Source organism: Manis pentadactyla, chromosome 16 (assembly GCF_030020395.1).
Source record: "Manis pentadactyla isolate mManPen7 chromosome 16, mManPen7.hap1, whole genome shotgun sequence".
Lineage (NCBI taxonomy): Eukaryota > Metazoa > Chordata > Mammalia > Pholidota > Manidae > Manis > Manis pentadactyla.
Genome location: NC_080034.1, coordinates 65,128,893 through 65,200,981, shown reverse-complemented (window position 1 = coordinate 65,200,981; position 72,089 = coordinate 65,128,893). Strand labels below are relative to the sequence as shown.

The 72,089-nt window shown below is 39.5% G+C and overlaps 1 protein-coding gene across 1 annotated transcript; it reads left to right on the top strand.

Annotated features, from left to right (window-relative positions):
* The first annotated feature begins 37,850 nt into the window (after positions 1–37,850).
* LOC130681263 (bromodomain adjacent to zinc finger domain protein 2B-like) lies at positions 37,851–57,864 on the top strand. Its single transcript, XM_057493899.1, has 4 exons — positions 37,851–37,966; positions 52,713–52,923; positions 57,565–57,657; positions 57,773–57,864. Exons 1-4 carry the CDS (start codon positions 37,910–37,912, stop codon positions 57,862–57,864), a joined length of 453 nt encoding a protein of 150 aa, XP_057349882.1. The 5' UTR covers positions 37,851–37,909.
* Positions 57,865–72,089: the final 14,225 nt, after the last annotated feature.

The window sequence follows — 72,089 nt, the reverse complement described above, 5'->3', positions numbered from 1 at the left end:
TGCACCACATGCCATTCCTCAGGTAAGTGCAGTAAAATATCCAGGGTTTGGGGGTTACCCCCACACTCATGTGGCAGCCTACAAGCATCTGACATATGGGCCACCTCACCCCATGTACAGGTCAATGGCCAGCTCAGGATTTCCCCAATGGATGCCTCTTTCCCAAGGTTCATTTCTTTGGTTTCCTGACTGTCTTGTCAATTGTTGGTTCACAACCTCCTTGAGAGCATCCTTGGTATAATCTGAAATCAGCCTCTGTGTGTGGAGGACAGAGAAAAAAACAAAGAAAGAAACAGAACTACTCCACATTGGTAGGTGGCAGGTTTAATAAGCAAAGGAACTTATTTATGAAGCTTGTTGTGGGCAGCACAAGATTAGTAGATTTCTGCACCCACCTGCCAAATCTTAAAGTTCATATAGAGATCTTAACTGGGTTCAGTTAATGTGCACCATCTAGAAGGTCTCAACACCACATCACTATCTCAAGGCTATGTCCTTGGGGGAGCTTCTGGGAGTGGTGAAGGCAAATGAAATGCACATTCCATGAACAAGCGAAGGGGTGAAGGGCCTCCAGCTGCCCAGGTCCAGCTCACAGGTCAACCTGCTGTCATGTCCTCTCAGTGTCCTATCCAAATAGTGCCCTTGCTTCTGCAGTGACAGCAGCTCCTGTTATACAGGATGAAAAATTATTCAGAAAAGGGCAGGATAATGCATACACATTTTACCTGCTTGCAATAGTTGGCAATTTATTTGTAGAATTTATTCTCTATACCAATTAATTTATAATTGATTCTACTTTCTCTTCCCTTATCTGCCAATCACTGCTGTTCCAGGGATAATTGCAGGGAATAGACTATGATTTTCAACCAAAGTGATTGTTACGGTTCTCTCTTGCTGTTGTGTGAAAATATGGATCCTCTCACCTCTCACCCGTCATCCCTTCCCCTTCTCTGTCCTTGTTCTGCTTCTTCTAAGTTCTTGAACATGTCAGTGAAGGAGCAGTTGAGTCATTTTTGGTGAAATGAATTTCCATTTATCAGTGTATGAAGAGTACAGGTTCATGGACTCCAAACAGAGGAATCTGATAAACTGTACAGTGTCTGAGAAAACCCAGCTATTACCTTAACAATTAAATGACAGGAGTCATGGAGTTTAGCCTTTCTTTGCCTTTCTCAGGTTGGCTTGCAGTCCCTGAGATTCAATCCTGCCTCTAGGAAGATGTGCACTAAGGTTGCTGTGTTCAGCTGAAGGACAGTCAGAATCGCGCTCCACAGAGAATAGATCACATATTTCCTTTGTCACTTCCCTGTCACCATAGATGGTCATGTTGAGAGACATGCCATCTCTCCACAAGAAGGAGTTGGTTAGCAAGCTCCCGCAAACATCTGGTTCCTTGTACTTCCTATGTAGCTCACAGGTGCAGATCTCCAGAAATTTGAACATTTAGGAAAAAAGCTTCCATTCTAAAAAATGTTTCCTTCAATTTTGTTAGTCTTTTTAGGTCAAAACAATGTTTCTATGTTGCTTGGCTACTCCATAGATACATAGCACATCAGTTCCTTTTGGGTTTCTCATCCCCTTGTAAGCTGGTAGCCCTGGCGGATCCTTTAAATGTTTTTCTTTTCCCCTCTGTAAAAAGAGGAAGGAATCGCTGGCATACTGCATTCCACAGAGCCTGAAGCCAGTCTACTTCCAGGCTGAATATCATAGCCAAGGAACCTGCCAGCATGATGCATTATTAGTTTTTGTTCCCCGATGCTAAGTGCACCTAATGGGCATGCTGAGGGCTGCCCCTCTGCAAGCCAGTGGCCAAATGATCCCATCTCAGGTGTCCTTCAGGGGTTGGTTAGATCCCAGTGCTTTGCCTGCTTCTCTGGGCACGGGGCCCCTTGCAGCTGTGTTCAGCCTCCTCCAGACTTCAGGAGCAGGACGGCTGCATCGCTGAGGAACAGGAACTCGGGGTTTTCAGAGGGGCTGTAATCTTCCTGCAGCTCAAGCAAGTATTTCTTAGAAAACAAGTATCAGGTAGAACTGTTTTTCATGCATTTTCAGTCTAGCCATGAAAAAAAAGTCCACATGTTCAAGAAGGTGCCATGGTTTATAATTTGTGATAAACTTTTAAATGATTTCTTAAGTATTAAGCACCATGGCAAGAATGAAAGACAAATGACCAAATATTCCTAATATGTGCTTACATACATGATGGACAAATTTGTAAGGAATCATCAGTATGCTAGGACTAAAATATTGCAAATAGGCAGTTTAAAAAAAGAAGTACAATCCTAATAAAATATGAAAATATTTAAAATGTTACTAATAATTAAAGAAATGAATATCAAAACACACACAGTTGAGCATCAGATTGGCAGAGATGAAAAGGCTCTGGGCTCAGTGGCAGGGAGGAACTGGCAGCGCGCCTTCTTACCAGCCGTGGGGGACACTCACCGGCAGGAGGTTTGGGTGCGGCTGTTTGCCAATACATTACGACAGTTCAGAAGATGCACACACATTGTTTGATGGTAGTTACTTTCATCCGGGATTCTTCGGTCTGGCGCTACTTACTTCACATGGTCACTGTGGAGCACTTACTCCGGCGGGTTTCTCTGGCGGGTAGCTCACTGAAAGAGGGTTTATGCTTAGCCCCAGGGCAGCTCCAGTTACAGTGCGGGTGACAGAAAGTACATTTAGACTGGACAGAACGATCGCAGATTCCGCAGCAGGGGCCCTCACATGCTGTCAGGAGCAACACTTTTCAAGTCCCTCAGTCAAATCATCAGCATCTGTGCAGGGCCATCGTGAGTGTGCAGGTGAGGCCTCGCCCACGTGATGCTGTCCTCCTGGCTCGGGTGGCCGCTTCGGGCCCCTTACCTGGGCAGCTCGGGTTGCTCCCACCCTGACTGGCACTAGCAGGGACTAAAGCCCTGAGTTCTGGGGACAGCAGCCTCGTCACCCCCACTCCCTTTAGAAGCCTGGGCCTGGGGCAGATGGACCACATGGAGACCCTGAGTGAGCCCCTCACGACAGTGTTTGCTCTGCAGCCGTCGGTGTGTCTCCAAGTGCAGGTGTCAGCAGATGCCCAGGGTAATGGGCGTGAGGAACACACAGCCGTGCTGTGGAGTGTTTCTTCCAAGAGGCAGCATTTGGAATTAGAGGCCTATATGCATATACACTTTGCATTAACTTACACATCAGACTCTGACAACTAACTCCAGATACTCTCTATGAATTCAGCTCTTCTGTGCCGCTAACCAGCGTTGCAGCCTGGTCTGGTGTTAAGGGCATTATGCACCTGAAATACTGAGAAGATGTGTAGAAAAGCATGATCATGAAAGCGGCGAATCAGTTCAGGCTGCTCCTTAGTTCTGTCCTGATGCTGGAGCGATGTCTGTCAGTCAACGCTGTCTAGGGAAATCGTGCCTTGCTAACAGCTGGCGTAACCCTCACCATCCTGGAAAAGAACAAGGAAGGAAAGGAAACATTTCCTCACTATCTTTCATTTCACTGATACTGCCAGTTACTTCACATGTTTTTTCTATAACTTAATGCAAAGCCTACATACCTGGGGAAGCTGAGTGATGAGAAGGTGCACCGGAAGTCAGGGTGTGGGCTGTGAGGTTTGCCCCTACCGTGTGCAGTGTGCGGGCTGCACCAGCGCAGCCGCAGCCCAGCTGACCTCTCCCTCCTTCCCTCCTTCCTTACCCTCTGTCCTGGGAGGGACTGCACCTCAACCTGCCTCCCCTGAGGATAGGAGGTTGGGAGGAGGGTGGGACGCTCAGCCTGCACTGCCCGGCCTGTTGCTGATTCCCATTCTGTGGGGTCCACTGGGCATCCACAGTCTCCTGGGCTTTCCTGAAACTACATTCCGACTCCTGCTTTGTTCAGCCGACTTCAGGAGCAGTTTGGGCATTTCTACCCCCATCAGAGATCAGGCAGTGGATGCGGGCGATCTGTTCTTAAAAGTGACAGAGTCTTTGAAATTCATGCTGCTCTTTGCAGCTCACCATTACTGAACTTAATAGATCTTGAAATAAGTAAATATACCCTTTTATTTTTGTTACTGTTAAATCAGACATCCATTTACACTGCATTCCAGGATAAGCCAGCATTAACAAGTGCCTATCTTCCCCTGAAATTGTAGGAGAATAAATGGGTAAGAGCCTACCTATTAGTTTTATTTTTAAGGATATCGAAAAATATTTAGCATTGACTCCTGTAGTCTCCCTCTTTCTAACCCGCCCCGATCCAGTGTAGGTATAATAATTGAAGAAGGTCATTCTAGGGAGCAATGCTGTGGTCTTGAAGAGTAGTACTGCGGCCCCATGGGTTCTGAGCATGAATGATATAAAGCAAACTTTTTTTTTTTTTAAGCATCAGGGGCCGTGACTCAGCCTCTTCTCTGGCAGCGTCATGTCACGAAAGATGAACACCTTGAGATTCAGGTGACCCAGGTTCTGGCTGTGCTCTCTTCCCAAGAGGACCCAGAGAGCAGTGGGCAATCTTTGCCTCAAGTTCCCAAGCTGATTCCTCTGACCCTTCATGTTTCCAAAATATACTAAGTCTATATCTTTTTATTACTGTTAATTTGTAGTTTTGAACCATAATAGATGGCCGTGTGTCTAAGGTGTCCTGAGGCCTTGTATTTCCTCCCTGTTGGCTTTGAAGATCCTGCGGACATTGAGTTAGGAATCCTTTTGTAGTAAGAGCAGCTTCTGACCCCTGCTCCTGGTGATCATCCTTCCCGCCACAGCCGCGGGGCCTGGAACTTTGTCTTGTGAACCTGAATGTCAACAAGAGGACAGTTTACTTACTGGGATGAGCCCAGTTTAAAGCTAACGAGCTCTCCTTCCCCTTTCAGTGCACTCCAGACATAACCTTATGAAACCTCACCAGCCAGTGTTCCTGTGCAGAGCAGCCAGGGCAAAACTCAGCCCCGATGACTTGACAGACCGAGTGCCCTCGCGGAGGAGGCAGAGGGAGGGAAAGTCTCTAGTGGCGCTATTGGGACTGCAAAGTCAGAACACGCCTTTCCAAAATGGTCCTGGTCTCTGCGGTGGGCAGGTGCTGGGCTACTAGAGTGCTGCATTTTAATGACACGGTGGCCTGACCTGCTATGTGGCCTTCTGTGGGCTGCCAGAGGCTGCTGAACAGGGTTTCTATAAGACATCTGTAGCTTCCACCCAACTCAGAAACAAGTCAATAGAAGGTAATTCATTTGTAATTTGGGGCAGACTGCTAGTGCTATATTTTAAAGTTACTATAGCATACTGATTTTTAAAATAAATCATGTGCCCTACCGTAATTCAGTTTCTCTCAACATTAAAGTTATGTTTTAAAATTATGAATGTTAGTGAAACCAGAATGAATTCACTAATGTCTCTAAGTTGAGTTTGCTTATTGCCCTGTCATGGTTGATGTGTTATTATGTTCTCTACTCTACTGTCCATGAAAAATCTCACTTTCCTCTTGTGATTTCCTTTCTTTGAATGTCTATGGGACCTCCTTGATTAGGTACTTCCTTCCTCCATTAAGTTTGCTTTTTAGTTTCATGTCTTGAAATACCTTTTAAGTCACATGAGGATGGGAGATGTATCTTATGCCACTTCATTGGCAGCCCCATTTAGCCTAATGTTATGTGTCCAGAAAAGAAGCAGTGTTTCTCAAGCTGGTTTACAGGTGATCTCATAAAGTAATAAAGGAGTCAGTTCTCCAAGAAGACACACAATCCCTAATGTATATACCCCTGACAACAAAGCATTAAAATATGTGATGCAAAAAATAGCAGAACTGCATGGAGAAACAGATGAATCCACTATTATATTTGGAATCCTTCTCAACAACCCTCTGTCAGTAATTGACAAATCCGGATGGACAAATATTAGTAAGGATGTAGTTGTACTGAACAGCATGAGTAATCAACTGGCTCTCACTGACATTATAAAATAATTCATCTAACAACAGCAGAGTATCCATTCTTCTTTAAAAAATTTTTAAATTTAAGTATCACTGATATACAATCTTAAGATGGTTTCATATAAACAACACTGTGGTTTGATCATTCACCCATATTTTCAAGTCCTCGCCCACTTAATTACAGTCACTGTCTATCAGCATAGTAAGATGCTATAGAGTCACTACTTGTCTTCTCTGTGCTGTGTGTGACCTGCCTTCCCTGTGACCTACCTATAAGGCGATTGTGAATTATAGTGCCTCTTAATCCCCTTCTCCCTCCTCACTCACTCTCCCCAACCTCTCCCCCCACTAGTCCCTTCTTGGAGTCTGTGAGTCTGCTGCTGTTTTGTTCCTTCAGCTTTGCTTTATTTTATACTCCACAAATGAGTGAAGCCATTTGGTATTTTTCTTTCTCTGCCTGGCTTATGTCACTGAGCATAATACCCTCTAGATCCATCCATGTTGCAAATGGTAAGGTTTCTTTTCCTTTTATAGCTGAATAATACTACACTGTGTATATGTACCACATCTTTTTTATCTATTCATCTATTGATGCACACTTAGGTTGCTTCCATACCTTTGCTATCATAAATAGTGCAGTGATAATCATAGGGGTGCATATGTCAGTTTGAATCAGTGACCTTGTTTTCTTTAGTACCTGTTCTACTTAAACTCACAAAAAGGATTAAAAAAGATATTCCACATCCTGGGCTATAAAACATATCTTAAGTTAAAATAATAGAAGTCATACAATTTATGCTTAGATCACAATGGAAGTATAGTAGAAAGAAAAAACAGAATGATTGCTGGAATATCTGAAAATATGGAGATTAAAATTCATACTTGAAAAATAACACATGGGTCAAAGAAAAGATGTAAGGCATAGTCAAAAATGTTGAACTAAATGGAGATGAAAATACAACAGCTTAAAATTTTTGGGATACTGTGAAAGCAGTGCTTGGAGGACAACTCATAGCACTTAATGAATATATTAGAAAAGTAAAAGACTCTAAAACCAATAATCTAAAATATACTGAAGGAAACTAGATAAAGAAAAAATTAAATCTAAGCTATACATACAAAAAATAAAAATTAGAGCATAAATCAATGAAATTGAAAATATAAAGGGCAATAGAGGAAATCAACCAAACCTGCTGCTTCTTTGAAAATGTCAGTGAAATTTATTAACCTCTAGCCAGGATAACTAAGAAAAAGAAGACACAAATACTAGTATCAGAAACAAAAGATGGGCCAATCATTACTGATCCCATGGACATGAAAAAGATAATAAAGCCAACACAACACTGAAGAAAGAAGAGAATAGGAGGACTGACAGTACCCAATCTCAAGACTTAATATAAAGCTACAGTAATCAAGACAGTGTGATAGTGAAAGAATATAGATATAGATCAATGGAACACAACAGAGAGCCCAAAGCGGGAGCTACATGAATATAGTCATGTGATCTTTCACAAGGAACAAAGGAAATATAATGAAGCAAAGACAGTCTTTTCAACAAATATTGCTTGTACAACTGAGCATACACATGCAAAGAAATGAATCTAGAAACTGACCTTATAACCCCTTCAACATTCAAAATTGATCATGCACATAAATAAACTGCAAAACGATACAACTCCTACAAGATAATATGGTATTATTCAATTAGATTACTTTGGGTATGGTGATGACTTTAGAAACAGCACCAAATGCATGATTCATGAAAAAAATAATTGAGACCCTGGATTTCATTAAAATAAAAAATTTCCATTCTGCAAAAGACAATGTCAAGGGAATAAGAAGACAAGTTACAGACTTGGAAAAGAAACTTGCAAACAACACATCTAAAAATGACTGTTCCCCAAAATATACAAAGAACTCTTAAACTTCAACAATATAAGAAAAACATCCCAGTTAAAAAATAGGCCAAAGATCTTGGCTGAATCCTCACCAATGAAATTTACAAATGACCAATAAGCACATGAAAAGATGGTTCAAGTTATATGGCATCAGAGAAGTGCAAATTAAAACAACAGAGAGATACCACTACATAGCTACTAGAATAGCCCAAATCCAAAACACTGACATCAAGTTCTGGTGAGATGTGGAGCAACAGAAACTCTTATTCATTGCTGTTGAGAATGTAAAATGGTATTGCCACTTTGGAAGACAGTTTGACATTTTCTAACAAAACTAAACATACTCTTACCATCTGATCCTGCAATGGTTTCCCAAAGGAGTTGAGAACTTATGTCCACACAGAAGCCTATGCATGAATGCTTAAAGCAGCTTTATTCTTAATTGACTAAACTTGGAACCAACAAAGATATCCTTCAGTAGGTGAATGGATAAATAAACTGATACATCCAGACAATGGAATATTGTTCAGTGCTTAAAATAAATGAAGTACCAAGCTTGAAAAGACATGGAAGAACTTTAAATATATATTAGTGAAAAGAGCTGATCTGAAAGGGCTGCATGCTAAGGGCTATGGCGCCAACTGCATGACATTCTCTAAAAAGAGAAACTATGGATACAATAAAAAGATCAGTGGGTGACAGGGGCGGGTGTAGGGAGAAAGATGAATAGGTGGTACATAGTGGATTTTTAGGGCAGTAAAAACACACCATATGATACAATAATGATGGGCACACATCATCATACCATTTGTCCAGATCTATAGAATATACAACACAGATGAATGCTATATAAACTAGGGACTTCGGTGATTATGATTTGTTAATGTAGGTTCATATATTGCAATAAATGTACTACTCTGGTGGAGGGATGTTGATAGTAGGGGAGGCTGTGAACCTAGAACTATGATTAAAAAAAAAGCCTTAATAAAAAATGATTAACAAAGGAACATTATGAGCAACTCTGTGCCCACACATTTGATAACCCAGATGAAATGGGCCAATTCGTTGAAAGACAAAATCTACCAAAATTATACAAGAGATAGATAATCTGTCCAGGCCAGTATTTATTAAAGATATTGAAACAGTAATCACTAACCTTCCAAATCAGAAAAGACCAGACTGAGATGGGTTTACAGTGAATTCTAACAAATACTTAAGGAAGAAATGATGCTGGTTCTCTGCAATCTCTTCTGGGAATTAGAAGCAGAATAAATACTTCCTAATTCATTCTGTGAGGCCAGGATGATACTAATATTTAAACCAAAGAAATAAATTACAAGAAAAGAAAACTACAGACCAGTATCTCTCATGAACATAGACGCAAGAGTCTTCCCCAAAATATTAGCAAATCAAATTCAAACATGTATCAAAGTTTGTGTGTGTAGCATCACAATCCAGTGGGAGTTATTCCAGACATACAAGTCTTATTCACCATTTGAAAATCAATTAACCTAATCAATCACCTCAACAAACTAAAGAATAAAAATCATATGCTATTAATAGATTCAGAAAAAGTATCCAGCACCCATTCCTGATAAAAACTCTCATCAGACTAGGAACAGAGGGGAACTTCCTAACTTTGAAAAAGTATATCTACAAAAACCCTGCCACTAATATCATATGTAATGGTGAGAAGCTGGAGTCTTCCCTACTAAGATCAGGAACAAGGCATGGGTATTCCCCTCGCACCATTTATATTCAACATTGTATTACAAATCCTAGCTAGTGAATAGTACAAGAAAAAGAAAAAGTGTATATAGATTGGGAAGGAAGAAAAGAAATTCACCTTGTTTTAAGATGACGTGACTGTGTACGCAGAAAATCCTAAAGGGTCAACAAAACTATTAGAATAAGCAATAATAGCAAAGCTGCATTATACAAGTTTATTATACAAAAGTCAATTGCTTTCCTATCAGTAATAAACAATTGGGATTTGAAAAAAACCTCTAGCCAGAATTATTAAGAGAAAAAGAGAATCTACACGCATAAACAGAATCAGAAATGAGAAAGGAAAAGTCACTACGGACACCACAGAAGTACAAAGAATTATTAGAGAATACTATGAAAATGTATGTGCTAGAAAACTGGATAGCCTAGAAGAAATGGAAAATTTTCTAGAAAAATACAACCTCCCAAGGCTGACCAAGCAATAAAAGGAAAATCTAAACAGATCAATTACCAGCAATGAAATTGAATCAGTAATCAAAAAACTACCCAAGAAGAAAACCGCTTGACTAGATGGATTCACTGCTGAGTTTTATCAGACATTTCGAGAAGACATAATACCGATTCTCCTAAAAGTTTTCCAAAAAATAGAAGAGGAGGGAATACTCCCAAACTCATTTTATGAAGTCAGCATCACCCTAATACCAAAACCAGGAAAAGACACCACCAAATAAGAAAATTACAGACCAATATCCCTGATGAACATAGATGCAAAAATACTCAAAAAATGTTAGCAAACCAAATTCAAAAACACATCAAGAGTTTTACCCATGATCAAGTGTGATTCATCTCAGGGATGCAAGGATGGTACATTTGAAAATCCATCAACATCATCCATGACATCAACAAAAGAAGGACAAAAATCAAATGATCATCTCCAAAGGTGCTGAAAAAGCTTTTGATAAAATTCAACATCCATTCATGATAAAAACTCTCAACAAAATGGGTATAGAGGGCAAGTGCCTCAACATAATAATGGCCATATATGACAAACCCACAGCCAACATTATACCTAACACAGAGAAGCTGAAAGCTTTTCCATTAAGATCGGGAGCAAGACAAGGATGAGCACTCTCCCCGCTTTTATTAAACATAGTACTAGAGGTCTTAGCCACTGCAATTGGACAACACAAAGAAATTAAAGGCATCAAGATGAGTAAGGAAGAAGTCAAACTGTCACTGTTTGCAGATGACATGATACTGTACATAACAAATCCTAAAGAATCCACTCCAAAACTACTAAAACAAATATCTGAATTCAGCAAAGTTGTGGGATACAAAATTAATACACAGAAATCTGTTGTATTCTTATACACTTTTGATGAACTAGCAGACAGAGAAATCAGGAAAACAATTCCATTCACAGCTGCATCAGAAAGAATAAAACACCTAGGAATAAACCTAACCAAGAAAGTGAAAGTCCTATACCCTGAAAACTACAAGACAGTCTGAAGAGAAATTAAAGAGGACACTAATAAATGGAAATATATCCCATACTCTTGGGTAGGAAGAATTAATATTGGCAAAATGGCCATCCTGTTTAAAACAATCTGTAGGTTCAATGCAATCCCTATCAAAATCCCAACAGCATTCTTCAATGAACTGGACCAAATAGTTCTAAAATTCATATGGAACCACAAAAAACCCTGAATAGCCAAAGCAATCCTGAGAAGGAAGAGTAAAGCAGGGGATATCTCGCTTCCCAACTTCAAGCTCTACTACAAAGCCACAGTAATCAAGACAGTTTGGTGCTGGCATAAGAACAGAGCCACAGACCAGTGGAACAGAATAGAGAGTCTAGACATTAACCCAAGCATATATGGTCAATTGATATATGATAAAGGAGCCATGGACATACAATGGGGAAATGACAGCCTCTTCAACAACTGGTGTTGGCAAAACTGGACAACAATATGTAAGAGAATGAAACCGGATTATTGTGTAACCCCATACACAAAAGTAAACTCAGAATGGATCAAAGATCTGAATGCAAGTCATAAAACCATAAAACTCTTAGAAGAAAACACAGGCAAAATTTTCTTGGACATAAACACGAGCAACTTCTTCATGAATGTATCTCCCAGGTCAAGGGAAACAAAAGCAAAAATGAACAAGTGGGACTGTATCAAACTAAAAAGCTCCTGTACAGCAAAGGACACCATCAGTAGAACAAAAAGGCATCCTACAGTATGGGAGAATATATTCATAAATGACAGATCCGATAAAGGGTTGACATCCAAAATACATAAAGAGCTCACGCACCTCAACAAACAAAAAGCAAATAATCCAATTAAAAAGTGGGCAGAGGATCTGAACAGACAGTTCTCCAAAGAAGAAATTCAGATGGCCAACAGGCACATGAAAAGATGCTCTACATTGCTAATCATCAGCGAAATGCAAATTAAAACCACAATGAGATATCACCTCACACCAGTTAGGATGGCCACCATCCAAAAGACAGACAACAACACATGTTGGTGAGGATGTGGAGAAAGGGGAACCCTCCTACACTGTTGGTGAGAATGTAAATTCAACTATTGTGGAAAGCAGTATGGAGGTTCCTCAAAAAACTCAAAATAGAAATACCATTTGACCCAGGAATTCCACTCCTGGTGATTTACCCTAAATTCAGGAGCCCAGTTAGAAAGAGACATATGCACCCCTATGTTTATCGCTGCACTATTTACAATAGCCAAGAAATGGAAGCAACATAAGTGTCCATCAGTAGGTGAATGGATAAAGAAGATGTGGTACCTATACACAATGGAAGAAAACAAATCCGACCATTTGCAACAACATGGATGGAGGTAGAGGATATTACGCTCAGTGAAATAAGACAGGCGGAGGAAGACAAGTATCAAATGATTTCACTCATCTGTGGAGTATAAGAACAAAGTAAAAACTGTCAGGCACAAAACAGTAGCAGACTCACAGAACCCAAGAAGGTAATAAAAGTTCCCAAAGGGAAAGAGACTGGGGAGGATGTGTGGGAAGGGAGGGATAAGGGGGGAAAAGGAGCATTATGATTAGCGCACATAATGTTGTGGGGGTGGGGCACGCGGAAGGCAATATAGCACAGAGAAGACAAGTAGTGATTCTATGGCATCTTACTGCGCTGATGGAGCGTGACTGTAATGGAGTATGTGGTGGGGACTTGAGAATAGGGGTAGTGTAGAAACCATAATGTTGCTCATGTAATTGTACATTAATAATACCAAAAAAAAAATGAGGCTATTCGGGTGGAGCTTTACTCCACTCCAAGAAATGTCCTTATGAGAAGTTGGGGCCTATGGAGAAACACCAGGTATGTGCATGGCAGACAGAAGGCCATGTGAAGGCGCAGCAAGGAGGCAGCCATCTGCAAGCCAAGGAGAGAGGCCTTGGGCCAGACCAACCCTGTCAGCCTGTGGATCTTGGTCCTTAAGCTCCAGAACTCCATGAAAATAAGTTTCTGTTGACTAAGCCACCCGGTCTGTGGACTCCTGTTACAGCAGGAGTGCCTTCTCCCTCCCGCCAGTCACCAAGTCCTACCCACCCTACTTCCTAAACATTTCTGCAGTCCCTGCAGCCTAAGCTCTGCATACCCATTCAACGGCCCTCGTCCAGCACCCCATCAAATCTTTTGTGGATGCCTGTAGCATCCTCTGAGTAGTCCTTCTGCTATCGCTTTGCCCCCACGAATCCAGTCTCCAAAGAGAGGCCAGAGTGCTCATTTAAAAATGGAATCCTTTCCCCTGATCTAAAACCCTTCATTCTCTCAAAGAATAAAATCAGAACTTAATTTGGCAGGCCGACCGAGCATGATCATGAGGGCCGTCAGTCGGGGACGGGCAGCCAATGGGCGCAGAAAGCGTAATCCGGGGGCGGAGTAGTCGCTGCAGGCACCGCCTCCGCCTTTATTCAACCGTCAGTAGCATCTTGAGCGCTGCAGGGACACCAGCGGCCGCAGCGCCGTCGGTCCCTCGAGCCGCCGTACCGTGTGCGCAGCAGGCCGACGGAGACCAGTGATGGGCCCGCGAAGTTCTGGGCCCGCTCTGTGCTTGGCTGCGCCTTCCTCCCGACCTCGGCCCCCAGCCTCGGATCGCCGCCTCGCACCCGCTGGGCTCCCGGCGCCGCACTCGCCCCTTCTTGGCTCGCCCGCTACGTGCGGAGGGCGGCGGTCGGCCCGGACTTGGAGCCGCTGGCCCGGCCGGACTTCAGAGACCTCGGCTGAGAAGCGGCTCCCGCTTTCGCGGATCTGCGGTGGAGGGTCCAGAACGGGCCCCGCTTCAGGGCTGAAGACGACAGCGACGGCTCTGCGGGCTAGAAGGTACGTGGCCGTGGGGCGCGGCGGGACCCCTGCCTCCGCCTGAGGGGGCGGCCGTGCGAGTTGCTCGGCGGGCCGCTCGTGGCCCGTGGGGCCGGGAAGCGGCCGACGCGGGTGGTTTGCTCGCGGGGCCCGGCCGGGGGCCTGGAGTCGGCGCGCTCCGCCGGAGGGGCCGCCCGGGAAGGGAGGGAGCGGAGCAGGTGCGCCCGGGCGGACGTCCGAGCGGCCGGCGAAGTTCGCCGGGGCAGCGGGGAGAGGGGCTCGCCGGAGCCTCTGCTCCGCGGTCCCGGCCCGTGTGGTGAGCGCGGCAGCTCTCCTCCCCGCGGCGCGCGTCCTCCCGGCCCAGGGCCGCGCCCCCGACCTGCCCCCGCCGCCCGGGACGGGGCCGCGCAGACGGGGTGGCCGGTGGGCGTTTTGTCGTGTTTGGATTTTCTCGGCGGGGACCTCGAGGGCGAGGGCCGGGCGGCTGAAGTTCAGGTGGGACGGGCGGCGGGGCGGCGGGGGAGAGGCCGCCCGGAGGCAGCACCTTTAAAATAAAACATGTTTTCATTAGGTACCTTCTCGTTTTTTTAATTGCGAATGAAGTTTCTTTACTTTGATCTGGGAACTGACAGGGAATTTTCTTGTATTTAGAAATTCACATTTTTCTGGCATTTCGGTTTGTAATCTGCAGCTGAGTAGTTTGTAACTCGCCACAGAGATTCTGAGACAGGGACCGTGGGTGTAGTCAGAGTAGCGTGAGGGCCTCTGGAAAAAGACGCCTACCAAAACTCCGTATTAAACAATTCAGCAAAGTCAGAGTCACATTAATTCTTTAAAGTAAAGTATCAAACTAGGACTATAAGCATTCTTAAGTGAAGATTAGTTAAAACTAAAAAGCCAGGAGTAACCCGGCCTGGAATGTTTGAACATCCCCCAGATAAGAAAGTAGCTCAGCATAGCCCATGTCTTCATTGTGTCAATTAAAAGAGGCTATTGTAAAATTTACTTCAGCCTGCCTAAAGGCCCAGTTTATCTTTAACTTTGCCCAGATGCCTCCTCCAGCCCCAAGTCAAGGACTATATAACCTGGGCAGCTAATGTGGCAATAAGCCCAGTCACAAACAACAAAGTAAAAGACAGGAAGCATCCGTCTTAAAGATAAGATTGCATTTGAATAGCCAGGAAGTTAACAAGTAAGATACTTTTCTTTTTTTACTAAGGTATTACTGATATACATTCCTCTGAAGGTTTCACATGAAAAAACAATGTGGTTGATACATTCACCCATATTATCTAGTCCAGGCCCCTCATACCCCATTGCAGTCACTGTCCATCAGTGTAGTAAGATGCCACAGATTCACTATTTGCCAAGAAGTAAGAATCTTTATTTTATTTTATTTTATTTATTTTGGTATCATTAATCTACAATTACATGAGGGACATTATGTTTACCAGATTACCCCCTTCACCAAGTCTGCCCCACATACCCATTAGTCACTGTCCGTCAGTGTAGTAAGATGCTTTAAAATCACTACTTGTCTTCTCTGTGTTGCACAGCCCTCCCTGTGCCCCCCCCCATTATACATGCTAATTGTAAGGCCCCTTTCTTCTCTGCCCCCCTTCTCCCTCCCTTCCCACCCATCCTCCCCAGTCCCTTTCCCTTTGGTAACTGTTAGTCCTTTCTTCGGTTGTGTGATTCTGCTGCTCTTTTGTTCCTTCAGTTTTTCCTTTGTTCTTATATTCCACATAGGAGTGAAATCATTTGGTAGTTGTCTTTCTCTGCCTGGTTTATTTCACTGAGCATAAAACCCTCTAGCTCCATCCATGTTGTTGCAAATGGTAGGATTTGTTTTCATTTATGGCTGAATAATATTACATTGTGTGTATGTACCACCTCTTCTTTATCCATTCATCTACTGATGGACACTTAGGTTGCTTCCATTTATTGGCTATTGTAAATAGTGCTGCGATAAACATAGGGGTGCATCTGTATTTTCAAATTGGGCTTCTGCATTCTTAGGGTAAATTCCTAGAAGTGGGATTCCTGGGTCAAATGGTATTTCTATTTTGTCCTTTTTGAGGAACCTCCACACTGCTTTCCACAATGGTTGAACTAATTTAAATTCCCACCAGCAGTGTAGGAGGGTTCCCCTTTCTCCACAACCTCGCCAACATTTGTCGTTTCTTGTCTTTTGGATGGTAGCGATCCTTACTGGTGTGAGGTTATATCTCATTGTGGTTTTAAATTGCATTCTCTGATGGCAGGCGATGTGGAGCATCTTTCATGTGCCTGTTGGCCATCTGAATTTCTTCTTTGGAGAAGTGTGTGTTCAGCTCCTCTGCCCATTTTTTAATTGGATTTTTCACTTTTTGTTTGTTGAGGTCCGTGAGCTCTTTATGTATTTTGGATGTCAACCCTTTATCAGATCTGTCATTTATGAATGTATTCTCCCATCCTGTAGGATGCCTTTTTGTTCTGTTGATGGTGTCCTTTGCCATACAGAAACTTTAGTTTGATGTAGTTCCATGAGTTAATTTTTACTTTTTTTCCCCTTGCTTGAGGAGATGTATTCAGAAAGAAGTTGCTCATGCTTATTTATATTATGTTGTCTTTTAAGAGTTTCATGGTTTTATGACTTACATTCAGGTCTTTGATCCATTTTGAGTTTACTTTTGTGTATGGTGTTAAACAATAATGTAGTTTCTTTCTCTTGCATGTAGCTGTCCAGTTTTGCCAACACCAGCTGTTGAAGAGGCTGTCATTTCCCCATTGTATGTCCATGGCTCTTTTATCTTATATTAATTGACCATATGTGGTTGGGTTTATATCAAGGCTCTCTTGTCTGTTCCATTGGTCTATGGGTCTGTTCTTGTGCCAGTACGAAATTGAGACACTAAGTTTCTTGTCAGTTTTCCAGACTATTTTGCAGAGTTAATATAGGAAATTTAATGCTTTGATTCTTTCCCAGAATAGTAGTTTCTTGGTTTGGCAACATATCAATCAAGGCTGCCTGCCCTGCTTTCAAGATGGGCTGAGTTATTGTCTGTTTGTTAAATAATAAGTTAAGAATCTTACTTCTTAACTTCTTGAGTGTTAAAATGCAATTTTATCTTTAAGGTGCAATCCTTCCTGCCCTTCACTATGTTTTTTACAGCAGGGCCTGCCTGCTGTATTAATTGCCCAGGTTATATATGACTTGATTAGGGGCTGGAGGAGGAACAGCAGCATCTGGACAAAGTTAAAGAAGATAAGCTGGGCCTTTTAGCAGCTAAAGTAAATTTTACAATAGCCTCATTTAATTGACATAATGAAGACATGGGCTATGCTGAGCTACTTTCTTATCTGGGGGATTTTCAAACATTCCAGGCCAGGTTACTCCTCGGTTTTTGGTTTTAACTAATCTTCACTGAAGAATGCTTATATTCCTAGTTTGATATTTTACTTTAGAGAATTAAAGTGACTCTGACGTTGCTGAGTTGTTGAATATGGAGTTTTGGTAGGGGTCTTTTTCCAGAGGCCCTCACCCTACTCTGACTATGCCCACGGTCCTTGTCTCATTATGACAGCTAATTATTTTTGCTACATTAAATGTTAATATAAATTGAGGTGCGAATGGGCATAACATCCTCATTTCCAAATTGTAGATTTTATCATGTGTATGAGAACCCTCCTGAAATGAAAAAGCATTATACTCAATGAGTATTTTTAACATTAAATGATTAGGTATTACAGGAAATAACTGATACTTTACTTCCTGGCTTAACCTCTCCAAGGGCCCAAGGGCCAAATTTAGAGTAGGCAGGTAGCCTAGCACAAGTAAATTTACGCACCCACCCCAAACCCATCCGAACTCTCTTTACACCAATTTACATTCTCAGAAGTAGCATACCCAGGTTTCTTTTCCACCACATCCTTGCCTAAACTTGTCTCTTGTTTTGTTTTGTTTTGTTTTGTTTTGTTGACACCTGCTATTCTGACTGGCGTGAGGTGATATCTCATTTGGTTTTGAGTTGTATTTCTATGATGACTAGTGATGTGAGAATCCTTTCATGTGGTTTTTGGCCATCTGTATGCCTCCTTTTGAAAAATGTTTGTTCAGGCCCTTTGCCCAACTTTTTATCACATTGTTTTCCATTTGCTTTTGGTGTTGAGTTGTATGAGTTCTTTATACATTTTTGGTATGAGCTCCTTATCAGATATGTCATTTGCAAACACATTCTCACATTCACTAGGTTGTCTTCTCACATTGTTGATGGCTTCCTTTGCTGTGAGGAAGTGTTTTAGTTTGGTGTAGTCTCACTGGTTTATTTTTGCTTTTTGTTTTCCTTGCTGGGGAGACATATCTAGAAAAAAACTGTAATGCCAGTGTTCAAGAGTTTACTGCCCATGCTTTCTTCTAGGAGTTTTATGGTTTCTGGTCTTACTTTAGGTCTTTAAACCAGTTTGAGTTTACTTGGTGTATGGTGTAAGACAGCAGTGCAGTTTCATTCCATTGTATAAGGCTGTCTTGTTCTCCCAGCACCATTTTTGGAGACTGTCTTTTCACCATTGCGTATACTTGCTTCCTTTGTCACGCATGAACTGACCGTATAAGTGTAAGTTTATTTCTGAGCAATCTATTCTATTCCATTGATGTGTGTCTATTTTTGTGCCAGTACCTACTCTTTGATTACTGTAGCTATACAACACAGTTTGAAGTCAGGAAGCATGGTCCTCTCTCTATCTTTCTTATTCTTTCTCAAGATTTCTTTGGCTATTTGGGGTCTTTTGTGGTTCTGTACACATTTTACATTTATTTCTCTAGTGTTGTCAAAAAATCCTATTGGTATTTGATAGGGATTGCATTGCACCTGTAGATTGCTTGGGGGTATTAAGGTCATGTTAACCATTTTGATTATTCCCGCCCATGAGCATGGAATAGCTTTTTTACGTACTTGTGTCATCTTCCGTTTCTTTCATCAGTGTCTCATAGTTTTCAGAATGCAATCTTTCTCCTACTTGGTTAGATTTATGTCTAAACACTCATTTTTATTATTTTTTATCTTTTTATTTTTATTCTGTTATCATTCATCTATAATTACATGAAGAACATTATGTTTACTAGGGTCCCCCTTCACCAAGTCCACCCCCACAAACCCCATTATAGTCACTGTCCATCAGCATAGTAAGCTGTTGTAGAATCACTGCTTGTCTTCTCTGTTGCACAGCCCTCCCTATGCCCCCCTCATATTATACATGCTAATCGTAATACCCCCTTTCTTTTTCCCCCACAATGATCCCTCTATTACCTCCTATTCTCCCCAGTCCCTTTCCCTTTGGTAACTGTTAGTCCATTCTTGGGTTCTGTGAGTCCGCTGCTGTTTCGTTCCTTCTGTTTTTGCTTTGTTCTTACACTCCACAGAGGAGTGAGATCATTTGCTACTTGTCTTTCTCCACCTGGCTTATTTTAGTGAGCATATCACCCTGTAGCTCCATCCATGTTGTTGCAAATGGTGGTAGGATTTGTTTTCTTACGGCTGAATGATATTCCATAGTGTATATGTACCACCTCTTCTTTATCCATTCATCTCCTGATGGACACTTAGGTTGCTTCCATTTCTTGGCTATTGTAAATAGTGCTGCGATCAACATAGGGGTGCATATGTCTCTTTCAAACTGGGCTCCTGCATTCTTAGGGTAAATTCCTAGGAGAGGAATTCCTGGGACAAATAGTATTTCTGTTTTTTGGGGAACCTCCATACTGCTTTCCACAATGGTTGAACTGACTGACATTCCCACCAGCAGTATAGGAGGGTTCCCTTTTCTCCACATCTTCACCAACATCTGTTGTTGTCTGTCTTTTGGATGGTGGCCATCCTAACTGGTGTGAGGTGATATCTCAGTGCGGTTTTAATGTGCAGTTCTCTGATGATTAGCAATGTGGAGCATCTTTTCTTGTGCCTGTCTGCCACCTAAAATTGCTTTTTTGAAGAAGTGTCTGTTCAGATCCTGTGCCCATTTTGTAGTTGGATTATTTGCTTTTTGTGTGTTGAGGTGCGTGAGCTCTTAATACATATTTTGGATGGCAACCCCTTATCGGATATGTTATCTATGAATATATTCTCCCATACTGTATGATGTCTTTTTGTTCTACTGATGGTGTTCAAACAGAATCTTATACCCCGTGCAATTTCATTCCAATTCTAATTTTTTTTTTTTCCAGAATACCAACTGACCGAGAAAAGTGTTATGAAGAGGAGAAGGTGTGATACAGGAACATCGAGCCTAAGCTGAGAAGTAAGATGGTGTGGAGACTGGTAGGTAGTATCTTTCCATGTGCTGCTTTCAAGGGTCATAGCGAAAAAAGGTTGCTTAGGAGATAACGCCCTGGGTGTTTACATCACCTGGTATCGGTGGAGCCACCTAGCCACTAGCCATTAATGGGAAGGCTAGCATGTGGCACTGTTATCTTTCCTGCGGAGTTAGACGTGTGGCATCCCCCGTTTGCAGTTCTGTCAGACCCTGTGTGGGACTGTCCTGGCACTGGTGGTGGTGGTCCTGAGAGCTCTGCCATTCCTGCTGGGCTGTTCCAGCATCCCTCTCAGAAGAAGTCCTCAGCAGTGCTCCTGGTAGAGAGAGAGCTAGAGAGAGAGAGAGAGAAAGAGAGAGAGAGAGAGAGAGAGAGAGAGAGAGAGAGAGAGAGAGAGAGAGAATTGCACTCAAGAGATTGGCAGTTTTTTTCTGTAGCTCTGTGAGTATGTTCCTGATGTTTATTTTGAGATCTGTTTCAGGAAGATTGATTTGAGTCCTGTTACCAGGTTCCTTTGACGGTTCATATTTGTAGGTGGCGTCCTCTAGCTCCCAGAAGATTTACTCTCTGGAGCTGCTCAGCCCTTTGGGGGGATGGCAGGGGTCACGGGAGCGGTGCTGGTGCCCTCCCCTGCTGGGAGGAAAGAGGTCTCTCCTGCTTCCCGGCCACAGTGCCTGTCTCCACTGCCAGGGCCAGTTTGCGGAGCACGCAGGGAGAAGCAGCCGTAGGTGGGGCCGTCCTCTCGCTGGCCTGGTCCGATGGTGGGGGCCGCCGGGTAGCAAGCCAGTGCCGGCGGGGAGGCAGGCCATGTATCAGTCACAGCACGGTAGGGGGCCTCGGATCTGCGAGGCCAGCCAGGGGGATGGAGCGACTGGAGCTCCTAAAGGTTCTCCCGCCTGCTGGGCAGAGTGCACCCGGGCAATTTGGCGCACCTGTCCTTTCTCCTTAGTGGCAAGCTCTGGAAGCCTTGTCCCTTTAGCAGCTGTCTCGCTGTTAGGAAGTCTCTCAGACTGCCCGCCTTTCTTTTGTCCCACAGCGGCCGGATGTGGATCCCTGTGTTGTCCCACAGTGGCTGGAATCTCAAGTCTCTGGAAGTATTCTGCCTGTCTTGGCTTTCCAACCCCACCGATCCTCCAGAGCGCACCATGTATGGTAGGTTTGTGCTCCCAGAGCACATCTCCAGGGCTGGGTGTTCAGCAGTCCTAGGCCTCCACCCCCCTCCCCGGTTCCGTTTCTCTTCCTCCCTCCTGTGAGCTCAGGTGTGTGAAGGGCTTTGGGTCCCTCTGGATCACGGCTTTGTACGTCACCCTTCTCCTTGAGGTGACAGTCTGCCACAGCAGCCTTCTTCCTTGCTGCTCTTCCAGGATTTGGGGTAGTTGTTCTATTTCTATATTGTATGTATGTATGTGGTTCTGGGAGGAGGTTTCTGCCTCCCGTCTCACGCCGCCTTCTTCAATCCCATCAATCCATCTTTTTTTTTTTTTTCAATTTCACTTGTGTAGGGTACCTGTCCCCACCCCTTCGACTTGTAGTTTGTCTGTGTCCTTGGATCTCAAGTGAGTCTCCTTAAGGGAGCACGTAGGTGGTCCTGAGTTTTCATCCCTTCTTTTAACCCTGTGTCTTTTGATTGGAGCATTGAAAGTCTGTCCTTTCATTCTGATAATTGATAGCCGTGCCCTTATTGCACTTTTTAAATTTTTTATTTATTTTTTATTTTGTTATCATTAATCTACAATTAGATGAAGAAAATTATGTTTACTAGGCTTCCCCCTTCAAGTCCTCCTCACAAACCCCATTACAGTCCTTGTCCATCAGTGTAGTAAGGTGTTGTAGAATCACTGCTTGTCTTCTCTGTGTTGTACAGCCTTCCACATGCACCCCCACCCCCCCATTATACATGCTAATCATAGTACGCCCTTTCTTTAAACCTGCCCTTATCCCTCCCTTCCCACCCATCCTCTCCAGTCCCTTTCCCTTTGGTAGCTGTTAGTCCATTCTTGGGTTCTGTGATTCTGCTGCTGTTTTGTTCCTTCAGTTTTTCTTTGTTCTTATACCCCACAGATGAGTGAAATCATTTGGTACTTGTCTTTCTCCACCTGGCTTATTTCACTGAGTATAATACCCTCTAGCTCCATCCATGTTGTTGCAAATGGTAGGATTTGTTTTCTTCTTATGGCTGCTTATTGCACTTTTTAAACTGGATTTCTTTCTTCTTTTTTGTTTGTAGTTTGGCTCTGTTCTTTCATCATTCCTCTCCTGGTTATGAGCAATAGCTTTGTTATTATTGATATGTATCTATATCTATCTATCATCTATCTATCATCTATCTGTCTAATCATATATCTGTCATCTTTCTATCTTTCTATCTATTTGTCTTATCCATCTATCTATCATCTATCGTCATCTTTTTGTCTGCCCATCTATCCTTATGTACAGAACAGTTAACAACATAGCTTATATGTCACTTCCCTACATTGTGCTTCCAAAAATCTTGCAAGGTAAGTAGGCTGTAGAGATAGCACTGGATTCACTGAGACACTTGGAGGTCGAGTCAACCGCGTGTGCTTACAAAAGTAGTAAATGGTGGTGCAGGGACTTCAGCCCGTATCTCTGTCCTCTGTCCTCTTACCTCCTTATCACTTGCTGACTGTATTCTAGCCACATTTCTAAGTGCTCCCTGAAGACCACAAGTATCCTTCCACTGGGCCTGTTGTAGGCAGAAAACTAAACTCGGTGCTTTGCTCACCACCTTGTTTGAGGGACATCGGCATCACCGCTGATAGAGGAGGAGGGACAAATAAAAAGGAACAGCAAGTTCTAGACAGGAGCAGTTGGGAGCAAAGCGTGTGTTGTTGTGTGATGTGTTTGAGTGTCCAAACTTCCCTCTTTATCTAGTTAAATACTTCTTTACATTTGTAAACATCATGAAATATACTGATTTCAAAGCCCAAACACATGTTATTATAGCAATTCAGTTGTTGAGGTGAGAAAAAATGAGAAGGGCTTCACTATACCACTGAATCTATGACTGCATACTATTAAAACGAAACAAAAAGAATCCACTGTGGCTGGAAGGGCTCTTTTCTACTCACTGTCTCTCTGGGGACTCAAACAGAATCCCCCTTTTTTTTTCAGTTTCACTTGTGTAGGGTACCTGTCCCCACCCCTTCAACTTGTAGTTTGTCTGTGTCCTTGGATTTCAAGTGAGTCTCCTGTAAGGGAGCACATAGATGATCTTGAGTGAGCAGTAGCTTTGTTTAGTATTATGATTTCCTGTCTACCTACCTACCTATCTATTTATCTATCCATCTATCCATATCTATCTATGTCTGTCTGTCTGTCTGTCTGTCTGTCTTTCTGTCTGTCTGTCTGTCTGTATGTATCTATCTATCTAATCTATCATCTATCTATATCTACTATCATCTATGTATCTAATTAATCTGTATGTATATCTATCTAATCTATCAATCATCTATGTATGTATCTGTTTTCTCAGTTTTGTCAATGTTCTGTCACTAGGTGCACATTCATTCCTTAACCTTCCCAATTTAGCATGCAATCTGTTTCCAGTGAGTCTCAGACTAAGACATATGCATACACATACACAGTAATGGCTTAGTGTGGTGTCACATTTCCTCCTTGTATTGACCTGCTTCACTGAAAGTCAGCATTTCTCTTAGATATTTTATAAAAGTTCACATATATCTAAATGGAAAATTCACTACCAATACGCTGTGCTTGAGTGGACAAACTACTTGACTTTTATTTCCAACTAATTTTTGTGTCTAAAAATCCTATCTTAGCCACTCAAACAAAGTAATGAATTGAGAAAATTCTCTTGCAGCAAATATTTATTTAAACGCTTAGTATGTCCTTGGCATTGAAGTAACTCTATCAATAGAAGACTCAGCAAGTATCATATATACTAGTGCAAGTGATGTATGTGAATTATTTCCTTTGATTATCTCAACAACTCTGTGAAGTACATCGTGCACCAGATGAGTCTGAGGTTAGTGATTTTCCCCAAAGTTACCCAAAGCTGTTAAGTGAGAAATCTGGATTTGCACAGAGTGTTTGATTATAAATAGTCTACACTATTAACATCTTCAGCCTCTTATATCTTCCTTCTTTGGAAATTACAGCTTCAGAAGAGTGGCAGATGTTGTTATGCTGATGATTATATCAAATATACCAACAATTGATTTGGTAACAAGGGTACAAGTGAGCTGAACAGGTGTTTCAGTAATTGTATAGCAGGAAGAAGCAGTTATGTAGTGATGGTACTTAAGCTAAAAAATGAAGATTATGTAGAAGTTAAGCAGCAGAACAGGGAGTGGAAGAGTATTTCTAATAGAGGAAATCAAGCGGCTAAAGGACGTAGAGCAGGAAAGAGACTGGGACATTTGAGGAAAAGATAGAATGTGGCCAGTTATTGCCTCAAACCTAGGAAGAGTGGGGAAAATAGGCCATAGAGTATGTCAGTTTAGATAGAGATGCTCATATGTGGGTTTCCATGTTGAAAATAGTGGAAATTTTTAGCAATTACCTGTGTCATGAAAGAGAAGGGTGGGTTTAGGAGTAAGAGTCCCAAAAAGGGAAGTTTTGTAAAAAAAAAAAAAAAATAAGTAAATAGATACCTTGGTTACTTGGTAAGGCTCTGCTGTACCACAGTACTACACACTGGATTGTTTACACCACAGACATGTATCCTTTCACAGTTAGGGGTCTAGAAGTCTGAGAGTGGAGTGTCACCAGGTGGGTTCCTGCTGAGGGCTGTGGCCAGGGGTCTGCTCCATGCCTCTCTCCTAGGTTCTGGTGGGTTTTGGCAGTATTTGGCTTATAGAAGTGTTCCCCCAAACTCTGTCTTGGCAGGCACATGCCATTAGGCCTATGTGTATATCTGTGTTCAAACTTCTATTTTTTTCTTGTTATTAATCTACAATTACATGAATAACGTTATGTTTACTAGGCCCCCCTGTTCACCAGGTCCTCCCCCCACCCCATTACAGTCACTGTCCGTCAGTGTAGTAAGATGCTGTAAAATCACTACTCGTCTTCTCTGTGTTGCACAGCCCTCCCCATGCTACCCCCTACATGCTAATTATACATGATAATTGTAATACCCGCTTTCTTTTTCCCCGCCCTTATCCCTCCCTTTGCAGCCATACTCCCTAGTCCCTTTCCCTTTGGTAACTGTTAGTCTATTCTTGGGTTCTGTGATTCTGCTGCTGTTATGTTCCTTCAGTTTTTCTTTGTTCTTATGCTACACTTATGAGTGAAATCATTTGATACTTGTCTTTCTCCGCCTGGCTTATTTCACTGAGCATAATACTGTCTAGCTCCATCCATGTTGTTGCAAATGGTAGGATCTGTTTTTTTCTTATGGCTGAGTAATATTCCATTGTGTATATGTACCACATCTTCTTTATCCATGCATCTACTGATGGACATTTAGGTTGCTTTCATATCTTGGCTATTGTAAATAGTGCAGCAATAAACATAGGGGTGCATCTGTCTTTTTCAAACTGGAGTGCTGCATTCTTAGGGTAAATTCCCAGAAGTGGAATTCCTGGGTCAAATGGTATTTCTATTTTGAGAATTCTGAGCACCCTCCATGCTCCTCTCCACAATGGTTGAACTAATTTACATTCCCACCAGCAGTGCAGGAGGGTTCCCCTTTCTCCACAATGGAGAACCTTGCCAACATTTGTTGTTTGTCTTTTCAATGATGGCGATCCTTACTGGTGTGAGGTGATGTCTCATTGTGCTTTTAATTTGCATTTCTCTGATGAGAAGCGATGTGGAGCATCTTTTCATGTGCCTGTTGGCCATCTAGATTTCTTCTCTAGAGAACTGTCTATTCTGCTCCACTGCCCATTTTTTAATTGGATTATTTGCTTTTTGTGTGTTGAGGTGCATGAGATCTTTATATGTTTTGGATGTCAACCCTTTACAGAGTATGTCATTATGAATATATTCTCCCATACTGTAAGGTACCTTTTTGTTCTATTGAAGGTGTCCTTTGCTATACAGAAGCTTTTCAGCTTGATATAGTCCCACTTATTAATTTTTGCTTTTGTTTCCATTTGCCGGGGAGATATGTTCATGAAGAAGTTGCTCATGTTTTTGTCCAAGAGATTTCTGCCTGTGTTTTTTTGTAGGAGTTTTATGGTTTCATGACTTACATTCAGGTCTTTGATCCATTTCAAATTTTCTTTTGTGTATGGGGTTAGACAGTGATCCAGTTTCATTCACTTACATGTAGCTGTCCAGTTTTTCCAGCACCATCTGTTGAAGAGACTGTCATTTCCCCATTGTTATGCCCATGGCTCGTTTATTGTATATTAATTGATCATATATGTTTGGGTTAATGTCTGGAGTCTGTATTCTGTCCCACTGGTCTGTGGCTCTGTTCTTGTACCAGTACCAATTTCTCTTGATTACTGTGGCTTTGTGGTAGAGTTTGAAGTTGGGGAGAGAGATCCCCCCCACTTCATTCTTCCTTCTCAGGATTGCTTTGGCTATTTGCGGTCTTTGGTGTTTCCATATGTATTTTTGAAGTATTTGTTCCAGTTTGTTGAAGAATGTTGTTGGTAATTTGATAGGGATTGCATCAAATCTGTATATTGCTTTGGGCAGGACGGCCATTTTGACGATATTAATTTCTCCTAGCCAAGATCATGGGATGGGTTTCCATTTGCTAGTGTCCTCTTTAATTTCTCTTAAGAGTGTCTTATAGTTTTCAGGGTATAGGTGTTTCACTTCCTTGGTTAAGTTTATTCCGAGGTATTTTATTCTTTTTGATGTAATTGTGAATGGAATTGTTCTCCTGATTTCTCTTTCTATTAGTTCATTGCTTTTGTATAGGAAAACCACAGATTTCTGTGTGTTAATTTTGTATCCTGCAACTTTGCTGAATTCTGATAATAGTTCTAGTAGTTTTGGGCTGGAGTCTTTAGGGTTTTTTTATCTACAATATCATGTCATCTGCAGATAGTGACAGTGTGACTTCTTCTTTTGCAATCTGGATTCCTTTTATTTCTTTGTTTTGCCTAATTGCCATTTGTAGGACCTTCAATACTATGTTGAATAACAGTGGGGAGAGTGGGCATCCCTGTCTTGTTCCCAATCTCAGAGGAAAAGCTTTTAGTTTCTCGCTGTTCAACGTGATGTTAGCTGTGGGTTTGTCATATATGGCCTTTATTATGTTGAGGTATTTACCCTCTATGCCCATTTTGTTGAGAGTTTTTATCATGAATGGATGTTGACTTCTGTCGAATGCTTTTTCAGCATCTATGGAGATGATCATGGGGTTTTTGTCCTTCTTTTTGTTGATGTGGTGGATGATGTTGATGGATTTTTGAATGTTGTGCCGTCCTTGCATCCCTAAATGAATCCCACTTGGTCATGGTATATGTTCGTCTTGAGGTATTTTTGAATTCGGTTTGCTAATATTTTGTCGAGTATTTTTACATCTACGTTCATCAGGGATATTGTGGTCTGTAGTTTTCTTTTTTGGTGTGGTCTTTGCCTGGTTTTGGTATTAGGGTGATGTTGGCTTCATAGAATGAGTTTGCTAGTATTCCCTCCTATTCTATTTTTGGAAAACTTTAAGGAGATTGGGTATTATTTCTTCTCTGTATGTCTGATAAAATTCTGAAGTAAATGCATCTGGCCTGGGTTTTTTTGTCTTGGGTAGTTTTTTAATTACTGCTTCTGTTTCGTTGCTGGTAATTGGTTTGTTTAGATTTTCTGTTTCTTTCTGGGTCAGTCTTGGAAGGTACTATTTTTCTAGGAAGTTGTCCATTTCTCCTAGGTTTTCCAGCTTGTTAGCATATAGGTTTTCATAGCATTCTCTAATAATTGTTTGTATTTCTATGGGGTCCATCATTATTTTATCTTTCTCATTTCTGATTTTGTTGATGTGTGCTGATTCTCTTTTTATCTTACTAAGTCTGGCTAGAGCCTCATCTATTTTTATTTTCTCAAAGCATGAGCTCTTGGTTTCATTGATTTTTTTTCTGCTGTTTTATTCTTCTCAATTTTATTTATTTCTTCTCTGATCTTTATTATGTCCTTCCTTCTGCTGACTTTAGGCCTCATTTGTTCTTCTTTTTTCCAATTTCGATAATTGTGACATTAGACTATTCATTTGGGATTGTTCTTCCTTCTTTAAATATGCCTGGTTTGCTATATACTTTCCTCTTAAGACTGCTTTGCTGCGTCCCACAGAAGTTGGGGCTTTGTGTTGTTGTTGTCATTTGTTTCCATATATTGCTGGATCTCCATTTTAATTTGGTCGTTGATCCATTGATTATTTAGGAGCATGTTGTTAAGCCTCCAGGTGTTTGTGAGCCATTTTGCTTTCTTTGTACAATTTTTTTCTAGTTTTATACCTTTGTGGCCTGAAAAGTTGGTTGACAGGATTCCAGTCTTTTTGAATTTACTGTGGTTCTTTTTGTGGCCTAGTAATGTGTTCTATTCTGGAGAATGTTCCATGTGCACTTCAGAAGTATGTGTATCCTGTTGCTTTTGGATGTAGAGTTCTATAGATGTCTATTAGGTCCATGTGTTCTAGTGCGTTGTTTAGTGCCTCCATGTCCTTACTTATTTTCTGTCTGGTTCATCTATCCTTTGGAGTGAGTGGTGTGTTGAAGTCTCCCAAAATGAACTCATTGCATTCTATTTCCTCCTTTAGTTCTGTTAGTATTTGTTTCACATATGCTGGTGTGCTGTGTTGGGTGCATATATAGTTATAGTGGTTATATCCGCTTGTTGGACTGACCCCTTTATCATTATGTGATGTCCTTCTTTATCTCTTGTGACTTTCTTTGTTTTGATGTCTATTTTGTCTGATACTAGTAGTGCAACACCTGCTTTTTTCTCCCTGTTTGGATGGAATATGTTTTTCCATCCCTTGACTTTTAGTCTGTGCATGTCTTTGGGTTTGAAGTGCATCTCTTGTAAGTAGCATATAGAAGGGTCTTGCTTTTTTGACCATTCTATTACTCTGTCTTTTGATTGGTGCATTCAATCCATTTACATTTAGGGTGATTATTGAAAGATATGTACTTATTGCCATTGCAGGCTTTAGATTTGTGGTTACCAAAGGTTCAAGGTTATGTTCTTTAGTATCTTACTGTCTAAATTAACTCTCTTATTGAGGTGTTATGAGCACTGTCTGGTGATTCTTTATTTCTCTCCCTTCTTATTCCTCCCCCTCAATTCTTTATATTTTGGGTGTTTTATTCCGTGCCCCTTTGTGTTTCCTTTGACTGCTTTTGTGGGTAGTTGATTTTATTTTTTGCCTTTAGTTTGTATTTGGTTGGTCTGCCTTCTTTGCTGTGATTTTATTTTCTCTGGTGATATCTGTTTAGCCTTAGGAGTGCTGCCATGTCGAGCAGTCCCTCTAAAATACCGTGTAGAGGTGGTTTGTGGGAGGCAAATTCCCTCAACTTTTGCTTGTCTGGGAATTGTTTACTCCCTCCTTCATATTTATGTGATAATTGTGCTGGATACAGTAGTCTTGGTTCAAGGCCCTTCTGTTTCATTGCATTAAATATATTATGCCTTTCTCTTCTGACCTGTAAGGTTTCTGTTGAGAAGTCTGATGATACCCTGTTGGATTTTCCTTTGTAGGTGCCCTTTTTCCTCTGTCTAGCTGCCTTTGAAACTCTCTCCTTGTCCTAGATCTTTGCCATTTTATTTATTATGTGTCTTGGTGTTGTCGTCCTGGGGTCCCTTCTTTTGGGAGTTCTGTGTACTTCTGTGGTCTGATCAATTATTTCCACCCCCAGTTTGGGGAAGTTTTCAGCAATTATTTCTTGAAATACACTTTCTATCCCTTTTTCTCTCTCTTCTTCTGGTACCCGTATAATGTGGATATTGTTCCTTTTGGATTGGTAACATAGTTCTCTTAATATTGTTTCATTCCTCGAGATCCTTTTATCTCTCTCTGTGTCAGCTTCTATGTGTTCCTGTTGTCTGGTTTCTATTCCATCAATGGCTTTTTGCATCTCATCCATTCTTCATTTACGTCCTTCCAGAGATTGTTTTATTTTTGTAGTCTCCCTCTTTACTTTGTCTGTTAGCATTTGCATTTTTCTGTGCAGCTCCATCTGCATGGTTATGACTTTTATTTTGAATTTTTTTTTAGGAATATTGGTTAGGTCTGTCTCCCCAAGCTCCTTCTCAGGGGTTGTCTCTGTTAGTGTGGTCTGGATCAAGTTCTTCTGACTTTTCATGGCAATAGAGGTAGTTGTGGGGAGTTGGCGCATGTGTCAGCTGGGAGAACATCCCTTCTTGCTAGTTTGTGGCCTTTGTCTCCTGTGAGAGCAGCGACCCCTAGTGGCTTGTGCTGGGCAGCTGCATGCAGATGTGGCCTCTAAGTCTGGCCTGAGTGGCTGCTCTCGGTGTGGCCGGCCTCAGGTTGCTGCTCCACTATGGCAGAGCTTTGCCGGAGGGGGAACATGCCGGAGGCTGTTCATCGCCTTGAGGGGCCTCCAAGCTCCACTGCCGCCCAGGGGGTTAGGGCACCCAGAGTTCCCCATGATTCCCAGCTTCTCTGCTGAGCACGCCAGGACGCTTCCATCCAGCTGTGGGGCCCCTGACCCTTAAAGACTTTTAAAAAAGCACTCGCTTTTCTTTTCTCCCAGGGCGCACCAGCTGCGCTGACCCACTTGCAGATTTTACTGTTCTGTTTCCCTAGTGTCCAGCACACCATGCACATTGTGTCTCCGCTCCCAGTGTGGATGACTGGGGCTGGGTATTTAGCAGTCCTCGACTCCTTCTGCCACTCCGTTCCGACTCCTCTCCTCCCACCAAGGAGCTGGTGTGAGGGGTGCACTTGGGTCCCACTGGGCCGTGGTTTGTATCTTACCTGCTTCGTGAGGCGCTAGGGTCTCGCAGATGTAGATGTAGCCTGGCTGTTGTACTGTATCTTCTGGTCTCTCTTTTAGGAATATTTGTTTTTGTTGTATTTTCAAAAATATATGTGGTTTTGGGAGGAGATTTCTGCTGCTCTACTCACGCCACCATCTTCGCTCCTCCTCCCTCTTTGTCTTTTGATGGGTGCATTTCCTGCATTTACATTCAGGGTAATTATTGATAGATACGTAGTTATTTCCTTTGCAGGCTTTGGATTCGTGGGTACCATAGGTTCAAGGAGAGCTTCTTTGCTATCTAATCGTCTAACATTAACTCACTTATGCTGTTATAAACACAGTGTGATGATTCTTTATTTCCCTCCCTTCTTTTTCTACCTCCTCCACTCTCTGTGTGTTAGGTGTTTAATTCTGTACTCTCTTGTGTTTCCCTTAACTCCTTTTGTGGATAGCTGATTTTATTTTTTGGCTTTAGTTAGTATTTGTTGTGCTTTCTTTGGTGTGATTTTATTTTCTCTGGTGACATCTATTTAACCTTAGGAGTACTTCCATCTAAAGCAGTTCCTTTAAAATACACTGTAGAGGTGGTTTGTGGAAGGTAAATTCCCTCAACTTTTGCTTATCTGGAAATTGTTTAATCCCTCCTTCAAATTTAAGTGATAATCTTGCTGGATACAGTATTCTTGGTGCAAGACCCTTCTGTTTCATGCATTATATATATCATGCCATTCTCTTCTGGCCTGTAAGGTGTCTGTTGAGAAGTGTGAAAATAGCCTGATGGGTTTTCCTTTGCAGATGATCTTTTTTCTGTGGCTGCTTTTACTACCCTGTCCTTGTCTTTGATCTTTGCCATTTTAATTATTATGTGTCTTGGTGTTGTTCTCCTTGGGTTCCTTATGTCCTTATGTTGGGAAATCTGTGGGCTTCCATGGTCTGAGACTATTTCCTTCCCCAGCTTGGGGAAGTTTTCATCAATTATTTCTTCAATGACACTTGCTATCTCATTTTCTCTCTCTTCTTTTGGTACCCCTATAATGCGAATATTATTCCATTTGCATTGGTCACACAGTTCTCCTAAGTGTTCTTTCATTCCTATAGATCCTTTTGTCTCTCTCTGCCTCAGTTTCTCTGTATTCCTGTTTTCTATTCCATCAACAGTCTCTTGCACCTCATCCAGTCTGCTCTTAAGTCCCTCCATTGTTTGTTTCATTTCTGTTGTCTCCCTCCAGAATTCATCCCTGAGCTCTTGCATATTTCTCTGCAACTCCATCAGCCTGGTTATGACTTTTATTTTGAATTCTTTTTTAGGAAGATTGGTTATACTGGTCTCACCAGTCTCTCTCTCTGGCATTTGAGTGATTTTGGACTGAACCAGGTTGTTCTTCCTTTTCATGGTGATAGAAGTGATCACTGGCGAGTGGTATGTGTGTCAGGTGGGAGAACAAAGTCCCTTCCTGTTTTCTGGTCGCCTTGCCCTTCTCTGCTTCCTGTGCCCGTTAACTGCACACAGGGAGCAGTCTCTGGGTTAATCCCCTGAGCTACCGTGGGTGGGGCGGCCCTCAGGATCGCCTTAGGCACTGGCAGGGGTTGCAGGCGAGCTGTATGTGTTCTCCTGAGAGAAAGGCAGCCCTTTGTGACTTCCGGACTTTGCACCGGCTTCATTAAGCTTGTGCCAGGCAGCTGCTGTGCACAGGGGGCAGTTTCTGGCTCTGACTCTGACTCGTTTAGCTGTGCGCTGGGAGAAGATTCTGTGTGGTTGCTGTGACTGGGGCTGCTCCCCTGCCTGTCTGCAGCAATGGTGCTTCAGTGGTTTGCTTGCAGTGCCCACCGGGGGGAATGAACAGGCTGCTTATCGCTATGATGGGCTTCGGAGCTGTGTTGCTACCCAGGGGGTTAGGGCACCTGACGTTCCTTTACATTCCCAGCCTGCTTTTCTGTGTGTGTGCCAGGACGATTTAGTCCACCTGTTAAACGCTTGTCCCCTTAATACTTTTAAAGTGCCTGCTTTTGTTTTGTTCCAGGGCAACCCGCTGTGGGGACCTGTTCATGGTCTCCTTCTCGGAATTTCCTTTTCCGTTTCTGTCATATCCCGTACACCGTGCAATGTGTGTCTGTGCTCCCAGTGCAGATTACTAGGGCTGGTTGTTAAGCAGTCCTGTGCTTCCGCTCCCTCCCCAGGCTGATGCTTTTCCTCACCCCGGTGAGCTGGGGTGGGGGGAGCGCACTGGCCCCACCATATTGCAGTTTTGTATCTTACCCTTTTCATGAGATGCTGAGTTCTCGCAGATGTAGATGTAGCCTGGCTGTTGTACTGTATCTTCTGGACTCTCTTTTAGGAGTAGTTGCATTTGGTGTATTTTCGAAATCTATATGGTTTTGGGAGGATATTTCTGTTGCCCTACTGATGTTGCCATCTTGAGTGTGTCCCCTCGTCGTTTTAATTTGCATTTGCCTGATGATTAGTGATGTGGAGCATCTTTTCATGTGACTGTAGGCCATCTGTATGCCCTCTTTGGGAAATGTCTATTCTGGTTCTCTGCCCATATTTTAATGGGTTCTTAGTTTTATAGTATATTTATCCACTATATATTGGATGTCAGCCCCTTATCAGATATATCACTTTCAAATATGTTCTTCCTTACAGTAAGTTGCCTTTTCATTTTGTTGATGTTGTCCTTTACTCTACAGAAACTTTAGATCGATGAAGCCCCTCTTGTTTATTCTTTCTTTAGTTTCCCTTGCGTGTCGAGAAAAAATTTACTCTTGCTGATTTTCAAGAGATTCATGCCCATCTTTTCTTTAAAAAGTTTTGTGCTTTCATGCCTTCAGGTATTTAATCCATTTTGAATTAAGTTTTGTGCATGATGTTAGACAGTGATGCAATACCATTCTCCTGCATGTAGATGTCTGGTCTTCCCAGCACCATTCATTGAAGAGACTGTGTTTTCCCCATTGTATATTCTTGCCTCTTTTGTCATATTTTAATTGACCATGTAAGTGTGGGTTTATTTGTTAGTTATCTGTTCAGTTCCATTGATTCATATATTCTTGTGTCAGTACCATAGTGTTTAATTCACTGCAGCTTTGTAGTATAGCTGTTTACCCCCAGCATTGTTCTTCATTGTCAAGGGTTCTTTGACTCTTCAGGGTCTTTTGAGGTTGCATATAAATTTTAGGTTCTTTTCCTCTAGTTGAGTGAAAAATGCCATTGGTTTTTTGATAGGGATTGCATCGAATCTGTAGGTTGCTTTGGATAATATGGCCATTTTAACAATATTCATTCCTCCTATCCAGGAGAATGGGATAGCTTTCCATTTATTTGTGTCTTCCTCAATTTCTTTCATCAGTGTCTTAGAGTTTTGAGAGTACAGGTCTTTATCTGCCTTGGTTGAATTTTATTCCCAGTGATTTCTTCCTTTTTGAGGCAATCATAAATGGGAGTCTTTGTTAAATCTCTTTCTGGTAGTTCATTTGTATGTGTAAATGTGGCAGATTTTTGCGCATTGGTTTTGTTTGCTGTGACTTTTACTGAGTTCATTTATTAATTCTAGTAGTTTTTTGATGCAGGTTTTAGGGGTTTCTCTATACAGTATCATGTCACCTGTAAGTAGGGGCAATTTGACTTCTTCCTTACCAACTTGGATGCCTTTTACTTGTCTGGTTGCCGTGGCTAGGACTTTCAGGACTATGTTTAATAAAAGTGACAGTGGGCATTCTTGTCTTGTTCCTGACCTTAGAGGAAAAGCTTTCAGCTTTTTGCAATTCAGTGTGATGGCAGCTGTGAGTTTGTCATATATGGCCGTTCTTATGTTGATGTCTGTTCCCACTATACACACTTTGTTGAGCTTTTAGCATAAAAGCATGTTGGGTTTTGTGATCCTTTCTAGTACCTATTGTGGTGATATAGTTTTTGTCCTTCCTTTTGTTAATGGGATGTGTCACATTGATTTGCAGGTATTTCACCATCTTTGCATCCCTGGAATAAATCCTACTTGTTCTTGGTTAATGAGTTTTGTAATGTATTTTTTAATTCAGTTTGCTGCTAATTTTTTTGAGGATTTTCACAAATGTGATCACCAAGGATGGTGGTGTCTTAGTGTTCCTTTTTTGTTCTGTTTTTGTTGGATTTGGTATTGGGGTGATGCTGATCTAATAAAAAGGCATGAAGTTTTCCTTCCAGTTCAAGGTTTAGAAATAGTTTGAGGAAGGTAAATGTTAACTGTACTCTAAATGTTTGGTGGAAGTAATTTTTTAAAACCATCTGGTCCTTGAGTTTGTTTAGTGTTTTTTGTGTTTTTTTTTTGATTATCAGTGCAGTTCATTACTGTTAATCTATCAGTGGAGATTTTCTATTTCTTCTATCTGGTTCAGTTTTGGAATATTATGCATTTCTAGGAGCTTTTTATAACAGCCTCTTGCAGTCCTTTGTGTTTCTGTTGTGTCAGTTAGCTTTTCTTTCATTTCTGACTTGAGCTGTCTATTCATTTACACATGGCCATCCTTTTGCCTCGTCTCCATTTGTTGATGTTGGTGAACTCTAAGTAGGAAAATGGAAGAATAAAGTCTAAAGGCCCTGTTTTCTGTGTGGAAGTGCTTTCATTTCTTTGGCGAGGTTCAAGATTCTGTAATTTGTTGGGTCCATTTGTGAACTCTCTGTTCTATTTCATTTATTTGTGTGTATTTATTTATTTATATTTTATTAAAGAGGAGAAAAGAAGTGCAATTTATAGTGTGGCTTGACATTTAAATCATAAGTTTCATCTTAACACACCTGCCCAATAGAAGGGTGAATGACCTGTGGAAACCTCTAGTAGGTGTTTGTTCTAGATATCAAAATCAAGACAGCTTTGTTTTTTAAATGGAGGGTGTCAAGCATGCATTTGGTTTTGACTGATAAAGCAGGTGATTAGAACTAGTTGAGTTTTAGGTGTTTGAAAATATTCAGGCTAATGAAGACAGGCTTACAGATCAGGATAATACTGTAGACTGGAAATACAATTTGTTCACTTAATCTAGTGCAGTTTTCTAACTTTCTAATATGTAAGTTGCTTGCCTCCTGAAATTGGAGTTACATGCCTGGCAAGTCTGTTATCCACTTGCAGCCAGGAGGATCCTTGTTGTTGGAGCACAGATAACAAACAGGGCAACTAGGAAGACGTATTCTGATATTTTTTTTCTAGAAGTTTGGTAGTTAGTTTGATGATTTTTTAATGGCAAGGCAAAATCTAATTTCTCAGTCATCTTCTGGATCCATTAGGATGAAATTGCTGCTTTGGACAGTTACCATGAAGTCTCAGTCAAGAGCTGTCAAGTTGTGTTTCTTCAGTGGTTTCTATCAGGGCAGAGAAGGTGTCAGTGCTTTTGTGGTTGGGAGACTTGTTGTTTGGGGTCATTCTGATGCCGAGGTTTTTGTTCACGAAGCCGGAGAACGAGCTTTACAAACACTCAAGGTAGGAGAGCAAAGTACAGGCTTTTATTTAGAGATAAAGCGAAAGGACAGAGCTCGTGGCTCACACCAGGAGGGGCAAGAGAGTCCCTGTGTGTATTCATTTTAAATATGTTCCTTTAATTATTGTAGCTGTCCAGTTAAGCTTGAAATTTTAACATTTGATTTCAACTTTTTCTTTATCATTGTATAGATGAATGGGTAATCAAATGAATTGTAATTCCTGCAATATAGTGTGGTAAGGTTATTGTTGGGATTACTTGGGATCTCTAAGTCAATTTCAGGAAAATGGACATCTTAGTAATGGAATTTTGTTCATAGGCAGTATATCTCTGTTGTTTTGTTTTTTCTTTCATTGCTGTCAAAAATGTTTCACATGTTTTTCCCCAGAGATCTACAAGTATTTTGTTGCATTTATATTTGTGCATTTGTATTTTTGCATTTTTTAGTTTTGGTGGATATAAATGATACTGTTTCTTACATATTCCAATCATATGTTAATGGTTGACTGAAAATCAGAAATTTTTATGTTCACTTTGATCTTGCGATCCCATCTGGGCACAGAACATCAGGCTCCATTTCTGTTTGAACTTCACCATTTGTTTTCACTGAGTAAACATATATTGGATTTGAACCCTTTACCAGGACTTCTAAGAAGGGTTCCAACCATCAGTAGTGACTACGTTTGAGCTACGGAGGCCTGATCCTGCCTTTTCTGGCACGCATTTCGCACGTGTGCTCCTCCTGTGCACCCTGGTACGTTTGCTAGAATGAAGAATTGAACTTTTGTATCTGCAGGACCCAGGAGGCTGGGCTGCAACTTTGGGATGACTTGGGAGCCCACTCCACCAGGAGGAAAATGCATCCTGCGTGGGGTCCTGACACCTGCAGATGGGTCTTTGCCATGATTTCTTCTGGATGTTTTTGTAAAGAGTAAGTACAGAACCTGCCATTTCCTGTCATATTCCTAAATGCTTCCTTTATTTAAGTTCTCATATAGTATTGTAACATTTTTTTTTTATGTGTGTTGCATAAAATTTCTTAGAAAGGTGAATAGGGCTGGTGTTATCTATACAATAAAACTGTTATGAAAGACCAGAATTAGATTATATAATAGCTCCAGGGTCTGGGGCATAGTGTGTGCCCAGAAAGAATAATATTTTGTGAATTTAAAATGCTTTATGGAAGCAGATCAAGTGAGGAATGAGCCAGCTCTTAGAGCTTTGTGCCCTTGTGTGAATCATGTTTAAGGATCTGACCCCATAATAATTAATGCGCAATGTTCCTCATTCACTGAGGGTTTCTAAGGATTAACTTTATATTATTCTGTATCATTCTGATTCAGGATTGTTTCTGTAGAGAAATGCCACTTCAGCATCATATACACAGTCATAAAATTCATATCAAGAAATGGGACCAGCCCATGTTCCCTGCAACCTGAGGCAAAGAGAAAAAAGTCACACCCTAGTAAGTCCCTTCACTCACCTGTATTGTTACTTTTCCAACATTAAAGTAATTGAGATCCACTGAAAAGTGGAAGTTTAAGTACATTAAAATTCAGAACATTATTTTGAGTTCTACTATTTTATTGATGCCAAACCAGAATTTAGTATGCTTTAATGTCCCTAGCTTTCGAAAAGCTAACTTATCAGTATGTTAATATCCCTTGTAGCTTGTCATTTTCAAACGGGATTATCATTGTGCTTGATGATTTCTCCTGAATTAGTGTTGAACATAATTTTTAAAATCTTCTTCCACTAATATGTTCTTTGCCAGACCTCTGTGTGAATGTATTTGTTAAAACATCCATAAATTAACCAAGGGAGCATCTGCCTATTTTGATACATGATTCGAGTGAGCAAATTTCATGAGTCAGGTTTAGAAGATCAAAATATGATGATGTCTTTTCTCTCCATGCCACCTACTGCATGCTTCTTAAAACCATCTAAGGTGAAGTCGTTACCAAATGAAACAAACCTGTTTCCACTCAGCCAACATACAGCAAAGCAAAACACTGACCTGAGCAGTGAAACCCAACCCTGACTTTGGGATGTGGTTTTTTTGACATTGGGAAAGAAGGTGGGTGTTCCCCAAGCAAGGAGAACGGATAGCTAAAGCTTAAAGCCCTGCACTCACTATTGGCTTCTAAGCAAGGGCTTATAAAGGTTATGGGAAAGGGTTGCAGAATGTGTGATGAGCTTGTGGCATTGTTCTGACGGGTCCGTGGTGAGGTGACGGGACTGTTTGAGGAGTGTTAGCTGTCAGCCTTCTGGCTCCACTGAGGCTAGAGTCCACGTGCTCCTCATTGTCAGGAGGTGGCTCATCTGGTGGGGCCTAAATACCTGTAAAACAAGTCAAGGATACGTGAGTCAAGAGTCAGTCTGTGGCCTTGAGGGGGAAATCAGAGTCCTGGGCCATTTTAGTTTGCTTTACCTTGGTTTGCGAACCCCATTTTCTTTCATCTTAACTTACACATTCTGATTCCCATACTGTGGGTCTAATTGATGGACCCAGTCTTCTATATCAATGAGATGTCTGAGGGCCTTTATTAGACAGGGAATGCCTGCACAGTCACTAAACATCTTTCGGACTGAAATCACTGTAACGCTTAAGAGGCAAAACATTGGCTGCTTTTTCTAAATGACATGCATTTATGGAAAACAGATTTTCTCAGGTTCCAAGTAGAAATCTGAAGGAACTTTACTTTCGTGTGTCTTGGTTTCTGAGATAACAGTGAGATGTTTCTAATCTCCTTCCTATTTGATGTGCTTCCTTCTTGTAATAATTGAAAATTCAAGTTTCTTCTTAGCATGCTCATTCCTTTACTTTTTTGGTCTATTTTGAGCTTCAGAAAAAGTGTACATAAACCTTGCTTTAGCTTTACATTCCTCTAATATACTTTCTACCTAATGTTCTTTATTGGTAAGCTAGATGACAGGTATTCTAACAAGCATGAGGAATTACATATTGTCCTGGTTTTTCACTAGAGCTGTTTTTTAACCATTTGCTTATGATTCATATGATCATCTCATCATGATCAATTGCATTAAATTTGAGAGTCTATCTGTGCCAGCATGCTTCTGAGTTTAGCACTGTGTATTTTATGTGTTACAACTCCTGAGGAAGTTTTCTTAATTACTTAAGGAATCTAAAATTTTCTGGACTATTCACAGGGGTTTTGTTTTAGTTTCTCATATCTATTGTATAGAATCTTTATTTTACAAGGGTGTCTATGTCTATAAAACTTATAGCATGCTGTAGGATTTACTTCTTCTGAATTGCTTTCATGGAGGAAGCCTGACACAGATTCACACACAGGGGAAGTAGGTGTACAGTCAGGGATTGTCTGCTTGAATTGTGGACAGTATCTGACCATGGAATTCAGATGCTTTCTACCAATGCGTCTATTAATTCTCATAATGGTTAATTTCCTATGACATTGGAATAATTGAATTTCTCTTAAATATTTAAAGAGCGTATGTATTATATCTCACAATGTAATATTTCAAGTTTACATATTTGTACTAAAGCCAGAAATATTTTCAATTTACTGTTTTTAATTTTCAAATTCATGAAGTATATCCGTGTGCCTTATTAAAGTTTTACATTCATACAACATACTTTCAAATTTATATCCTCTCATTGTGTTTTTAAAAACGAGTGAACTCATAATCATGCTGCTTGGTTAAATTGTCAGTTTTCAGAAGAGTCTTAAAATTGTCAGGAGACACCTAAAATTTATTTCCAGTACTCAAAATATCATTCCACAGTGCTAATTTGTATACAATTTAATAATATTCTGTATCAAGATTTGGATTCAGCATAGTGTATATTCTCCTTTGATATTCCATGTATTAACTTTTGAGTCATGTTAACCTGTGTCAAAGTGCACCAATTACATGTAGTCCCCTACGGCAGCACAGGGGTTAGTCTCTTCATCACATAGCCCACATAACTCTGCACCATGAATTCCCCTCAAGGTCACGTTGCTCCTTCCTGCCGCTTGCCCAGTAATTTGTCCTAAGAGAATCCCACCCCAACAGAGCCAGAGTGGTGATTCTCTCTCTCCAGTCCCCTCTTCATGTTGCTGGGTCATACCTGCAGGGACAGACTCAGAGCAGCACCACGCAAGAAGCAAAATGACAGCTGAGACCCCAGCTTCTGTCCTCCGTCAGCCTCGTGGAGAGGACTGGATGCAGTAGTTTGGGGGCGCCATGGGCCTTAACGGGAGGAGCGGCAGTAAGAGGGAATGCCATTGTCCCTGTCCTGTGCCCTGTGGCAAGGGTTAGAGGGTTTTTATAGTAGCCTGGTGAGGAAAGGCATCATGATAGAAAAAAGGGTTTAATGTTCTCAGTGTTTCCCCAGGCTCCGCAAATTATCCGTCACACTGAAGGTACAGTAACAATACAATACTCATGTACTGCCTTCTAAATGTTCAGTTTCTTAAAAGGTTGATTAGGTTTAGCTTTACAACTTGGTTCATCTGGGGTAAATGAAGCTCTTCCTCTGTAACATATTTTGTGGTCAGATTGACTTAATGGCATAGTATGAACACAGTCATTTAGAAGAGTGTTTTCAGATAATTTCATACTTACAGAAAACCTGCACTATCCCTGATATTCCTTCATTCAGATTTTCCAGTGGTCACTGCACCACTACATTTGCACCATCATAGAGAGTTGTCCACTGTATTTTTCCAATTAGAGGCATAATTTACCACAGAAATACTACATGACCCACATTAGGAAATCAAAATTGTTGATAATTCTTACCTGCAGACCAGCTTTAAATATCAGTATGTGCATCAACTATGAGAAAAACATGTCTGCATTCTGGACCATAGACTTTCTGTCATTTTCATGACCTCACTTGGGTTGGAGTCCAAAGTTCTGCAACATCATTATGTGCAGGCTCAAGAGTCCTTGTCTTCTTGGCCTTAGAGGGGAAGCTTTCAATGTTTCACTGCTGAGTATAATGTTAACTATAGGTTTGTTGTATATGGACATTATCATGCTGAGGTTGTTCCTTCTCTCTGTTTCTTGCAAGTTTTTATGGTAAAAGTATATTGTATTTTGTGGCATTCTGACTCTACTGAGATGATGTGATTTTTTTCATTTACTTCTACTATCTCATATGATTTGCATATTGAACTATTCTTGCCTCCTAGGGATAAGTGTCAGCTGGTCATGTGGAAAATCCTTTAATGTGACCTTGAATTTGGTTTACTTATATTTTTAGAAAATGCTTATCTATTTTATTATTATTATTTTTATGAAGGTATCATTGATATATAGTCTTAATGAATGTTTCACATGAGCAACAGTGTGGTTACTACATTCCCCCTTATCAAGTCCACAACACATACCCCTTTACAGGCACTGTGCATCAGCATAGTAAGAATTTTGCATTCTATTTTCAATAAGAATATTGGTCTGCAGTCATGTTTTTTCATGGCATCCTAATCTGAATTGATGTCAGGGTAGTGGTGGCCTCATAGAGTGAGCTTGGAAGTGCTCTGTACTCTTCAGTTTTTTGGAAGATTTTGAGAAAGATTTACATTAATTCTTTAAGAGTTTGGTAGAATTCTCCAGCGAAGCTCTCCGGTTACCGGAATCTCTTGTACAGCAAGTGTTCTCTTTTTTTCATTCATTTATTCTTTCATCAAATATTTATTTATTTTATTTTGGTATCATTAATACACAGTCACATGAGCAACATTGTGCTTACTAGATTCCCCCCATTATCACGTCCCCACCACATACCACATTACAGTCACTGTCCATCAGCGTACTAAGATGCTATAGAGTCACTACTCTGTGCTTTACTGTCTTCCTCGTCCCCCGACTATGTTATGGGTGCAAATCATAATGCCCATTACTCCCCTTCTCCCTACCTTCCCACCCACTCTCGCCAGTTCCTTTCCCTTTGGCAACCATTAGTCCAGTCTTGGGTTCTGTGAGTCTGCTGCTGTTATGTTCCTTCAGTTTTTGCTTGGTTGTTAACACTGCACAGATGAGTGAAATCATTTGGTACTTGTCTTTCTCCACCTGGCTTATGTCACTGAGCATAATACCCTCTATCTCCTTGTTTTTCCACATGGTGGGATTTACTTCTCTCTTATGGTTGAATAGCATTCTATTGTGTATATGTACCACCTCCTCTTTATCCATTCATCTACTGATGGACACTTAGGTTGCTTCCATTTCTTGGCTATTGTAAATAGTGCTGCAATAAACACGGGGGAGGGTGGTTGCATATGTTTTTTGAATCTGAGAATTTGTTTTCTTTGTGTACATTCCTAGGAGTGCAATTCCCAGGTTACATGGTATTTCTAATTTGAGTTTTTGAGGAACCTCAATACTACTTTCCACAATGGTTGAACTACTTTACATTCACACCAGCGGTGTGGGACTGTTCCTCTTTCTCCCCATCCTCGCCAGCATTTGTTGTTCCTGATCTTTTGATGTTAGTCATCCTAACTGGTATGAGATGAATACTTTATTGTGGTTTTAATTTGTATATCCCTGTTAATTAGCAATGTGGATCATCTTTTCATGTGCCTGATTGCCATCTGAATTTCTTCTTTGGAGAAGTGTCTGTTCATATCTTCCACCTATTTTTTAAAATGGTTATTTCCTTTTTGGGTGTTGAGATGTGTGAGTCATGTATTTTGGATGTTAACCCCTTGTCGGATATGTCATTTACAAATATATTCTCCCATACTGTAGGATGCATTTTTGTTCTGCTGATGGTGTCCTTTGCTGTACAGAAGCTTTTTAACATGTTGTAGTCCCATTTGTTCATTTTTTATTTTGTTTCCCTTGCCTGAGGAGATGAGTTTAGGAAAAAATTGCTCATGTTTATATTCAAGAGATTTTTGGCTACGTTTTCTTCTTAAGAGTTTTATGGTTTCATGACTTACATTCAGGTCTTTGATCCATTTTGAGTTTGCTTTTGTGTATGGGATTAGACAACAATCCAGGTTCATTCTCTTGCATATGTAGCTGTCCAGTTTTGCCAACACCAGTTGTTGAAGAGGGTGTCATTTATCCATTGTGTGTCCATGCCTCCTTAATTTTATATTAATTGGCCATATATGCTTGGGTTGATATCTGAGTTCTCTAGTCTGTTCCATTGTTGTATGGGTCTGTTCTTGTGCCCGTACCAAATTGTCTTAATCACTGTGGCTTTGTAGTAGAGCTTGAAGTCGGGGAGCATGATCCCCCCAACCCTCCACTTTTTCTTTGTTCTCAGTATTGTTTTGGCTATTTGGGTTCTCTATGGTTCCATACAAATTTTAGAACTATTTGCTGTAGTTCATTGAAGAATGCTGTTGGTATTTTGATAGGGATTGCATTGAATCTGTAGATTGCTTTAGACAAGATGGCCGTTTTGACAGTATCAGTTCTTCCTATCCATGAGCACACGATGTGTTTCCATTTGTTGGTATCTTCTTTAATTTCTCTCATGAGTGTCTTGTAGTTTTCAGAGTATATGTCTTTTACTTCTTGGTTAGGTTTATTCCTAGGTATTTTATTCTTTTTGATGTAAATGTGAATGGAATTGTTTTCCTGATTTCTATTTCTGCTCATTTATCATTAGTGTATAGGAATGTAAGAGATTTCTGTGTATTAGTTTTGTATCCTGCAACTTCGCTGAATTCAGATATTAGATCCAGCAGTTTTGAAGTGGATTATTTAGGGCTTTTTATGTACAATATCATGTCATCTGCAAACAGTGAAAGTTTAACTTCTTCCTTACCAATCTGTATGCCCTTTATTTCTTTGTGTTGTCTAATTGCTGTGGCAAGGACCTCCAGAACTATGTTGAATAAAAGTGAGAAGGGTGGGAATCCTTGTCTTGTTCCTGATCTTAAAAGGAAAGGCTTTCAGCTTCTCGCTGTTTAGTATGATGGTAGCTGTCGGTTTATCATATATTGCCTTTATTATGTTGAGGTACTTGCCCTCTATACTCATTTTGTTGAGAGTTTATATCATGAATGGATGTTGAATTTTGTTGAATGCTTTTTCAACGTCCATGGAGATGATCATGTGGTTTTTGTCCTTCTTTTTGTTGATGGCTTTTGTCATATTGTACCATCCTTGAATCCCTGGAATAAATGCTACTTGATCATGGTGGATGATCTTTTTGATGATAATTTTGATTTCTGTTTGCTAATATTTTGTTGAGTATTTTTGCATCTATGTTCATCAGGGATATTGGTGTGTAATTTTCTTTATTTTGTGGTGTCTTTGCATGGTTTTGGTATTAGAGTGATGCTGGCATCATAGAATGAGTTTGGGAGTATTCCCTCCTCCTCTACTTTTTGGCAAACTGAGGAGGATGGGTGTTAGGTCTTCTCTAAACGTTTCATTAAATTCAGTGGTTTAGGCATCTGATCTGGGGGTTTTGTTCTTTAGGTAGTTTTTTGATTACCAGTTCAGTTTTGTTGCTGGTAATTGGTCTGTTCAGATTTTCTGTTTTTCTTGAGTCAGTCTTGGAAGGTTGTATTTTTCTAGAAAGTTGTCCATTTTTTCTAGGTTATCCAGTTTGTTAGCATATGATTTTTCATAGTATTCTATTATCATTCTTTGTATTTTTGTGGTGCCCATAGTGCTTCTTCCTTTATCATTTCTGATTCTGCTTACTTGTGTAGAGTCCTTTTTTTCTTGTTAAGTCTGGCTAGGGACTTACCTATTTTGTTTATTTTCTCTAAGAAACAGCTCCCACTTTCATTGATTCTTTCTGTTTTATCTTTCTCGATTTTATGTATTTGTGCTCTAATCTTATGTCCCTCCTTCTGCTGACTTTGGCCCTCATTTGTTCATCTTTTTGTAGTTTCACTGTGAGTTTAGACTGTTTATATGGGACTGTTCCTCTTTTCTGAGGTAGGCCTGTATCGCAGTATACTTCCCTCTTAGGACGGCCTTTGCTGAGTACCACAGAGAGTGTCAGAACAGACTCCTGTAAGTGTCTGGCCAGCTAGGCTGAGGGACGGCAAGAAAAAATGGCACCCCACAGCCCCTCTTCCCCTGGATACATCTCCAGCATATCCCATCCCTCTGACACACATCCCAATGTTAATCCATAAATCACATATAATTTAGGTGCTTTTCAAACTGCTGGGTCTCAGATGGATCATCAGCACACCCGTCCTCCAGGAGCAGAGGCTAGGCCTCCGAGAGTCCTCTGGCCGTCCCAGAGTTCAGCCACACTGATTCTCAAAGCCAGAGGGCTCGTCTTCCCGGGGCGGCCCTGGTGTAGGCTTCATCCCCTCACCCTCCATGCCTGCTCCCTCTCATTCATGGGGGGTGGGGCAGGACAGGAGATGGGGCTGACCACAGCTCTGCCCTTTTACCCTTCTCAGTGTGGCCTCTTCTTGTCGTTAGCTATGGAAGTTCTGTTTTTTCTTTAGGTTATTTCCAGAGTGGGGCATATTGCATGTAGTTTCCTAGGTGTGTACATGAGAAGAGGTGATCCCAGGGATTTTCTGTTCCACAGTCTCTCAGAATCCCCTCTGTAGCCTACTTTTCTAGGCCTTAATTCCCTCTTCTGCAATGTGAAGAATATATATATATGTATATATATGTATACATATACATATATATATATAAGCAGGCCTTTAAGATCAATTCTCTTTTAGGTATGATATTCGAAAAGTCTTTTTATAAACTAATTACCAGGAAATAAAGGATTTTGGAAGTGCACTTACAAATAGAAAGGTGGTTTTTTTTTTTAAAAAAAGAGGGTAACTTTGTTTTATTTGAGCTATAGTTAAATTTACTGAAAATTGTTTAGCCAGAAATAATTTGGTAAATGATCAATTCACTGAAAGACTAACAGACCTAAAACCGTCAGATCAGATACCTTAATCCAGGTTTAAAACATTCACCCCAGGTATTTCAGGCAAGGCCTAGAATAGGTACAGTTCGCAATTCTGAAAAATGTAAGTTCATTCATTCATTTATATAACATTGATCAGTCAGGAAGTGCTAGGCATCCGAAATATTAATGTGAGAAATTGACAGTTGCCTAGGACTGCAGATCTGTGAGGAAATACTTGAAGCAAAGTTTTGGTGATACTAAAACCTAAAGAACAAAACAACAGCAAAAAAAATCTGAGTAAGGGATATGGCTGGTAATTGTAGGTCTGCTTTTGTTATGTAGCTGTATTCCTATTTTGTTAATGTGTGTACGCAATTTAGTTAGTAGTTTGTTAAAACCTATACATGCTTATGTTACTCTACAAGAAGATATGTCAAAGAAATAATCAATCTTCCCATGTTTTCTTCTGTCTGCTACTTCGGTAGCTTTTCTTCTTCCTTCCTAATTACAACCCTTAAGTAGAATTCGTGCCTCATATCGAAAATTACTGAGTATCGTAATTCTTCCAAGTGGTAAAGATACCTCAAGACAAATGCTGGGCATAGAAGCCACAGGGCATAAATCCGCAAAGAAGTATAAAGCTAACCTTTTCAAAGAATATTGCTTCTCTCTCACTTACCAACTTTACATTTCCCTGTATGGCTCCGGAAGATGACTGGTTAGCCAGAGAAGGGTAAGATTCCTCAAGGGAGGAACAACCTAAGACAGGCACAGTCGCAGGGGGGCGATCAGGTGAGAAATTGGGGATCAACAGAGGTGAGGCTTAGAACCTCACCCCCTGTTTTGAGAGAAATCTTCTGCATACATCGATGTTTTGTTGCCCTTGTCTAGCTTGGATTAATACTTGGTCTATAGGCACAGACCTGATCATCTACATTTGCCCTCTTACAGCACTAAATTATGTTTTCTACCTTTATCTTGCATCTACCTACCACTTCAGCATCTTATTTTAAAAAATAATAATAATAATAATAAGGGAGAAATGTGGGATTCACATATAAATCAAGTATAAAAATCAAATGAATAATCATATCTGAGTTGATTGTTTATAGTTCATGATGCGTGATCAAAACTGGAAGTTTCTGTTATATCACTGCCCTTGCACTGTTCACCATGTAAGAACTTATTCACTATGTAAGAACTTGTTCACCATGTAAGAACTTGTTCGTTACGCTTCAGAAGATTGGAGACTGTTGAGAATCAGGCTTGGGGTTGATTAATGATTGTGCATTGAGTCCCCTATACAGAATTTTATTGTTGTTAACCACCATTTGATCAATAAATATGAGAGATGCCCTCTCAAACAAACAAACAAACAAAAAAAATGAACTCAAAATTGATCATAAGCCAACATGTGAAGTGTAAGAGTTTCAGAAGAGAACACAGAACTATTCAGGAGTAGGAGTAGGTGGAGAGTTGTTAGCACCAAAGCGCAATGCATAAATTAAAGATTGATAACTGGGATTATCTCAAAATGCAAATTAAAAGCATAAATACATACCAGTAGACTAACCCATTCAATGGCTACATTTAAAGACTAATAATAACAAACGTTGGCAAGAGTTTGAAGCATTTGGAACTCTCAACATTGCAAGTGGGAATATGAAACAATACAAGCACTTTAGAAATTCCTAAAAATAAACACTGTATCTCCTAGCAATCCCACTTCTTAGTACTTACCTAAGACAAATGGAAAAATATACCCACATGGAAATGATTCAAATGTTCATAGTGGCTTCATTCACAACAGCCCGAAACTAGAAATAATACCCACTAACTGGAGAGTGGATTTTAAAAAGTGGTACATCTATATAAGGAAATACCACTTTCTAATAAAAAGAGAAAGAAGTGTTGATACACACATTATCAATGAATCTTAAACTAATTAGGCTGAAGGAAGGAAGTCAGATGAAATAGTGTACATATTGTATGATTCCCATTTTATAAATGTCCAGAAAAAGAAAACTATGTTGTCAAAAAGCAAATTAGTAGTTGCCTGTGGCCAGGAGTAGAGAGAAAACTGCACTGTAAAGGGGCTGAAGGAATCATTGGGAGGTAATCGGAATGCTTTTTGCTTGATTGTGATTGTGGATTCATGATTGAATAATATATGTAAATGTGATCAAATTGTACACTTTAAGTGGATGTGTTTATTATTCTGAAGTTTATTATACTTCAGAATAGGTTTTTTTTAAATCCCCAAACTTGAGGTTAGAATATATTGGCTCTTTCTCATGTGATGGCATTGTTCTTCAGTTTGATTAGTGTGTGGATTACATGCATGTATACATTTGTCTAAACCCCTCAAACTCTGTACCTAAGATTTATCCGTTTTACTATATGCAAGTATGCTTCAAAAAAGAGAAATCTCAGTGAGTTGGCAAATCATTTAGTGAAAACTGACTTTTGGTGGATTGGGTTCCCTCATTTCCTTATTTACTGCTTCCCCCTCCCCCCCATTAAACCATCCTGAAGTATATAAACTCAAACAAAAATGGGAGCAACAAAAGGAACATAAAGACAGCGACGATATAAAAGCACAAGTGAGACTTGATCACACGTCCTATTAAGACCTGAACACGGGCTGGTGGACAGGGGACTCTGGTTGTCAGTGAGACAGGAAGTCCAGTTACTTAGACAGCTCAGTGTCCACAAGGCACAGTGAACACAGACCAGTTGCTCATGAGACGTTTAGCTATACTTTGGAGTATCATTTATGAAGAGTAATGGGAGTGTTGAAATAGAAACTCACATTTAAATAAAATTTCATAATCTTAAAAAAATTCTGAATAATGGAAACATTCTAAAATCAATTCATTTGAGGTAATTTTTCTAATCTTGAAATACTTGAGAGCAATAGATTTATTTGCCATTTTCCTCAAGTATTTCTCCATCTTCTATCTTGAGTTCGTTCAGGAAGAAAACTTTACTGCTCTTTGCCTTTTCCATGTTACTTAGAGGCCACTTCAGACCTGCCTGGTGTCCAGTTGGGCTTCTTTCCCTCACATCCAGGCAGTCCTCTCTCCAAGAAAAGAGCCTCATTATTTACCTGCTTTTCTAGCTCTAGTTCTCAGGCCCTAACTCAGACCATCTTTATTTGTTAAGTGGGCATTTGAGACAACTTTCTGTCCCGACCTCTGCATCCTTTTTCAGACTCATCACCTACTCAAGGTGACGTTCTGGGATCGCCTGAGTCAGAGTGACCCGAGTCTGAGGTCCTAGGTAGAGATGCTTGTCCTTTGAGGAGAGAACGCTCTCCCACTTAACCTCTGTAGAGAATGTGCCTGTATAGAGTAGGTGCCTCAAGTGTCTTAAGTAGTGGAAACTGTCTTTGTGATGATGCATTACAGCCTAATAGTATACTGGTATGTGTTACAGTGTAGAGTGAATTTTACTCATTTACTATGATTATTTCATTCAGTCTGAAAAAACATAAACCTTTTTTTCTCTCTCACCATAGTATTTATACAAATGAGTGTGTTACTGCTAGTGATATAAATTAGTAACTGTAGAAAGGAGAATTATAATGTTATAAAAGGCTTGATCTGTCACCATCTCTATCTTCTTAGTCATCTTTTTTCTCTTTATTCTGTTTCTTTTAAATCTTAAAGATTATTTTCAGAAACCATTTACTATCTTAGTCTTAGAAATTAAAAAAAGAATAAACTTTTTATGCATTATTTCTGAATGATGAAAAAGCATAGGAATCAAATGATATAAATTGTATTTGCTTTTTCTAAGGAAAAGTTTATTGAGAAAAATACTTGTTTTTTTCATCACCTACAATTGTTTTGACTGTTGAGTGAATTAAAGTTTTAATACAAGCTTGAGATTTTCCTAGCAATCCAGTTCTCATTTTATGAAATCCTGGAGTCAGAAGATAGCTGGTTACATGAATCACCCTTAGAAAGTATTTATTTATAAATGCCAAAAGCAAGAATGTAAATGATGTCATTTGTCAGGTGAATTTTGGACATCAACATAATCTGTTCCCTTCTGGACACAGGTATATTTTCCTAACTGAGTAAAATATAACTATTAAATATTATAACTGGATTAAAAAAAGATTAATTGATTACACCCTTGAAATTCAATCAAAAGCTCCCCATGCTGTTGAACAGAAAACTGTTCTGCTGGCTTCCTTCTTAGTGTTTTATGGTGTAAAAATGTACTTAGTACAACTGCTGATCCTACTGACTTCATTTGAATTCTCAGCAAAAATTCTCTCCTCAGAATTAATATTAAAATGGGAATTACTGAAAAGATTTAGTATAGGTATTTTTTTAACATATAGACTCTGAATATATGCATTGGTTTTTTCCGTAACCCTGCCATAACATCATCTTGACTATGCTTTCATGCCTGAATATTGTGATCAGTATCAAGTATAAAAATGTCTTTGTAATAGCAGTGAAGTACATGTAGTGGCTAATACCCCAGGTTTTAGAGAGAGACAGTCCTGGGTTCAAATCACACATTTCTGTTCCTTATTGCCAGTGCACATCAGGAAATGATTTAACCTCACTTGGTGTGTGATTCCCTCAATGGTAATACAGGGACAGTAAAACGCACCTTCCTAGGTAAAATGATTATGAAGATTAAAGTAAACAGTGCATTCAAAATGCCTCGGACAAAGCACGGTGCTTGGACTGTGGGGTCTAACTGTCCTCCATGATGGGGGCAAGAGCAGTGCTTGTGTCCATGGCACCCACTGTGTGAGGTCATCATATGCCATGATTCTGAGCCTGGCACCACAGCATAAAGGGCAGTCAGGACTGCTGTCTCTGGCTGCAGAAGTGCCCAGAGTGGTTCAGGTTGAATCCTGCTTTGAGGTTCTTTGAAGGAATAAGAAACATTTAAAAATTTTCTTAACGTTCACACCAAAGGAATTCTCTGTCAAGAAAGAAGTATAAGGTAATTTAAAAATTGTTTTGGAAAGGGTATTTTGAAAGGATGCTTTTCCTATGTCTGGACATACTACTTTGGACTCTAAATAAGGTCATGTAACAGTGTATTTGTTTTGATTGCCTTACGGAGGACAACCAGCTCTTGATTATTACCTATGGACTAAGCAGGCTTATTCCTGTAATACACTAGCATTATGCTGGTGTATGTGTTTCCTTGAGGAGAGTTAAAGTGGGAAATCTGAAATACCACAAAAGTAGACAAAATAATGTACATGATGTACCTATCATCAGCTTTAGAAATTATCATATGAACAATATTGTTTTACATATATTCCCATCTACTCCTCCTCTTCCATAATCTGATGAAGCAAATCTTAGACATTGTACTTCATCTGCAAGTATATCTAAAAGATAAGAATTCTTGTTTTCTACAAAAGTATCAGAATACCATTATCATAATTTAAAATGATAACTTCTTGATATCATCAAATATCAGACATTGTTCAAAATTTTCATTGTTTAAATTCTTAACTGTCAGAATTTCCAGACAGTTTGTCTATTTGAATCAAAATGTAGGTAAGATCCAAACATTGGGCATGTTTGATACATCCTTTAAGGCCCCTTTAATCTTCCCACAGTGCTTTCACTTCTTGAAATTTATTTGTTGAATAAACTGGGTAATTTGTGGGATTTCCTGCAGACTGGATTTTGCCGTGTAGTTTAATATATACAGCAAGTAAATTTTCCCCGTTGTTAAGTTTCAGTGATTTAATCTAGAGGCTTAATTATTTCCAGGTTTCGTTTTTTGGGAGGGGGAGGATTAGTTTATAGGTGATGAAGTGAACCTCCATCAAGAGGCTGTAGGTCCAGTTGTCTCCCTTTTTTGGTGATTGGCAACCATTCAAATGTAATGCTTAGATCCATTAATTCATCAGATATTGCAAAATGCTAATAGTCTGACTCTTACATTCCTTCTTGATTTATTAGCTGTGTTTTTTCTATAAAGAGAGTCTTTTGTTTGTTATTTGGATAGCTTCATGTTTGGTTGAACTGATGCTCCTGAGAGCAATCTGTCTCAGAGGTGTCATCACTCAACTAATCTTTTCAAATACCTGCCAACTTTACAGTCATTATGGTTTCAGAAATGGTGATTAAGGTGTATGTCTATATATGTTTATAGGTACAGGTATATATCTGTCAGTGTATTTAAAGTTGAAATCATTAAAGTAAGAATACCAAATATATACCAAAAGCCATGAACAATTCTAAATGTAACTTGAATTAGAAACTAAAATTTTTAAAGGTTACAACAGCTTTATAAAAATTAATATGTGTAGGTTTACCTAGAATTTTCTGACATATTGATCACTTGTGTTTATTTTGTTGATAATATTTTATTTCTATAAAATGTTACTTAAAAGGGAATGCAGTGGTGTCCTTTGAAAGAAGAGGATGCCATTCCCCGTGTGAGGGCAATGGAAGCTCATGGGGGACGACCACCGGATCCAGAGGGAGAGCGACCAGGAGAGGATACCAGCGTGAGACAGCGAAGCGGTCGGCCTCCTGATGTTGGCGGTGCTGAATGTGTAGATAACACAGATGCCAAATTGTTAAGACAACTTCAAGCTCAAGGTAGGGAACATGTATCTGTCACTGTAAGAACTGTACTAAAATGTGTTTAGTATTTCTACATGTATTTGACATAGGATTGATTGATAACTACTCTCAGTTTCTAAAAGGTAGGTGATTGTGTTCAAATAAAATGAGAAAATAAGGAGTCCCACTGGTAACTGGAGTTCTTTGATTTAATAAGCGCCTTTCAAGAATCATACTCATAAACACATCATACCCTGTGTGTTTAGAATTACAAAGGTAGGTGATGAACTTTTCAGGCTGGAAACTCATTTGAACAGCTCCCAATTCCTTGCGGTGGTACAAGGGAGTAACTCTAAAATATGTGGATCTGTGGAGTAAATTTTCAGTCTAAGAACTCCAATTAGTGGCAAGTCTTAGTTTGGGTTCTTCTGTAGCCTGGATATATAACATTTATTTTCAAAATGCCCAACTAATAAACTTAGATCAAAAAGTATCTTAAGATCACCAGAAAGTATCATTCATCAAGTACAACGTGCTCAAAGTAACCTCAAATGTGTTCATGATTCAAAATTATCATGAATTATCAACATGAAGTTCCCATGCTGTGTCTCACACAGAGAATGCTGACTAAAATAAAATAGTTCTGCTATGAAGTTTGAATTAACTAGTTACAAGTGTGAAGCCTCTTGAGGCTGTCTCAATATCTATCAATGTGTTCATGTCTTATATTCATAAGCATATATATAAATGTATATCAATACATGCTTGTATCATAAACATAATATCCATAAGGGTTTAATAATAAAAACTGACTTAAAAGACTGACAGGATTTTACTACTTCTCATAGTTTTTTTTTTCGGGAGGGAAAGCGTGACTGACTTCTATGTATTGTATACACCATTATAATACTGACTTCTCTGTAGCTCTGTTGTTTTCATTATAAAACAAGTGTGCATGATGAAAGCTCATAGAGCATAATGCTTTAAAATAAGACATTGACTCTCACTGACTTTAAAATAAAAGACACTCACAAGTTGGATCATAATTAACAGGGTTTTGGTAGTCTACCTAGAAGTGTGTACATACACTCACAGACACACATTCAAACACATACTTATGTGTACACACGCATATGTGATGTTCATATATGTATATGTTCTTTTTGATTTCTAAAATGAATGAACTTACTGGTGTATATACCATTCAGCTTTGTTTTTTTGCACTTAATTTTTCTTGAGCATCTTTCTATACAGCACTTAAAAATCAACCTTACCCTTCCAGTGGCTGAATAGTAGGTGAGGCAAAGTATGGCTCTACCATACTTCACTTACTCAGTCTCCTTCGATGAGCGTTGCAGCTATTTCCTGATCTTTGCTATCGCAAACAATGCTGCAATAAAAACATTACACATATCTTCATTCTTTGACGGGTATGGCTATCCACAGTATAAAATTTTAGAGATAGAATCTCTACTCCAAGGGTATGTGCATTTTCAATTTTGGTAGAAAGCAGGCAAATATTGTCTCCAAAGAGGTTGTTCCAATTCATACTTCCACCAGTGGCATATAAGTTAACTGCCTGGCCTGTAACTTAATGTCCTGTAGGTTTTTGTCTCCTTTAGTACGTTAATTTAGTACTTTATGTGTTATTTCATTGGGTTACTATTAAGACCTTAATCTCTCCTAAATAGTTAGTCGAGGAGGTTTAAAAAATGTTAATATATGAAGATATATACATACATGATGAATTTTTAAAATTAGTATTGTCAATAAACCACTGACTTTTCTGAAGAATGTATAATAGTGGAAGTGTGCATTTTTTACATAAAATAGGAAAGCTTGAAATTAACTGATAACCAAAGCAAGGGATTTTCACGCCTGTTTTGCATCTCTATCACAAGTACCATTCATGCTTAGTATTCAAAATGGCAACTTCAGATTTGCAAAATTAACTAATTTTATTTTAACAAAATAGAAGGTAATCACTCAACTTTTGCCCAGTGTTTTCTCCCCTTTTAGATATCAAATTGGTCTGTATTCTATGACGTAGCTCTCCCTTGTATTATATTGCATTTTGTAAATTATGTTATCTTTGACCTATGTGCATGTTTTTTCTCAACATGTGTATAAATATTTAATAGTTAATGTAAGTAAATGTTATTAATATTTACAAGTATATTTGGTATAATATGCATGTTCTTTCTCGGGAAGGAAAGAAAGTAGAAATGAGTCACCTTATTACCCCTTTTATTCTGAAAGACTTCTACATTAACACTTTGGGGTGTTGTCAGAGGAGATTCTAGAAGTTTCTGTCATATTTTATTATCCTAGTTGGACTCATCTAGGCTTGTAAAACAACTTAATTTGAAGGAAGGTTTAGAACAATAAAATAAAATAAGTGTGGATTTTGAATGTGAAATGAGAGCTCTCTATCTTCTCAGAGAATAGAGATAAGAATCTGACAGTTTGCATATAAAAAAGACTTTCAAACTATATAAACAAACTAGCTTGTTAATTGACCAATACTGTTAATATCTCAAATGCTCTAATATATCTAATAATATACCAGTCAATTTTATTGATCATAGAATCTGAAATGCCATTGCTGTACAATGATTCATTGTTTTAAGATAGGCCACTGCAGAAGGAAAGTGCTGCCAATTGTTAGATACATTCTGGTTTAGACAAGTTTAAACACTTTATTTGAAAAGTAAACTTTTCTTTTTGATATCTAAGAAAGTAATTTCGTAAAGCATAAAAGATACTTGTCAAGTTACCATTTCAAAAGTTAGTCATAACAGATCATATATTCAACAGTCATAAACCAAATAAATGAGATGCTGCTAGTAGCTTATTCCTCAGAGCCTGGGTGAAGTTTCTGTGCCTCTTAACTTCTCGTACTTCCTCCATAGTGTGCCTGATTTTTTAACCTATTTTTCCCATCTTCTCTAACTGCTCATAATAAAAAATTTTAAGCTATATGAATTTTTAATGACTTACCAAAATTATGTCTTCCTTGCTAAGGTGAAAAGATAGCGAGTTGAACTTTTTAGTGTTTTTCTGTCCCAAGGGTTTAAAAATAAAAGTTAACTGTGCACTTGTGTAGAGTTTGAAATTGCTGATATATTCACACACAAATACACACCATATACATTACAGAGTTTCTCAGCTGTCACAGAACATATGGTTAAGTCCTTTTTAAAATCTCAAGGCATTTACATTTTCTTAAAGGTTTTTAGGACTAGTAGCATATATAGACCTGGAGTCAGACGTGGGTTTATATCTTGGCTCTGCAATTTAACCTCTATGAGTCTTAGTTATTTCATTTGTAACCTGTGTGTAATGTTGCATATCCTGTAAGGTTGTTATGAAGATTAAACAAGATCATGTAAATTTAATATGGCAGGTCAATAAATGATTATTAGTAGAGTTCAAGTGATTTGGGTTTTAGTCAAGTATATTCATTACTAATGAGAATATAATATATAGGTCTCTTAAAACGCTTCATCTGCTACAAAAATTTAAAGCAATATCTAATGTTAAGTGTTCTAGAGTGATTTTGTAAATGATGTTATGATAGACCACTTTTATAGTTAGAAGTATTCTGACCAAGTTTGCCAGCAGAAGAAAGCATGACATTACAAGCTTTCTGTATCAGTCACCTATTGCCACAGTAATGCTGGGAAACAAGCACCCGCAAAACTCAGTGGTGAACAATGCCACGTGGTAATCGGTCAGGCTGATAGAGTCCACCGCAGGTAAGGTAGGCAGCTCTTCTGATCTTACCTGGCTTTGTTCACGTGTGTGGAGTCAGCTGACTCCCTGTGTTCCAGCCTCTGGCAGCGTAGCCTTAACATGTCCTGATGATAAAGGTCAAGACAGAAGAGTGAAACTACACTTGTACAAGTTCAGAGTACACTCTGAAACATGCACTTGCAGTTACAACTGCTAACATCCTTTTGGTCAAAGATCACGTGTCTGAAGTTAGTATCAAGGGACAAGAAAGTAGATTTCACTTCTTGATGAAAGGAACTGCAGAGTCCCATTTGCAAGTAACATGGATAAAGGGAGGAATGAAGAATTGGGGCCACTAAGTATGTAGATCTCTCCCAGTTTCATAAATTTGTCCTTGAAAATAATGAGAACTAGATTGTCCTTAAACCTTGTTGATATTCTGTATTATTTTTATTTAGATTTAGTCCCTCTGTTTCATAAATGCAATTATCACTGGATTCAGAAACTTTCCCATTTTTATAGCTGAGTGAAATACCATGTTTGGAGGGGGGCTTTGTATTCTATTTTGAGTTCTTTTGCTTTATTGTTATTTTTAAGACTGAAGCTAAATCATTCTTTTTACATATTAGCAGCTACTTTCCTCCTAGACAGGGATTATGTGAAATGTGAAAAAAAATGTACTTAAATTAGCTTCTGTGATGAGGATTAAGAGAAGCATCATTTTTGTGTGCTTGGGCTGTATGTGATGAAAAAGTTGGGCAATTTCTAAAGGAAAGTAAGGATGGTACTTTCTGCCACACCATTTTTCTACCTGGTATCTAACTTTAAAAAATTTTCTTAAGTATGTCCTTTATCATGATGCCATTCACATAGTTAATTGTTTTTAGGTTAACAGTTAGGTAAAGTTGTTAAAGGTATTCCTTGATGTTTTGTGTTTTTCAGAAAAAGCCCGACAAGCAGCACAAATAAAGCTTTTGAGAAAACTCCAAAAGCAGGAACAGGCTCGCATTGCCAAAGAAGCTAAAAAACAACAAGGTGAGTGAGTTAAACGAAAACATAAACTTGAAGAGTGAGTACTGGGGAGTTCACAGGAGGCTTCTCTTCTTTGTACCTTTTCTGACGATACCTGTGTTTTGGCTTTTCATCACAGCAATAATGACTGCTGAGGAGAAGCAACAGCAAAAAGAGCAGATAAACATTATGAAACAACAGGCATGTTCATGCACTGAACCGGTTTTATAACATAGGTGGTACTTTGGGAGTCGATTTACTTATGTATATATGTACATTATTCTTATTTTGATTTCTGAAATAACTTTCATACTTGTTATATATCTTATTTAGAGAGTTATCATCTTCCTTTATTTAAAATTCACCTCAATTTTAAACCAAGTCTCTAAAGAAATGATACCAAACAATACAATTATGTAAGTACTTTTAGTATCCTGATAGCCTGACTATAAATTAACGTCTTGAACAACTTTGAAGATTTGGTCCCATTGCTTCTGAATGTTTAAAAGTTATCCCCCAAAAATGAGAAAGCATTATTTTCGCATATCCAGTGTTTTATCCAGTGCTCTCCTCTGTGTAGTTTTTAAAATTAAATATAGGTAGGTGAAATAATTTTTTAACTCTTACAGATAAAGCCTACATGGCAATATACTGAACTTCCTTTAAGATGGGAATGTGTAAACTACTCTCCTATCTCCACATACTCATCGAACTATTAAAGCAAAAAGGAAATGGGGGGAAGTACTATTCTTTTAATAATTTTAAACTGCAAGTAGTTATTTCTGAGTCAGTTGTTATATAGACAAGCTGCTAAATAATGGCTTGGTTTGTGTTTGATGTGGTTATCTCTAATAATGGAATGAATACATTTACTTAAATACTTTCAGTATTGACTAAAGCAGTATGATTAGAGTTGATGTAGAATTGAGATAGAGAATTTAGAATTTGTAGTCATGCATGTGGGTAATTTGTAGAGTTAAATATCGGCTCTCCTACTTAATAATTTATGACCATAGATGAATTTAGTTAACCTCTCAGCCTTGATTTCCTCCACTGCAAAAGAAAAACAATTGTATTATGTGAAAATTGAATGAATGTAAAGTGCCTACCACAGTGACTGGCACAAAGCAAATGCCTGCTTTCTAAAAGATAGATATAAAACATCAAAATGTTTGGTATACTCTCTAACTGAATTCAATGTAAACTTGAATTCTTTTCTTAGTTTGTTAATTGTAACTGCTAAAGGCACTGTAAGGTTTACTTTAAAATATTTAGTGTGATGAATATATTTATTAAAATACTGTAAATATTTACTGCCTACTAGAGTATATGTGAAAATAAGTTCATTTGAAGCTGAAATACTGTTGTTTCTGTTAGTTTTTAATAGTGTATCCTATTTCCTAATGGCTTGAGACCAGTTGTATCCCATTAGCATTTCATATTAGGCTTTGTGTGACCTAAGCCTACATAGTGTGCTACTCATCAAAAAAGAAATTGATTTTCCAAGGTTCCAGGAGCAGTAATACAAGTGACCTGATATTAGACATTGATCAAGATGCTTATCTGAGACTACTCTTAGATTACCATCCGACTTATTCCTAATTGCCTGCAAAGTAAATTAAAGTCGTGCAGAGTCTATTTTAAAGTTTGCAGTAGATCTAGAATAAAATAATTAAAACAATAGCATGTGTTTCTCATCCTCGAGATTATTTTTTCCACCTAGTGGGCCAAAAATACCACCCGACAGTCCTCAAGACAGTTTTCTGGAAGTATCAGGAGGCCTTGTTATGAAGCAGGAGCAGAGGCAGTGGGAACTGACCAGGGCTCTGCAGTCACTGTTTGACTATAGGCAAAATATTTATTTTCTAGGAACTTCAATTTTCTCTTAGGTGAAAAGAAGATAATTTCAACTCCTGTATTGTTATTTTTTTTAATGATCAATTATCTACTTTATATAAAATGCCCAGTTCATTGGATGGATACTCAGTATTACAAGGTGAACACATATCGTAATAATTTATAGATAATGTTTATTTCTGATATTCCAAATGAAAGTACTGCCAATGTACATCTATATAAATCACTCAGACTAAAACAAAGCTCTACACTGGGTGAGTTCAGTCCAAGGTTCTATACTTATTTCTGTGCTTAAGAGAATAATGAATGACTTTTGTTGACTTGATTAAAGATTAAATTCAGAGTATACTTAGGTCTAAAGTTCTAATCTAAATAAATATTTCAAATGTGGATCAAGTGCAACCTTCTCGAAGACTTGGAAATAAAAGATACACTTGTATGTTTATTTTTGGTGAGCTTACGATATTCAAAATCTAGGATCGCAATCAGCAAAATCATAGAATGTGATCACTCTTCTAAAATCACAACAGAAATTCCAGAAATCTCATTGTCCTGCGCTGGATCCCTGCAGGGAATTGATAACCAATGCAAAAAAAGAAATTAAAATGTATTAAAGTATAGTTTCAAAAGGTACAACTAGCATCTGGAAATAGGGGTGGGTATGGTAATATACAGTAGTATAAAATGTGTTGGTTCTGAAAATCCTAGGACAGCTGCAATTTACAAGTAGGGCAATTTAGGTGTATTTTTTAAAAACTGTATCCTCATCAGTGCCAATTTGTGACTTCCAAAGGGATTTATGAATGTAAAATTGTTAACGATGTGCTTATAGCATATGCAATGGTTTTTTAAAATGAAAATGTACATTATCAAAATTTAGATTGCTGAATTCAAACAATAAGTAGTACATTACATTTAGATAACTTGAGCACCACTTATAAGTTATTACAAATTATTTCTGTATTTGGCTTACTGTAGTTATTGAAAGTAATGTCATTTATCATGTTACAGCAATTGTTAATACTTTGTACAATCGTGATGTACTGTGCACTTTTTTAAGCGTTTTTAATTTAATTGTGACAGTGAGAAAAAGAGCAAGTGCCTCCCCTATTTTATGCAAGAGTAGTTCTATTTGTTCAAGTTCATGCAATGAGTGACAGTAACTCAGGACCAGCCTTAGGTGTCCTGATTTCCTGGTAGACTGTTTTATCCTACTTGTTTGTCCAATATTTATTTCCGAATGAGTATTACTTGTACTTGCAAATAATTGTAAAGACTTGAGTTTAATCAGCTTGGTTTATATTGTTTCTGTATTCTTATTTAGCATTTGTATTTTAAAATTGTTGAGACATTTTATAAAGTCATTCCAATTTAAGACAGGTGGCATATATATAATGTTAAAGTAAATAATTAAAATTTATATCGAGCATGGGCAACCTTTGGTAAATCTGTACTTACATCTTTAATTATTTGATTTCACTTAAATACCTTCCACCTAGATATTTAGTTTATTATCTAAAATTGTCATAATTTTTCCTATAGGAAAGAATTAAGAGAATACAACAAATCAGAATGGAAAAAGAACTTCGAGCCCAGCAAATTCTACAGGTAGAATTCTTAAATTTTATATGATTAAAGTAATATAGTCATGTATTGTAAGTCTGAAAAATGAAAATTTAATTAGTCTGTTCTCTCATGCATACAATTAACATGTCCATCACAAATTATCTGTAAACATAATGCCTAGAATAAGGACCTCTCTGAACCTTACTTAGCAAGTTTATCTAATCCTAATAGTAAAAATCCAGGAAATAAGTAAAGGAAAAAAAAAGGGGAAACCTCTCAATAGCCAATATAGTCATAAAGATCATACGCTAAAAGTCATGTTCTTTACTTTTCAAAACGTCATTAAGTCTTATAGTCAGATACCTGCTTTTCATTTAGAAATAAAACATGACAAAAGTAAAAGTAAGTGTTTAATGTGGAAATATTTTAAGCAGGTTTGTTTTCTGAGTTGTGACAGAACTGGGGTGACAGAATAGGGCTCAAGGACATGCTGGCAACAGCAAAAGGAATAGCTAAAAGACAGCAAGGGAAAATAGGATAAACAGAAACTCCAAAGCCTAGCAACAGTCTGTAATCTGGTAGTAAATTAGGAAGGAATTTTCAACACCTTAATGGCCCAAAGGCATTTCTGTTATCAAACTGTGTAGTATAGTAGCTGATGTCAAGAATAACTGCCCAAGTCCTCAAGAAAAAGCCAAGTTATGTTGTGTACTGTGTCTAAGCTGTATATGTATATGTCTCAAATTATCCAAAGTGCATTTGTCCAAAATAAGCTTTTTAATGTTGAATATTATTATAACCCAAACCCTTAGCTGTTCAGGAAACTGTTGCCATAAAAATTGGCTTATTCCCTGAGCAATGCGGTTAGCTGAGGTTTTCACAGTTACAGGTCTTTTCCTTCTAAAAATATATACACATATTCCCTTACCCATTTCAAATTAATTTTAAAACCCTCCAAATTGAAAATATTAAAGTACTTTGGCAATTACTACTAGATAATTATAACGCTACTAGGTAACGACTTCAAGATTATAAAGCTCAAATTTGATAGCATGAGCTTGATATTCAGGATGTGCTTCATTAAAGGTTATATTTCTATTATATTAGGGAAAAAAACCTTGAATTTAACCACAGTAGGTTAAATCAGGTTTAATGTTTCATTTAAGTTATTTAAGTAATGGATTTATCTCAAATTTTAAGTATTATAAAAGCAACTTCAAATAAAGTAGACATGTGCATTTTTAAATGTTACTTATTTGTCCTTTAACCTTTATTGTTAAAATCTATCCCGTTTTTCTAAACTTTCTACACTGATCATGTTTTACTTTAAAAAATCAGAGAACAAGCAAAAAATGACATAACATCACTTTTCTGTGATTAAGTTTTAAGGTAAAATAACACTCAAATTATTTCAGAATTTTTACAGAGTTTGAAGAAGAAAGCCTGACATACTGTTACGATTTAAGAATTTTTTTGTATATCTTAATTGTAATCTATACATTAGAAATGAAATTAGTATGTTAAACGTAACAAACCCGAAATCTGTAATTGTCTACATACATGTTACATACCGTTTTGTACCTTATGAGGCATGGAGCCCCGTTTCCAAGTGTAAGGTCATATTCAGGTTGTGGTGGTTGCTGTTGCATGACTTTGAGACCTATTTTATATGCACAGGCTAAGAGGATAAAGAAGGAAGAAGCTGCAAAAGCCAAGTTATTGGAGGCTGAGAAACGAGAACAGGTAATTTAGAGGACAGTCAGAGTTCTTACTTTTTTCTATTTATTTTGTTATCCTTTATCCACAATGACATGAAGAACATTATGTTTACCAGGCTGCCTCCTTCACCAAGTCCCCCCCACAAAACCCATTCCAGTCACTGTCTATCAGCATAGTAAGATGTTGTAGAATCACCACTTGTCTTCCCTGCACTGCACAGCCCTCCCCGTGCCCCCACGCCACATTATACATGCTAATTGTAAGGCCCTCTTTATTTTACCCCGCCCTTATCCCTCCCTTCCCACCCATCCTCCCCAGTCCCTTTCCCTTTGGTAACTGTGAGTACATTCTTGGGTTCTGTGATTGTGCTGCTGTTTTGTTCCTTCAGGTTTTTCTTTGTTCTTATACTCCACATATGAGTGAAGTCATTTGGGACTTGTCTTTCTCCGCCTGGCTTATTTCACTGAGCATAATACCCTCTAGATCCATCCATGTTGTTGCAAATGGTAGGATTTGTTTTGTTACTGTGGCTGAAGAATACTCCACTGTGTATATGTACCACCTCTTCTTTACCCATTCATCTACTGATGGACACTTAGGTTGCTTCCATTTCTTGGCTATTGTAAATAATGCTGTGATAAACATAGGGGTGGATGTGTCTTTTTCAAACTGGGCTGCTCATTCTTAGGGTAAATTCCTAGAAGTGGAATTCCTGGGTCAAATGGTATGTCTATTTTGAGCTTTATGAAGAACATCCATACTGCATTCCACAATGGCTAAACTAATTTACATTCCCACCAGTAGTGTAGGAGGCTTCCCCTCTCTCTACAACCTTGCTAACATTTGTCGTTTGTCTTTTGGATGGTTTCGATCCTTACTGTGTGAGGTGATATCTCGTTGTGCTTTAAATATGCATTTCTCTGATGACAAGTGATGTGGAGCATCTTTTCATATGTCTGCTGGCCATCTGAATTCCTTCTTTGGAGAACTGTCTGTTCAGCTCCTCTACTAATTTTTAAATTGGATAATTCACTTTTTATTTGTTGAGGTGCGTGAGCTCTTTATATATTTTGGATGTCAACCCTTTATCGGATCTGTCATTTATGAATATATTCTCCCATACTGTAGGGTACCTTTCTGTTCTAATGATGGCGTCCTTTGTTGTACAGAGGCTTTTCAGCTTGATATAGTCCCACTTGTTCATTTTTGCCTTTGTTTCCCTTGCCCGGGGAGATACGTGCATGAAGAAGTTGCTCATGTTTATGTCCAAGAAAGTTTTGCCCATGTTTTCTTTAAAGAGTTTTATGGTTTCATGACTTACAATCAGATCTTTGATCCATTCTGAGATTTCTTTTTTTTATGGGGTTAGACAATAATCTGGTTTCATTCCCTTACATGTACTTGTCCAGTTTTTGAATACTGTGGCTTTGTAGTAGAGCTTGAAGTTGGGGAGTGAGATTCCCCCCCCCCCCACTTTATTCTACCTTCTCAGGATTGCTTTGGCTATTCGGGGTCTTTGGTGTTTCCATATGAATTTTTGAACTATTTGTTCCAGTTCGTTGAACAATGTTGTTGGTAATTTGGTAGGGATTGCATCAAACCTGCATATTGGTGTGGGCCGGATGGCCAGTTTGATGATATTAATTCTTCCTAGTCAAGAGCATGGGATGATTTTCTGTTTGCTAGTGTCCTCTTTTATCTCTCTTAAGAGTGTCTTATAGTTTTCAGGTTCTAGGTCTTTCACTTCCTTGGTTAGGTTTATTCCTAGGTATTTTATTCTTTTTGTTGCAGTTGTGAATGGAATTGTTTTCCTGATTTCTCTTTCTATTAGTTCATTTTTAGTGTATAGGAAAGGCATAGATTTCTGTGTGTTAATTTTGTATCCTGCAACTTTGCTATATTGCAATATCAGATCTAGTAGTTTTGGAGTGGAGTCTTTAGAGTTTTTTTTGTAAAGTATCATGTCATCTGCCAATAGTGACAGTTTAACCTCTTCTTTACCAGTTTGGATTCCTTGTATTTCTTTGTTTTGTCTAATTCCCTTGCCTAGGACCTCCTGTATTATGTTGAGTAACAGTGGGGAGAATGGGGATCCCTGTCTTGTTCCCGATCTCAGAGGAAAAGCTTTCAGCTTCTCACTATTATGTATGATGTTGTCTGTGGGTCTATAATATATTGCCTTTGTTATGTTGAGGTACTTGCCCTCTATACCCATTTTGTTGAGAGTTTTTATCATGAATGGATGTTGAATTTTGTCGAATGCTTTTTCGGAATCTATGGAGATGGTCATGTGGTGTTTGTCCTTTTTATTTATGTGGTGGATGATGTTGTTTGGTTTTCGAATGTTGTACCATCCTTGCATCCCTGGGATGAATCCCACTTGGTCATGGTGTATGATCTTTTTGACGTATTTGTGAATTTTGTCTGCTAGTATTTTGTTGAGTATTTTTGCGTCTACGTTCATCAGAGATATTTGTCTGTAATATTCTTTCTTGGTGGGGTCTTTGCCTGGTTTTGATATTAGGGTGATGTTGGCTTCATAGAATGAGTTTGGGAGTATTGCCTCCTCTTCTATTTTTTGGAAAACTTTAAGGAGAATGGGTATTATTTCTTCTCTGTATGTCTGATGAAATTCTGAAGTAAATCCATCTTTCCCGGGGTTTTGTTCCTGGGAAGGTTTTTGATTACCGCTTCAATTTCTTTGCTTTTAATTGGTTTGTTTAGATTTTGTGTTTCTTCCTTGGTCAGTCTTGGAAGGTTGTATTTTTCTAAGAAGTCCATTTCTTCTAGGATTTCCAGCTTATTAGCATACAGGTTTTCATAGTATTCTCTAACAATTCTTTGTATTTCTATGGGGTTCATCATGATTTTTCCTTTCTCGTTTCTGATTCTGTTGGTGTGTGTTGATTCTCTTTTTCTCTTGATAAGTCTGGCTAGAGGCTTATCTATTTTGTTTATTTTCTGAAAGAACCATCTCTTGGTTTCATTGATTTTTTTTTTTCTATTTATTCTTCTGAATTTTATTTATTTCTTCGTTCATCTTTATTATGTCCCTCCTTCTGCTGACTTTAGGCCTCATTTGTTCTTCTTTTTCCAATTTCGATAATTGTGACATTTGACTGTTCATTTGGGATTTTTCTTCCTTCTTTAAATATGACTGGATTGCTATATACTTTCCTCTTAAGACTGCTTTTGCTGCATCCCACAGAACTTGGGGCATTGTGTTGTTGTCATTTGTTTCCATATATTCCTTCATCTATATTTTAATCTGGTTGTTGATCCATTGATTATTTAGGAGCACGTTGCTAAGCCTCCATGTGTTTGTGTGCCTTTTTTGCTTTCTTTGTACAATTTAGTTCTAGTTTTATTCCTTTGTGGTCTGAAAAGTTGGTTGGTAGAATTTCAATTTTTTTGAATTTACTGAGGCTCTTCTTGTGGCCTAGTATTTGGTCTATTCTGGAGAATGTTCCATGTGCACTTGAGAAGAATGTGTATCGTGTTGCTTTTGGATATAGAATTCTATAGATGTCTATTTGGTCCATCTGTTCTAGTGTGTTGTTCACTGCCTCTGTATGCTTAGTTATTTTCTGTCTGGGAGATCTATCCTTTGGAGTGAGTGGTGTGTTGAAGTCTCCCAAAAGGAATGCATTGCATTCTATATGCTCCTTTTAATTCTGTTGGTATTTGTTGCACATATGCTGGTGCTCCTGTGTTGGGTACATAAATATTTTTAATGGTTATGTCCTCTTGTTGCAGTGACCACTTTATCATTACGTAATGCTCTTCTTTATCTATTGTGACTTTCTTTGTTTTTAAGTCTATTTTGTCTGCTTCTAGTACTGCAACACCTGCTTTTTTCTCCCTGTTGTTTGCGTGGAATATCATTTTCCATCCCTTGACTTTTAGTCTCTGTATGTCTCTCGGTTTGAGGTGGGTCTCTTGTAAGCAGCAAATAGATGGGTCTTGCTTTTTTATCCATTCTATTACTCTGTGTCTTTTGATTGGTGCATTCAGTTTATTTACATTTACGGTGATTATTGAAAGATATGTACTTATTGCCATTGTAGGCTTTAGATTTGTGGTTACCAAAGGTTCAAGGTTAGGTTCTTTAGTATCTTACTGCCTAACTTCACTTGCTTATTGAGCAGTTGCAGACACTGTCTGGTAATTCTTTATTTCTCTCCTTTCTTATTCCTCCTCCACCATTCTTTATATGTTGTGTGTTTTATTCTGTGCTCTTTTGTGTTTCCTTTGACTGCTTTTGTGTGTAGTTGATATTATTTTTTGCCTTTAGTTAGTATTTGGTTGGTCTGCTTTCTGTGCTGTGATTTTATTTTCTCTGTTGACATCTGTTTAGCCTTAGACATTTTCCTATCTAGAGCTGCCCCTCTACATTACCCTGTAAAGGTGGTTTGTGGGATTTAAATTCCCTCAACTTTTGCTTGTCTGGGAATTGTTTAGTCCCTCCTTCATATTTAAATAATAATCGTGCTGGATAGAGTATTCTTGGTTCAAGTCCCTTCTGTTTGGTTGCATTAAATATATCATGCCATTCTGTTCTGGCCTGTAAGGTTTCTGCTGAGAAGTCTGATGATATCCTGATGGGTTTTCCTTTGTAGGTGACCTTTTTCCTCTCTCTAGGTCTCTTTAAAACTCTGTCCTAGTCCTTGATGTTTGCCATTTTAATTATTATGTGTCTTGATGTTGTCCTCTTTGGAATTCTGTGTGCTTCCGTGGTCTGAGCAACTATTTCCTCCCCCATTTTGCAGAAGTTTTCAGCAATTGTTTCTTCTAGGACAGTTTCTGTCCCTTTTTCTCTCTCTTCCTCTTCTAGTACCCCTATATTCTGAATATTGTTCCGTTTGTTTGGCCACACATTTCTCTTAATATTCTTTCATTCTTGGACATCCTTTTATCTCTCTCTGCATCAGCTTCTCTGCATTCCTGTTCTCTGATTTCTATTCCATTAACGGCCTCTTGCACCTCATCCAGTCTGCTCATAAGTCCTTCCAGAGATTGTTTTATTTCTGTAATCTCCCTCCGGACTTCATCCCTTAGCTCTTGCATATTTCTCCAAAGATCCATCAGCATGGTTATGACCTTTATTTTGAATTATTTTTCAGGGAGATTGGTTAGGTCTATCTGCCCAGGTTCCTTCTCAGGGCTGGATGTCTGGGTTAGTCTGGTGTGTATCAAATTTTTCTGTCTTTTCAAGGTAATGAAGGTAGTTCTGGGGAGCTGGCGTGTATGTCAGCTGGGTGAAGGTCCCTTCTTGCTGTTTTGTGGCCTTGCTCTCCTGGGAGAATGGCGACCCCTAGCAGCTTGTGCTGGGCAGCTGCACACAGATGGGGTTTCATTTGGATTTGCATGCTCCTGATGATTAGTGATGTGGAGCATCTTTCCATGTGCCTGTTGGCCATCTGAATTTCTTCTTTGGAGAATTGTCTCTTCATATCCTCTGCCCATTTTTTAATCGGGTTATTTGCTCTTTGGGTGTTGAGGCTGTAACATTTCCAGAATACCTCGCCTGGCTTTAGTATATCTGATATCAATAGGCATTCAGAGGTGGAAAGAAGTATGGCTTTAGTGCATTTGCACCTTTCCTCAGGGGTGGAGAAGTTCATCTCTGTATCAGTGGGTGGTTACCTGGGTAACAGAGGGCTTATCTGTACCTGAGAGGTGAGAGGGAAGGGGGATGTTGTGGCTGCTTGAGCAGAGAAGAAAGACAGCCTGGGACTGCAGTTTGTGAGCAATAAACAGATTTTAAACTTTATTTCTGCATTTGACTGATTTTGGTTTTTAGGGGTATTTTGCCCTGGGATTTCCTTTCCCCGGACTTACAATTGGCGTAGTCGACAGGGTTCCTCTGAACCCGAAAGCTGTCATAATGGGTGCGACCTTTGGGAGGGCTGCCCCTAGAAATGATGGGGAGAAGCAGCACTCGCACCAAGGGACATGTGTCTATATGTGTGGTCATGGAGTCGCCACCAGCGCTGCTGGCCATGCCAACCCCAACCCGTGGCCCGAGCCTAAAGCCACTGATTCTGCCACTGCTGCTGCTCTTGCTGCCGGCCGGAACAACCATGGAAAGGAGCAGAGGTCTGGGTCACCTTGAAGCAACTGGCTGCTGTGTACTACGCCTTGCTGGCTACAGAGCCCATCGCCGGAACAGCTCCTACGAAGGTAATAACCTCCTATCTCATCGTGGGGTGGGTGCGAGACTGGACCCAAAGGCCACGGCGTGGTGTGGCACAGACACCTCAAAAGACAATGTGGGCCTATTGGTGTGGCTTGCCTTTCTCCTTTGAAGAAGTCAGCTGAGCCTGGAAGGAGTGCCCTGCACGTTGTGCACATCAGCAAACCACCAAGAAGGGCTTAGAGCGTCTCTCTGCAGCCTATGGTCAGTCGCTGGTTACTGAGAGTGATTGAGGTACCCACTTTATTGGACATATGTTGCAAGGATGGGTGCAGCAATTAAGAGTGGAATGGATGTGGCCCTGGACATTTCAACACATGTATCAGCAATGGCTGGCTCTTATGGCACCTTGGGGTGAAGGCCTAGAAGCTGGCCTCCTGTGTATTCCTGTAATAACAGCAAATTCCCCTGACAATCACGGTTATTTGCTTCTATGGTGTTTGTGTCCTGAATGCGCCCCCTTGCTGCAGCTGCCACGTGATGGCTGTAATGGACGACCTTTGAACCTAGCTGAATCCTCTGGCTTGAGAATTATGGTTGTGTTGCAATTGTCAAGAAAATAATGTTTATAGAGAGGCTGGACTGTTCTAATGTTTGGTGAAAGTTTTGTGAGCAATCTAGCATGATTGTGAAGAATGAGTAAACAAGTGTAGAAACGTATTTTGTACTTAGAGATTGTGCTGTAAAGTGCATTTACCTAATCTGCATAGGGTGAATCCTCTGCCTTAAGGATTATCAAGATTTTATTACTGTTGCTATTGCATGTTACTAGGTTGGTTGGAAAGGGGGATCGAGTCAATTGTAAGGTGAGATTTCTGGAAGGGTGGATTGTGGGTAAAATTGAAACATTTCCAGAATATCTCGCCTGGCTTTAGTATATCTGCATATCAATAGGCAGTCAGAGGTGGAAAGAAGTATTGCTTTAGGGCATTTGCATCTTTCCTCTGGTGAAGAAGTTCATCTCCATATCAATGGGTGATTAGCTGGGCAACAGAGGGCTTATCTGTACCTGAGAGGTGAGAGGTAAGGGGGGTGTTGTGGCTGCTTGAGCAGAGAAGAAAGACGGCCTGGGACTGCAGTTTGTGAGCAATAAACGGGTTTTAAACTTTATTTCTCCATTTAACTGATTTTGGTTTTTAGGGGTATTTTGCCCTGGGATATCCTTTCCCCAGACTTACAAATGGTCAATATAGTCTTTTGGTATTTAAGCTAACACATTAGAGATCAGCAAGGTGATAATCAGCAGGCAAGTCATTACATGATTGGGGAATTAGACCAAACCTCTGTGGCTAACAGATTACAGCTTGACCTGAACATCATAATTTTCTACCACAAGCAATCTAACAAATACCATTTCCTATGATAAACATCCATGTCTTGAAGTGGACACAAGAAAACCCAAACCTTTCAGTATCACCTAGAAATTTTTGTCCTAACCAAACAGACTTATAAACACATTTTAAAAAATGAAAACATACAAAATAAGTATAGATTCAATTTAAAATACTTAGTACCAGGATATGTATGTGTTTGCTAAATTTCTCTTGTCTTTCTAAGTGAAGGCTAATGGTTATTAAGTACTTAACAATCTCAAAAGCAATAGCTTTCTCAGAGGCCCCTGCTATTGACATCAAGTCTCATTTTAACTTTCAAGTCTAAGTTCAAGATATCTGATGCTTGTAATTTTCTTAATCCACTTAATGACATAGAGAAGTTTATTTGGATGTGAACATTACATTAGATAGTTTTTGATTATTCAGCTAAATATCAGGTAACATTTCCTCACAGCGGTAATAAAAAGAGTGGAGAGGAAACTTGGAGTGATGGATACATTATGGCATAGACTGGTGATGGTCATGGATGTAGATTTACAACTCATCAGGCTGTACACATGAAATATGTACAGCTTTTTGTGTATCAATCACACCTTCGTAATGTTTTTTTTTTTTTTAAAGAGCCATTTTTTAAAAGCAGGTGCTTGGCAAGTAACAAGGTTTGCTTCACTGAATGGACAAATGGCCTTGCTGGAGGGCTGGAGAGAGGATGTCTAAAACTGCATCCACTTACAAGGGTCAGAATGCACCAGCCCAAGGCTGCATGGCACCAACAAGGGGCCTTGGCCTTACTTCTGGATGCTTGCTGGTGACTTAAGAGTCCTTCTTGTTTCTCCCCACCCCTATATACCTGTTGTCACTGGGACCACTGAAATTCGATTTCGGGAGAATTACAATCCTGTATATCTCAGCCTCCTGATTCTCAAAACATGCATAAAGCAAACATGATGTGGGTCAATCCATTAACCTAGGGCTCTGGTTCCTTCTCTCCCTCCCACCTCAGGCCTTACCAACTCCTTCCTACCCCCACTCCTGCTTCTACGTTCCTAGACGCACAGGCACAGGACTGGGGCACTGTGAGTAAAATTGTAATATTTCCAGAATATCTCACCTGGCTTTAGTACATCTGCATATCAGTAGGTATTCAGAGGTGGAAAGAAGTATGGCTTTAGTGCATTTGCATCATTCCTCAAGGGTGAAGAGAAGTTCATCTTCATATCAATGTGTAATTACCTGGGTAACTGGAGGGCTTATCTATACCTGAGAGGTGAGGGGAGGGCCGGTTTTGCTTCTGCTGGAGTAGGAAAGAGAAGGCCCCAGACTGCAGTTTGTAAGCAATAAACAGATTTTAAACTTCATTTCCCCTTTTGGCTGAGTTCAATTTTTAGAGGTATTTTGCCCCCAGATTTCCTTTCCCCAGACTTCCAGGCACCTACAGTGCAGGAGGAACCAGCCTTGCTCATCAACCACCAGGCTTTCTTTGGAGACCCAACTCTCTGCCTCCGGAGGGGGCTGCCTGCAGCCCAGATGCTCAGTACTGGAGTCTGAAGGATCAGTTAAAGAAGAGCAGCAAGTGGGAGGGGGCAGTGGTGCTCCACGAGGGAGAAGGTGCCCTTTGTTTCTGTTCCTCCCTAGGTGGCCCCCAGATGGAGAGTGGGTTGGGCAAACAGGTTGTAAGTCTGGAGGAAGGAAATCCTGGGGCAAAATACCTCTAAAAACTGAAATCAGTCAAAGGGAGAAATAAAGTTTAAAACCCGTTTATTGCTTACAAACTGCAGTCTGGG

Coding starts and splice junctions, on each gene's coding strand:
- LOC130681263 (XM_057493899.1), top strand. CDS start 37,910: ATGGGACCAGCCCATGTTCCCTGCAACCTGAGGCAAAGAGAAAAAAGT. Junction 37,967..52,712: donor GAGAAAAAAGTCACACCCTA/GTAAGTCCCTTC, acceptor GTTACTTAAAAG/GGAATGCAGTGGTGTCCTTT. Junction 57,658..57,772: donor AGAAGCTAAAAAACAACAAG/GTGAGTGAGTTA, acceptor TTTTCATCACAG/CAATAATGACTGCTGAGGAG.